General features: G+C 39.1%; 3 protein-coding genes across 4 annotated transcripts; 2 read left to right on the forward strand and 1 right to left on the reverse strand.

Annotated features, from left to right (window-relative positions):
• Nucleotides 1-39,179: 39,179 nt before the first annotated feature.
• On the reverse strand, nt 39,180-44,300 carry LOC130957253 (uncharacterized). The gene has a single exon (XM_057884121.1). The coding sequence runs from the start codon at nt 44,298-44,300 to the stop codon at nt 39,180-39,182; it is 5,121 nt and encodes a 1,706-aa protein (XP_057740104.1).
• A 6,108-nt stretch (nt 44,301-50,408) lies between these two features.
• Nucleotides 50,409-55,491, forward strand: LOC130954070 (uncharacterized). The gene is made up of 3 exons (XM_057880806.1): nt 50,409-51,100; nt 53,730-54,002; nt 55,108-55,491. The coding sequence occupies exons 1-3, from the start codon at nt 50,546-50,548 to the stop codon at nt 55,375-55,377; spliced, it is 1,098 nt and encodes a 365-aa protein (XP_057736789.1). The 5' UTR covers nt 50,409-50,545; the 3' UTR covers nt 55,378-55,491.
• A 4,087-nt stretch (nt 55,492-59,578) lies between these two features.
• Nucleotides 59,579-63,361, forward strand: LOC130954233 (probable inactive receptor kinase At5g58300). Of its 2 annotated transcripts, none has more exons than XM_057880965.1 (3): nt 59,579-59,823; nt 61,005-62,374; nt 62,582-63,361. In XM_057880965.1, the coding sequence occupies exons 2-3, from the start codon at nt 61,075-61,077 to the stop codon at nt 63,196-63,198; spliced, it is 1,917 nt and encodes a 638-aa protein (XP_057736948.1). In that variant the 5' UTR covers nt 59,579-59,823; nt 61,005-61,074; the 3' UTR covers nt 63,199-63,361. The 2 variants fall into 2 exon arrangements, with proteins under 2 accessions (XP_057736948.1, XP_057736949.1); XM_057880966.1 differs by lacking the exon at nt 59,579-59,823 and adding an exon at nt 60,674-60,751.
• The last annotated feature ends 8,728 nt before the right edge of the window (nt 63,362-72,089 follow it).

Consider the following 72,089-nt stretch of genomic DNA (forward strand, 5'->3'; position numbering starts at 1 on the left):
CTTCAGAACAAGAGGAGGAAATTGACACCGGAGAACGACCGGACAGCCCTCTATCACCACGCACTCCAGGAGGAAACAAACAGAATCGCCCAAGTACATCACTCCCAAACAAAGATCCACAAAATCCCGAAAGAGAAAAGAGCTCGGAAATTCTAGAAGCAGTCCGGGCACAACAAAACCGACTGAAACAACTCGAAGAGGACATAAAGAAGCAAAAAGAAACCGAACAAGATCTGAGAAGGGAGGCTCGCAAGCGCAGAGAATTAGAAGAAAAACTGCGGAAAATAGAGGCCAACCTGAAAGATCGGACAGAACACGACACCACCCCCGAAGGCAACCATGATCCCTTCACGCAAGAGATCATGAAGGAGAAGGTGCCGCGAAACTTCAAACCACCCGATATGGATCTCTACGACGGCACCACCGATCCAAGTCACCACCTCAGCAACTTCCGAAGCAGAATGTACCTGGTCGACGCCTCCGACGCGATTCGGTGCAAAGCCTTCCCCACCACTCTCACCAAGTCGGCCATGAAGTGGTTCGACAACCTGCCACCAGGATCAATCTCCAGCTTCGAGGACCTAACCAAAAAATTCCTAACAAGGTTCTCTATTCAAAAGGACAAGGCAAAACATGCCCCCAGTCTACTCGGGATCAAACAGGGTAACCAAGAAACTCTCCGAGAATACATGGAGCGATTCAACAAAGCCTGCCTGGACATACAACACTTGCCCACTGAAGCGGCCATCATGGGACTAGCAAACGGCCTGAAAGAAGGACCATTTAGCCAATCCCTATCCAAACGATACCCGACCTCCTTATACGAGGTGCAAGAGCGGGCAGAAAAATATATCAACATGGAGGAAACCTCCCAGCTAAGAGACTCTTCTAGGAAGGAATCAACCTACCCACTCCGAGACCGAGATCGGGAACAGAAAAAGAAAGAAGAGTCCAACTCGGACAAACCACGGAAGTACCATAGCTACACTCCCCTCCGAGTTTCCCTGGTAGACGTCTACAGAGAAGTATACCACACCGAAAAAATCCCACCGCCCCGACCTTTAAAACACAAGAGAGCGGGGAGAGAACGGTCCGAATACTGTGAATACCACAAACTCTACGGTCATTCTACTAATGACTGCCACGACCTGAAGAATGTTATAGAAAAGCTAGCCAGAGAAGGAAAACTCGACAGATACATAGCGGAAAAAGGAGAAGAGACCAAAAAAGAAGGAGGGGAGATAACGAGGATCGGGCCGAACAGACCCTGCGAACCCCTGAAAGGCACATACACATGATAAACGGAGGTTTTGCAGGCGGAGGAACATCCAGATCCTCGCGAAAAAGACACCTCAAAGAGATCTATCATGTCCGAGAAGACAATCCCCTGCCCGAGCTGCCAACCATCTCATTTACCCAAGAAGATGCTCAGGGGATAATACCCGGCCACGACGATCCTATGGTGATCACCATTATCCTAGCAAACGCCAACTTACATCGAACTCTGATTGACCAAGGAAGCTCAGCAGATATCCTGTTCAAAGCGGCCTTCGACAAGCTCGGACTTGAAGAAAAAGAGCTAAAGGCCTATCCCTCCGACCTATTTGGGCTAGGGGACACCCCGATCCACCCCTTAGGATACATCCCGCTACACACTACCTTCGGAAGAGGCGAGCAATCTAAAACGTTAAGCATCGACTACATTATAGTCGACGTTACCTCAGCATACAATGCCCTCATTGGGCGACCAACCCTAAACAGACTGGCAGCTGTGGTCTCAACCCCACACCTCTGTATGAAGTTCCCTACCGCAAAGGGAATCGCCACCCTAAAAGGCGACCAAAAATTAGCACGGCGATGCTACAACGAAAGTCTAAGCCTAAAAGGGAAAGAGGTCAACACAATAGAACTCGGGCGAGTTCAAACCCAAGAAGACCTTCGGCCACAACCAGAGGGAGAAACCGAAAGGATCCAAATCGGGAACACACTTGAAAAAGTAACAAACATTGGAGCAAACCTCGAAGCAGGCCTAAAGGAGGAACTCATAACCCTCTTAAGGGAGAACTCCGACCTCTTCGCCTGGAAGGCCTCCGACATGCCAGGCATAAGTCCCGACCTGATGTGCCATAAGCTATCAGTATACCCGGGATCCAGACCCGTCCAACAGAGACGCCGGAAGCTCGGACCCGAGCGCATGCAAGCAATAGAAGAACAGGTACAAGCACTGCTAGATGCAGGATTCATTAGGGAAGTAAAATATCCCCTATGGCTCGCAAACGTGGTCCTGGTAAAAAAGCCCAACGGGAAATGGAGGATGTGCGTCGATTACACGGATCTCAACAAAGCCTGCCCCAAAGACCCATATCCACTACTAAACATCGACGCCTTAGTCGACGCAGCCTCAGGCTACAGATATCTCTCCTTCATGGATGCATACTCGGGATACAATCAAATCCCGATGTATGGACCCGACCAAGAAAAGACCTCGTTCATAACCCCAAGGGCAAACTACTGCTACGTAGTAATGCCCTTCGGGCTGAAGAACGCCGGGGCAACCTACCAGAGGCTAATGAACAAAGTATTCTCAGAGCACATCGGGCTACAGCTAGAAGTGTACGTCGACGATATGCTGGTAAAGACACAAGAAGACAGAAACTTGGTTCCCGACCTCACAAGTGTCTTCGGCACCCTCAGGAAACACAACATGAGACTTAACCCGACCAAGTGCACCTTCGCCGCAGAAGCCGGAAAGTTCTTAGGCTTCATGCTGACTCAAAGAGGCATCGAAGCAAACCCGGACAAATGCCAAGCGATACTCAAAATGAAGAGCCCGACGTGTGTCAAAGAAGTACAACAACTGAATGGAAGGCTAGCCGCCCTATCAAGATTCTTGGCAGGATCAGCAATAAAGTCACTGCCTCTCTACTCACTCCTAAAGAAGGGGAAACCCTTCTCATGGACCCCGGAGTGCGAAAAAGCCTTTCAAGAATTCAAGGAATTCCTCGGGCAGCCACCAATCCTAACCCGACCTCTAAAAGGGGAAAAGCTCGTACTATACCTCTCGGTCGGACATCAGGCAGTTGCTTCAGCATTAATACGAGAAAATGACCAAGGACAACACCCCATATACTTCGTAAGCAAGGCACTACAAGGGGCCGAATTAAACTATCAGAAAATAGAGAAATTCGCCTACGCCCTAGTATTCACGGCTCGGAGGCTCCGTCCCTACTTTCAAGCCCACACCATCAAAGTCCGGACGAACCAACCCATGAGACACATCCTACAAAAAACAGACATGGCAGGACGAATCCTACAATGGGCGATGGAACTGTCCGAGTTCGACCTCCACTATGAAGCCCGGACTGCCATAAAATCTCAATATCTAGCCGACTTCATCGCAGAATATACTGAGACCCCGGGAACCCCACTCTCATGGAACCTATATGTCGACGGGTCCTCAAACAAAACGGGAAGCGGAGCCGGGGTCATACTCGAAAGCGACCAAGGAACGCGGATAGAACTATCCCTAAAATTCGAGTTCCAGGCTTCAAACAACCAAGCTGAATACGAGGCCCTACTAGCTGGTCTAAAGTTAGCCAAAGAGGTCGGAGCCCAGAAAATCACGATCTTCAGCGACTCCCAGGTCATCACATCACAAGTAAATGGAAGTTACCAGGCCAAAGACCCAACTATGAAAAAATACCTGGACCAAGCACAGGCACAATTACGCCACTTCCCAGAAATACAAATCCAGCACATACCTCGGGAACAAAATGCCCGGGCAGACGCCCTCTCAAAGCTTGCTAGCACCAAGCCCGGAGGCAACAACAGAAGTCTTCTCCAAGAAACCCTACAATCTCCCTCCGTGCTAAGAGAGGAAGAAACGTTAAATATATCCAACCAACAGCAAGGATGGATGACCCCCATACTCAACTACCTGAAGTCAGGAACTCTCCCCATAGAAAGAAAAGAAGCTAAAAGGCTTACAAAGGACGCCCAGAATTATACGCTAATTCACGACGTATTATACAGAAGAGGATTCTCAAACCCCCTCCTTAGGTGCGTTCCGACCTCAGAAACAAAGGGCGTCCTCGAAGAAGTCCACGAAGGCATGTGTGGGAACCATCTCGGAGCTCGGGCGCTATCCAAGAAAGTAGTTAGGGCCGGGTTCTACTGGCCGACCTTGCAAAGAGACGCAACAGAGTTTGTGAAAATATGCCCCCCTGCCAAAAACACACCAATTTTCACAAGGCACCGCCCGAAGACCTTATCAGCATCACTGCGCCATGGCCCTTCGCAAAATGGGGACTCGACCTACTCGGCCCGTTTCCACAAGGACCGGGGCAAGTCAAATACCTCATAGTAGGGGTCGACTACTTCACAAAGTGGATCGAAGCCGAACCCTTAGCCACTATTACGGCTCAGAAAAGCCGTAAATTCCTATACAAAAACATCGTCACGAGGTTCGGAGTCCCCTACTCCATCACAACAGACAATGGAACACAGTTCACGGACACAAGTTTTCAGAACTTGGTGGCCGAATTAAAAATCAAACAGCAATTCACATCGGTCGAGCACCCACAAGCCAATGGACAAGCAGAGGCTGCAAATAAAGTCATCTTGGCCGGGTTAAAACGAAGACTCCAAGAGGCCAAAGGGGCGTGGGCCGACGAACTCCCCCAGGTACTATGGGCATATCGGACAACCCCGCACTCTACAACGGGAGAATCCCCATTCCGGCTAGCTTACGGGATGGAGGCAATGATTCCTATCGAAATAGATGAAGGGTCACCCAGAGTCATCTTCTACAACGAAGAAGGCAACCCACAGGCACAAAGGGAAGAACTCGACCTCCTCCCCGAGGTCCGAGAAAGAGCCCGAATCCAAGAAGAAGCCTTAAAACGACGAACGGCCCTCAGATACAATCAAAAGGTAATAAAGCGAAGCTTCTCCATTCACGACCTGATTCTAATCCGAAATGACATCGGAACACAAAAGTCAGGAGAAGGAAAGCTAGCCGCAAATTGGAAAGGGCCCTACAAGGTAACAGAAGTCTTAGGGACAGGCTACTACAAAATATCCGACCTAGAAGGCAATGAGCTGCCCAGGACCTGGCACGCCTGTAATCTAAGACGGTACTACAGCTAGAAAAACTTAACCCGAGGTGTACTCTTTTTCCCTACAAGGGTTTTTTAATGAGACACCCGGTTAAGTAGGATACCCGACCTAAAGGGTAAACACTTTGTAAATATTCTTTCTTTTTTCACTAATCAAATTTCTCTATTTTCTCTTCCTCATGATGAAGCAAATCCTAGAAAGTACCCCACCAAGGCGCATTAATTTATGCTCGGCAAAACGCAAAAAATCATTTGCCAAGAGACCATACAAGGTCGGCAAAGATAAAGCGACGAGGTTCAAATTAATGTGAGAAGTTATAAAGTAACTCTGAAATGGCTCGAAAAGCCAAATAAAAAGAGGTTACAAAAATAACTTAAAAAGGCCGACCAAACGACGAAGTCGGACCCAGCAAAGGGAAAAGTTATAAAGTAACTCTAAAATGGCTCAAAAAGCCAAATAAAAAGAGATTACAGAAATAACTCAGAAGAACCGACCAACGACAAAGTCGGACCTAACAAAAAGGAGGTACTCGAGCACCCGATGTCCGAGAAAAAGCTCGGCCCAAGAAAGAAGCCTCAAAGCGGCAAGAACCAGGATTTCGAAAAACGCTTACTAAAAAGTTGCTTTACAAAAAGCAACTAAAAAGTACAAGCGAAAAGAACGAAATCGAAGGAAGTTTCAAAACGCTAGCTAAAAAGTTGTTAATCGAAAACAACTAAAAAGCACGAAAGCGGAAACAAGAAGTCAAAACGCTAGCTAAAAAGTTGTTAATCAAAAACAACTAAAAAGCACAAAAGCGAAAACAAGAAGTCAAAACGCTAGCTAAAAAAGTTGTTAATCAAAAACAACTAAAAAGCACAAAAGCGAAAACGAGAAGTCAAAACGCTAGCTAAAAAGTTGTTAATCAAAAACAACTAAAAAGCACAAAAGCGAAAACGAGAAGTCAAAACGCTAGCTAAAAAGTTGTTAATCGAAAACAACTAAAAAGCACAAAAGCGAAAACAAAAAGTCAAGCGCGAACAAAAAACACCACATAATAAAGTTACTACAAGTAGCTAAATAAAACAAAAGGTGTCCAAAGCGTTCAACAGAAACCATCCAAAAACAAAAGAGCCCACAGATCGGGCAAAACACCAAGAAGTACAAGATTACAGAGGATCGAGGCCCTTTCCGGACTCCACATCGACAGCAGGCTGAAACATAGATATCGGGACTGCATCGACGGCAACGTCATCCCGGTCTGAAACCTCCACACCAGACCTATCCTCAGCCAAAGGTGAAGTCGGGTTCACAACCGGAACCTCGGGGTCGGACACCGGAGCCTTGTGATCGGACACCGGAACCTCATCCTCGGCAGGAGCAGGAACAATCTTTCCCTCCACAACAATGTTTTCCGTACTGAATAAGCTCAGATCCAGGTCGGGAGCAAGAACCCGGACCTGATCCCTCAAATTCACAAACATAGCATCCATACCCTTGGCCACATTATCTTCCAGCTCGTAAAAATCATCCCGAGCAGACTGCAACTTCTCCTTCGTCTCCACAAGCTCGGCATACAGCTTAGTATAGTTCTCCGTCGCCACCCTCGCCATCTCCTCAGATGTTTTCGCCACCGCCACAGCCGCAGTGGCCCTAGTTTTCTCTTCCTCCAAAGAGGCCTCCAGCTCAGTAATCCTGGCAGCCTTCAGTTGACTAATCTTATCAAGCTCAGACCGTGCCTTCTCAAGTCGGGAGCTGGTCGCCCCAAGGGGAGCTTTCTTGAACTCCCAAGCAATAGCGGCATGAAGACTAGCCATCCGAACACAGCTCCGCGCCATATACTGAAAGTGATGCTCCATAGACGCATCATCAGTAGAAATAAAGGTCTGGGGGAGAATGTGCTGCTCAATCCAACCAAGAGCGTCAAAATCCTTATCATTGAAACCGGCAAGCTCTTGAGAGATCTTCTGTTTCTTGGGGGGAGGACCCGAGGTCGAAGACGGGGAAAGGTGACCGGGTCCGGAGGTCGGAGGATCTTGAGTTATAGCTCGGAACTGAGGAGTCGGAATGGTCTTCGACCGAGTCTGAACACCCACGGTAGTCTTCTGCGGAGAAGATCGGGCAGAAGCCTCAGCCTCGATATTCCGAGCAGCCGCAGACTTCTTCGACCGACGAAGCAACTTCATGGAATCCGCCTGAGAAGACATCTCTGCAGAAACAAAAAGAAAGGGATTATCACAAACAGGAATTCCACCAAAAACAGGCAAAATACTAAAAGGATGAAGCTCGGAGAGGTCGGGAACTACCTAACTCGGAACGGAGAAGGCTTGGATCTCCCAACATTTTCTTCGTGTCCAAGTGAGGTGCCCGACCCCATAAACTGCTCAACACACCCGCAAAAGCCTGCTCTACCTCATCTAGACTCTCAAAAGTATACTTAACCGACACTACATTCTCCTGCCAACAAAGAGGAAAAGAAGGCTCCCCACTCTCATCTAGAAAGAAAGGTCGGACATCTCCAGCAGCCCGGACCTTGAAATAGTAGTTCTTGAAATCATGAAACGACTCATCATACAAGGTACAAAACTTCTTTCCCTGGTTAGCCCTAAAAGAGACCCAAGACACCTTCCCAGCACCCGACCCCGGCTTCGTCAACGCGAACAGATAGGAAAAAAGAGAAACAGAAGGGGCGACGCCCAACAACTGACACAAAAGTTGAAACAGCTTTAAAAACGCCCAAGAATTTGGATGGAGTTGCGTAGGGGCAAGGTTACAAGACCAAAGGACCTCGGACTCCAAGTCGGTAAAAGGAAGTCGTACACCCAGCTTAGAGAAAAAACAATCGTAAGCATAAAAGAATAGCTTCTCGGAACTTTCTAAAGGCGGGAAGCACACTCTCTCCTCGGACTCTGGGGCTACTAGCTCATAATCCCGCTCAGACTCCCTGTTCTCACAAATACTACACTCCCTACGGAACCTAACTAGATACTCAGAATCTACAACAGAAGGGACCCTTAGAGGAACAGGATCTACCCAACCAAGACCACTCGGAATCTTGGTCGACATTGCTTGAAACACCTTTCGAGACATAAAAAATCTTGCCTACAAAGAAGAATACAACAGCAAGCCAAAAATCACATAAATAGGCAGACAGCAAAAAGCCCATTCAACAAAAGCAAGAAAACGAAAGTTCTTTTAGAAGAAAAATGCAGTAAACCCGAGAACAAAGTACCAACAGAAAAGAGCCCCCCCCACATACAAACAACCGAAGCAATGGCGGCGCCTCTTTTCGGGGCAACCCCAGCATAGAAGAAAAAGAAACAAAAGCATATGTGCACAGCGAAAGTAAAGACGAGAAACAAACCTGGAAGAAAGAAAGAAGACGACGAGCTCCGACGCAAGAAGAACGAAAACAGCGGCGCAGAAGAAACCCCGAAAAACAATCAAAAGAAAGAATCGGAAAAGAAAAACAGAGAGAAAGAAGGAAGATGCTCGAAAGAGAGGCGGCGAAAAACCCAGAAAAAGGGAAAGGGAACAGAATAAACAAAGAAAATGAGGAAAGGGGCAAATAAATAATGCCTTCACAGAGCCCGAACGGAAATCGAGGAGAAACGGTAAAAAGCAATAAAAGTTGAAACGGCCATTTTCAAATTTTGAAAAGACGACTATGCCCGAGCTCGACCTCTCAAAAGGACGAACTCGGACAGGGGCACTGTTCATACCCTGACCGAGCTCTCCAAACTCGGGAAGTTCGCAGAAGGTCCGACCTCATCCCAAAGGCCCACGCCTGAGGTCGGACCTCGGACAATAAAGCCAAAGGAGCCCAAAGCAGGCCCAAAACGAAGGAACATAGCCCAATCTAAAGGCGGCTAAAGCCCAGAAAGATAAAGGCGGTTCCCTTGAAGATAAGATGACCTCACCTAAAGATAAAGATAAGATAACTAACTTATCTTATCCACAGGAGGCCACATCTCATCATTATAAATACACTGGAGCACCCAGGTATAACTCATACTCTAATTCTACTCAATATCTGCTTGGACCCATGCTAACTTAAGCATCGGAGTGTCATTGCAGGTACAACCCCCCGCCGCTCAGCACACCAAGCTCGGGTCACGGAACCCCTACCTCGGGTCTTGCCAGACGACCGAGCTACACGTTTCAGGTAACCCTCGGAACAGTTATCTTATTATTCTTAGTCAGAATATCAATAGTGGTTCTTAGTTTTGATTGCGAAGAGTAAAAGAGCATGAATTAAATGATACTTGTTATGCAGTAATGGAGAACAGGTTGAGGTTTTGGAGATGCTCTGTCTTCTGAAATTCTGCTTTTCTACTGTCTTCATCTTCACGCACGCAGGTCTTCTTCCATGGAAAGCTGTATGTTGGTGGATCACCGTTGTCAATCGCTACTAGCCGTCCTCTCAGTGAAAATGGTCCATGTACATGGCTAATCATCTGTTGGTTCTCACTAATGTTGGAATAGGATCCATTGATCCTTTTGCACACTGTCACTGCGCCCAGCATTCATGAGTTTGAAGCTTGTCATAGTCATCCCTTCTCGGATCCTACTCGGAATGCCACAGACAAGGTTTAGACTTTTCGGATCTCAAGAATGCTGCCAATTGATTCTAGCTTATACCACGAAGACTCTGATCTCACAGATTTTAATGCTCTGTTGTCAGGAGAGGCAGTCAAACTCGTGAACCAGGAACCCAAGAGACATACATGCAATCTAAGGTAGAATGGAAGTGGTTGTCAGGCACGCGTTCATAGGTTGAGAATGGTGATGAGTGTCATGGATCATCACATTCATCATGTTGAAGTGCGAATAAATATCTTAGAATAGAAACAAGCGTGATTGAATAGAAAACAGAAATAATTGCATTAATTCATCGAGACACAGCAGAGCTCCTCACCCCAACCATGGGGTTTAGAGACTCATGCCGTGGAAGATACAAATTCAGATGTAAAATGTCATCAGGTACGAAATAAATCTCTAAAAGTAGTTTTTATACTCAGCTAGTAACCTATGTTTACAGAAAATGAGTAAATTATGATAGAAAGTGCAAAAATCCACTTCTGGGACCCACTTGGTATGTGTTTGGGCTGAGAATTGAAGCTTCCATGTGTAAAGACTTGTCCTAGAGTTAAACGCCAAGTTGCAGCCTGTTTTTGGCATTTAACTCTAGCTTGTAACCTGTTTCTGGCGTTTAACTCCAGTTTGTAACCTGTTTCTGGCGTTTAATGCTAGAATAGGGCAGGAAGTTGGCGTTAAATACCAGTTTGCGTCGTCAAAACTCAGACAAAGTATAGACTATTATATATTGTTGGAAAGCCCTGGATGTCTAATTTCCAACGCAATTAAGAGCGTGCCAATTGGACTTCTGTAGTCCAAAAAATTTATTTCGAGTGCAGGGAGATCAGAATCCAACAGAATCTGCAGTCCTTTAACAGCCTCTGAATCAGATTTTTGCTCAGGTCCCTCAATTTCAGCCAGAAAATACCTAAAATCACAGAAAAATACACAAACTCATAGTAAAGTCCAGAAATATGAATTTTGCACAAAAACTTATAAAAACATAATAAAAAGTGAATAAAACATACTAAAAACTACCTAAAAACAATGCCAAAAAGCGTACAAATTATCCGCTCATCACAACACCAAACTTAAATTTTTGCTTGTCCCCAAGCAACTGAAAACATATAGGATAAAAAGAAGAGAATATACAATAAATTCCAAAATATCAATGAAACTTAGCTCCAATTAGATGAGCGGGACTAGTAGCTTTTTGCTTCTGAATAGTTTTGGCATCCCACTTTATCCCTTGAAGTTCAGAATGATTGGCATCTATAGGAACTCATAATTCAGATAGTGTTATTGATTCTCCTATTTTAGTATGTTGATTCTTGAACACAGCTACTTTATGAGTCTTGACTGTGGCCCTAAGCACTTTGTTTTCCAGTATTACCACCGGATACATAAATGCCACATACACATGACTGGGTGAACCTTTTCAGATTGTGACTCAGCTTTGCTAAAGTCTCCAGTTAGAGGTGTCCAGAGTTCTTAAGCACACTCTTTTTGCTTTGGATCACGACTTTAACCACTCAGTCTCAAGCTTTCACTTGGACCTGCATGCCACAAGCACATGGTTTAGGGACAGCTTGATTCAACCGCTTAAGCCATGATTTTATTCCTTTAGGCCCTCCTATCCATTAATGCTCAAAGCTTTGGATCCTTTTTACCCTTGCCTTTTGGTTTAAAGAGCTATTAGCTTTTTCTTCTTGCTTTTTCTTTTTCTTTCTTTTTCTTTTTCGCTAATTTTTTTTTGCAAGCCTTGTTATTCACTGCTTTTTCTTGCTTCAAGAATCAATTTTATGATTTTTCAGATTATCAATAACATTTCTCTTTTTCATCATTCTTTCAAGAGCCAACAAATTTAACATTCATAAACAACAAGATAAAAAATATGCACTGTTCAAGCATTCATTCAGAAAACAAAAAGTATTGCCACCACATCAAAATAATTAAACTAATTTCAAGGATGAATTCGAAATTCATGTACTTCTTGTTCTTTTGTATTTAGAAAATTTTTCATTTTAAGAAAGGTGAAGGATTCATAGGACATTCATAGCTTTAAGACATAGACACTAGATACTAATGATCATGTAGTGAAGACACAAACATAGACAAACACAAAGCACGAAAATTTGAAAAGCAGAAAAATAAGAACAAGGAAATTAAAGAACGGGTCCACCTTAGTGATGGCGGCTAGTTCTCCTTCTTGAAGATCCTATGGAGTGCTTGAGATCCTCAATGTCTCTTCCTTATCTTTGTTGCTTTTTCTTCATGGCTCTTTGATATGCAGTCAAATGCTCTATTACTGAGCTATGGACCTTTGAGATGAACCTCTCCATCTCTCATGACTCGGAGGTGGAAGCAACTGTCTTCCCTTTCCTCTTTCTAGAGGTTTTTCCGGCCTTAGGTGCCATAAATGGTTATGGAAAAACAAAAAAACAATGCTTTTACCACACCAAACTTAAAAGGTTTGCTCGTCCTCGAGCAAAAAAAGAAAGAAGGGGAAGAAGAAGAAAATGGAAGAGATGTAAGGAGAGAGATAGAGGTGATTGGTGAAGGGTAGTTGGGGAAGGGTGTTATGGGTAGGTGTGAAGAAGAGAGAGGGTGAGTTGAGGTTGGTGGAGATCCTGTGGGGTCCACAGATCCTGAGGGGTCAAGGACTTAGTATCCCTGCTCCATTTAGGCGTTCAAAAATGCCCTTAGAGTGCAATTCTGGCGTTTAACGCCAGACCGCTGCCTGTTTCTGGCGTTAAACGCCAGCTTTTATACCTTTCCTGGCATTTAACGCCAAGCTGTTGCTTGTTTCTCGCGTTAAACGCCAGCTTGATGCTTCTTTCTGGCGTTAAACGCCAGTCTGGTGCTTCTTTCTGGCGTTAAATGCCCAGAATGGTGCCAGACTGGGCGTTTAACGCCCATTCTGCTACCCTTATTGGCGTTTAAACGCCAGTAAGCTCCTCCTCCAGGGTGTGTTGTTTTTAATGCTGTTTTCGATTTTGCTTTAATTCTGTAGTTATTTTTGTGACTCCACATGATCATCAACCTAAAAAGAACATAAAATAACAATGGAAAATGAAATGAGAAAATGATTAACATAGATAAATAAGATTGGGTTGCCTCCCAATAAGCGCTTCTTTACTGTCTTTAGCTGGACTTTTACTGAGCTTTAATCTAGTCTCAGTTTCGAGCATTCTTGCTCAACATTGCTTTCAAGATAATGCTTAACTCTCTATCCATTAACAATGAACTTTTTGGCAGAGTCAATATCCTGAAGCTCTACATATCCATATGGCGACACACCTGTAATCACATATGGTCCTCTCCACCGGAATTTTAATTTCCCAGGGAATAGCCTGAGCCTAGAGTTAAACAACAGAACCTTTTGTCCTGGCTCAAAGACTCTGGATGACAGTTTCTTGTCATGCCACCTTTTTGCTTTCTCCTTGTAAATTTTTGCATTTTCAAAAGCATTGAGTCTGAATTCCTCTAGCTCATTCAGCTGGAGCAATCTTTTCTCTCCAGCTAATTTGGCATCAAGGTTTAGGAATCTAGTTGCCCAGTAGGCTTGATGCTCCAGTTCCACGGGCAGGTGACAGGCCTTCCCATACACAAGCTGGTATGGAGAAGTTCCTATAGGAGTCTTGAATGCTGTTCTGTATGCCCATAGAGCATCATCCAAGCTCTTTGCCCATTCCTTTCTACGGGCAATTACAATCTGTTCCAGGATTCTCTTTAGTTCTCTATTAGAGACTTCAGCTTGCCCATTGGTCTGTGGATGATATGGAGTTGCCACCTTGTGGCTAATCCCATATCGGACCATGGCAGTATAAAGCTGTTTATTGCAGAAATGAGTGCCTCCATCACTGATTAGTGCTCTAGGGACACCAAATCTGCTAAAGATATATTTCTGGAGAAACTTCAGTACTGTCTTAGTATCATTAGTGGGTGTTGCAATTGCCTCCACCCATTTAGATATATAGTCGACTGCCACCAGAATATAAGTGTTTGAGTATGATAGTGGGAAAGGCCCCATGAAGTCAATACCCCAGACATCAAACAACTCAATCTCTAAGATCCCTTGTTGAGGTGGTGGACGAAATTGTGATCACATCAATGTAGTATTCTTTGTTGTTGTATGGAATCATTATTATGGCACTTATGTGTGGACACAACTCCGTTCAACTAACCAGCAAGTGTACTGGATCGTCCAAGTAATACCTTACGTGAGTAAGGGTCGATCCCACAGAGATTGTTGGTATGAAGCAAGCTATGGTCATCTTGTAAATCCCAGTCAGGAGGATAAAATTATGGAATTTAGAAAATCAAATATGATTAATAAAAATAAACGGAAAATAAAATAGGATAGAGATACTTATGTAAATTAATAGTGGAAATTTCAGATAAGTGTATGGAGATGCTGTGCTCCTCTTGAATCTCTACTTTCCTATTACATTCATCCAATCCTTCTTACTCCTTTCCATGGCAAGCTGTATGTAGGGCATCACCGTTGTCAGTGGCTACATCCCATCCTCTCAGTGAAAACGTTCCTATGCTCTGTCACAGCACGGCTAATCAGCTGTTGGTTCTCGATCATGTTGGAATAGGATCCATTGATCCTTTTGCGCTTGTCATCACGCCCAGCAATCGCGAGTTTGCAGCTCGTCACAGTCATTCAATCCCAGAATCCTACTCGGAATACCACAGACAAGGTTTAGACTTTCCGGATCCTCATGAATGCCGCCATCTATCTAGCTTATACCACGAAGATTCTGTTGGGGAATCTAAGAGATATGCGCCCAGCCTAAGGTAGAACGGAAGTGGTTGTCAATCACGCGCGTTCATAGGTGAGAATGATGATGAGTGTCACGGATCATCACATTCATCAAGTTGAAGTGCAACGTATATCTTGGAATAAGAATAAAAGAGAATTGAATAGAAAGTAATTTGTATTGAAACTTGAGGTACAGCAGAGCTCCACACCCTTAATCTATGGTGTGCAGAAACTCCACCGTTGAAAATACATAAGTGAAAGGTTCAGGCATGGCCGAATGGCCAGCCCCCAAAACGTGATCACAGGATTCAAAATACAATCCAGGATCCAGGATGCGATTATGATAGTAAAAAGTTCTATTTATAATAAACTAGCTCCTAGGGTTTACATGAGTAAGTAATTGATGCATAAATCCACTTCCGGGGCCCACTTGGTGTATGTTTGGGCTGAGCTTGATCTATCCCCGAGCTGAGGCTTTTATTGGAGTTGAACTCCAAGTTATGACATGTTTTGGGCGTTCAACTCCGGATCATGACGTTTTTCTGGCGTTTAACTCCAGACAACAGCATGTACTTGGCGTTCAACGCCAAGTTACGTCATCAATTTCCAAATAAAGTATGGACTATTATATATTGCTGGAAAGCTCTGGATGTCTACTTTCCAAAGCCGTTGAGAGTGCGCCATTTGGAGTTCTGTAGCTCCAGAAAATCCATTTTGAGTGCAGGGAGGTCAGATTCCAACAGCATCAGCAGTCCTTTTGTCAGCCTTTTTCAGAGTTTTGCTCAAGTCCCTCAATTTCAGCCAGAATTTACCTGAAATCACAGAAAAACACACAAACTCATAGTAAAGTCCAGAAATGTGAATTTAACATAAAAACTAATGAAAACATCCCTAAAAGTAGCTTAAACTTACTAAAAACTACCTAAAAACAATGCCAAAAAGCGTATAAATTATCCGCTCATCACAACACCAAACTTAAATTGTTGCTTGTCCCCAAGCAACTGAAAATCAATTAGAATAAAAAGAAGAGAATATACTATAAATTTCAAAATATCAATGAAATATTAATTCTAATTAGATGAGCGGGACTTGTAGCTTTTTGCTTCTGAACAGTTTTGGCATCTCACTTTTTCCTTTGAAGTTTAGAATGATTGGCTTCTCTAGGAACTTAGAATTTTGGATAGTGTTATTGATTTTCCTAGTTAAGCATGTTGATTCTTGAACACAGCTACTTATGAGTCTTGGCCGTGGCCCTAAGCATTTTGTTTTCCAGTATTACCACCGGATACACAAATGCCACAGACACATAACTGGGTGAACCTTTTCAGATTGTGACTTAGCTTTGCTAGAGTCCCCAGTTAGAGGTGTCCAGAGCTCTTAAGCACACTCTTTTTGCTTTGGATCACGACTTTAACCACTCAGTCTCAAGCTTTTCACTTGGACCTTCATGACACAAGCACATGGTTAGGGACAGCTTGATTTAGCTGCTTAGGCCTGGATTTTATTTCCTTGGGCCCTCCTATCCATTGATGCTCAAAGCCTTGGATCCTTTTTGCCCTTGCCTTTTGGTTTTAAGGGCTACTGGCTTTTTCTGCTTGCTTTTTCTTTTTCTTTCTATTTTTTTTTTCACCAATTTTTTTTTTCGCCATTCACTGCTTTTTCTTGCTTCAAGAATCAATTTCATGATTTTTCAGATCATTAATAACATTTCTCTTTGTTCATCATTCTTTCAAGAGCCAACAGTTTTAACATTCATAAACAACAAGATCAAAAGACATATGCACTGTTCAAGCATTCATTCAGAAAACAAAAAGTATTGTCACCACATCAATATAATTAAATTAAATGCAAGGATAAATTCAAAATTCATGTACTTCTTGTTCTTTTAAATTAAAACATTTTTCATTTAAGAGAGGTGAAGGATTAATGGAATCTATTCATAGCTTTAAGACATAGTTACTAACTACTAATGATCATGTAATAAAGACACAAACATTAGATAGACATGAAGCATAAAAACCGAAAAAGCAGAGAAAATAAGAACAAGGAATGAGTCCACCTGAGTGAGGGTGGCGCCTTCTTGAAGGTCCAATGGTGCTTTTTGAGCTCCTTTATGTCTCTTCCTTGCTTCAACAAGAGTGCCTTTTTCTTTATTCCTGCTCATATGAAAGAGAAGAGAAAAAGAAAAGGAAGAGGAATCTTCTATGTTACAGTATAGAGATTCTTTTATGTTATAGAAAAAGAAAGGGGATAAGGAAAGGAGAATGGTTCGGATTTTTAGATGAAGAGAAGTGAGAGAGTGTTAGTAAATAATTAATTAAATAAAATAAGAAAAGAGAGGGAGAATTTTCGAAAATAATTTTGAAAAAGGGGTTAGTAATTTTGAAAATTAAAGATAAGATAAGATTAAAATTAAAATTTAAAACAAAAAGAATTTTGAAAAGAGGTGAGATATTTTGAAATTAGAGAGGAAAAAGTAGTTAGGTGGTTTTGAAAAAGATAAGAAACAAACAACAAGTTAGTTAGTTGATTGAAAAAGATTTGAAATCAAATTTGAAAAGATAAGAATAAGAAGTTTAGATAAGATATTTGAAATCAAAAAAGATAAGATAAAAGATAAAAAAAATTTTTATTATTTTTTTTTTTTGAAAAAGATAAGATAAGAGATAAAAAGATTTAATTTAAAATTGAAATTATTTACTTCACTAACAAGAAACTATAAGATAAGATTCTAGAACTTAAAGATTGAACCTTTCTTAGCAAGAAAGTAACAACTTCAAATTTTTGAATCAAAACATTAATTATTGATTATATTTTCGAAAATATGATGTAAAAGATAAGAAAAAGATTTTGAAAAATATTTTTAAAAAAAATTTCGAAAATTATAAAAAAAATGAAAAAGATGTGATTTTTGAAAAGATTTGAAAAGATAAGATTTTTAAAATTGAAAATTTGACTTGACTTGTAAGAAACAACTAATTTTTAAAATTTTTTTGACCAAGTCAACCCAAATTTCGAAAATTTGGAGAAAATTAAGGAAAAGATATTTTTTTGAATTTTTTTGAATTTTTAATGATGAGAGAGAAAAACATAAAAATGACCCAAAACATGAAAATTTTGGATCAAAACACATGATGCATGCAAGAACACTATGAATGTCAAGATGAACACCAAGAACACTTTGAAGATCATGATGAACATCAAGAACATAATTTTGAAAAATTTTTGATGCAAAGAAAACATGCAAGACACCAAACTTAGAAATCTTTAATGCATGGACTCTAACAAACGAAAAATGCATATGAAAAACAACAAACAACACAAAACAAGAAAACATCAAGATCAAACAAGAAGACTTGTCAAGAACAACTTGAAGATCATGAAGAACACCATGAATGCATGAATTTTAAAAAAAAAATGCAAGAAAAATTTTTAAAGCATGCAATTGACACCAAACTTAAAAATTGACTCAAGACTCAAACAAGAAACACAAAATATTTTTGGTTTTTATGATTTTATGAATTTTTTTGAATTTTTATTAATTTTTTCGAAAATAAAGTTTAGAAAAACAAAAAATAAAAGAAAAATTTTGAAAAAGATTTTTGAAAAGAAAATTACCTAATCTGAGCAACAAGATGAACCGTCAGTTGTCCATACTCGAACAATCCCGGCAACGGCGCCAAAACTGGTGGACGAAATTGTGATCACACCAATGTAGTATTCTTTGTTGTTGTATGGAATCATTATTATGGCACTTATGTGTGGACACAACTCCGTTCAACTAACCAGCAAGTGTACTGGGTCATCCAAGTAATACCTTACGTGAGTAAGGGTCGATCCCACAGAGATTGTTGGTATGAAGCAAGCTATGGTCATCTTGTAAATCCCAGTCAGGAGGATAAAATTATGGAATTTAGAAAATCAAATATGATTAATAAAATAAACAGAAAATAAAATAGGATAGAGATACTTATGTAAATTAATAGTGGAAATTTCAGATAAGTGTATGGAGATGCTGTGCTCCTCTTGAATCTCTACTTTCCTATTACATTCATCCAATCCTTCTTACTCCTTTCCATGGCAAGCTGTATGTAGGGCATCACCGTTGTCAGTGGCTACATCCCATCCTCTCAGTGAAAACGTTCCTATGCTCTGTCACAGCACGGCTAATCAGCTGTTGGTTCTCGATCATGTTGGAATAGGATCCATTGATCCTTTTGCGCTTGTCATCACGCCCAGCAATCGCGAGTTTGCAGCTCGTCACAGTCATTCAATCCCAGAATCCTACTCGGAATACCACAGACAAGGTTTAGACTTTCCGGATCCTCATGAATGCCGCCATCTATCTAGCTTATACCACGAAGATTCTGTTGGGGAATCTAAGAGATATGCGCCCAGCCTAAGGTAGAACGGAAGTGGTTGTCAATCACGCGCGTTCATAGGTGAGAATGATGATGAGTGTCACGGATCATCACATTCATCAAGTTGAAGTGCAACGTATATCTTGGAATAAGAATAAAAGAGAATTGAATAGAAAGTAATTTGTATTGAAACTTGAGGTACAGCAGAGCTCCACACCCTTAATCTATGGTGTGCAGAAACTCCACCGTTGAAAATACATAAGTGAAAGGTTCAGGCATGGCCGAATGGCCAGTCCCCAAAACGTGATCACAGGATTCAAAATACAATCCAGGATCCAGGATGCGATTATGATAGTAAAAAGTTCTATTTATAATAAACTAGCTCCTAGGGTTTACATGAGTAAGTAATTGATGCATAAATCCACTTCCGGGGCCCACTTGGTGTATGTTTGGGCTGAGCTTGATCTATCCACGAGCTGAGGCTTTTATTGGAGTTGAACTCCAAGTTATGACGTGTTTTGGGCGTTCAACTCCGGATCATGACGTTTTTCTGGCGTTTAACTCCAGACAACAGCATGTACTTGGCGTTCAACGCCAAGTTACGTCATCAATTTCCAAATAAAGTATGGACTATTATATATTGCTGGAAAGCTCTGGATGTCTACTTTCCAAAGCCGTTGAGAGCGCGCTATTTGGAGTTTTGTAGCTCCAGAAAATCAATTTTGAGTGCAGGGAGGTCAGATTCCAACAGCATCAGCAGTCCTTTTGTCAGCCTTTTTCAGAGTTTTGCTCAAGTCCCTCAATTTCAGCCAGAATTTACCTGAAATCACAGAAAAATACACAAACTCATAGTAAAGTCCAGAAATGTGAATTTAACATAAAAACTAATGAAAACATCCCTAAAAGTAGCTTAAACTTACTAAAAACTACCTAAAAACAATGCCAAAAAGCGTATAAATTATCCGCTCATCATGAGGCATGGCATAACCATGAGGCAAATTACCAGCTCTCTGACAACTGTCACAGTTACGTACAAACTCTCAGGAGTCTCTATAGAGTGTAGGCCAGTAGAAGCCACATTAGAGGACTTTGGTGACTGTTCGCTCACCTCCGAAATGTCCTTCATATTGTGATCCATGGCAATGCCATAGGATCTTCTGTGCCTCTTCTCTAGGCATGCACCTACGGATTATTCCATTTGCGCATCTCTTAAAGAGATATAGTTCATCCCATAAGTAGTACTTCACATCAGAAAGTAATTTTTTCTTTTGCTGCCTACTATACTCCTTGGGGATGAATCTTGCAGCTTTGTAGTTTGCAATGTCTGCAAACCATGGCACTTCCTGAATGGCAAAGAGTTGCTCATCCAGAAAGGTTTCAGAGATCTCAGTGAGGGGAGAGACATCCCTTCTACTGGTTCTATCTGGGACAGGTGATCTGCTACTTGATTCTCTGTCCCATTTTCTGTCTCTTATTTCTATATCAAACTCTTGCAGAAGCAACACCCATCTTATGAGCCTGGGTTTTGAATCTTGCTTTGTGAGTAGATATTTAAGAGTAGCATGGTCAGTGTACACAATCACTTTTGATCCTACTAGATAGGATCTAAACTTGTCAATGGCATAAACCACTGCAAGCAGCTCTTTTTCTGTGGTTGTGTAATTCTTTTGTGCGTCATTTAGAACACGGCTAGCATAGTGAATGACGTGCAGAAGCTTATCATGTCTCTGTTCTAATACTGCACCAATAGCCTGGTCACTGGCATCACATATTAATTCAAATGGTAATGTCCAGTCTGGTGCAGATATAACAGGTGTTGTGACCAACTTAGCTTTCAGAGTCTCAAAAGCTTGCAGACACTCTGTGTCAAAGATAAATGGTGTGTCAGCAACTAGCATGTTGCTTAGGGGTTTTGCAATTTTTGAAAAATCCTTTATAAACCTCCTATAGAATCCTGCATGTCCCAGAAAGCTTCTGATTGCCTTAACATTGGTAGGCGGTGGTAATTTTTCAATTACCTCTACCTTGGCTTGATCCACCTCTATCCCTTTGTTTGAAATTTTGTGTCTAAGGACAATTCCTTTAGTCACCATAAAGTGACATTTCTTCCAGTTTAAAACCAGGTTGGTCTCTTGGCACCTTTTCATAACAAGTGCTAGATGGTCAAGACAGGAGCTGAATGAATCTCCAAATACTCAGAAGTCATCCATGAAGACTTCCAAAAATTTTTCCACCATATCAGAGAAAATAGAGAGCATGCATCTCTGAAAGGTTGCCGGTGCATTACACAAACCAAATGGCATCCTTCTGTAGGCAAATACTCCAGATGGACATGTGAATGCTGTTTTCTCTTGATCTTGGGGATCTACTAAAATTTGGTTGTAGTCTGAATAGCCATCCAGAAAGCAGTAATAGTCATGACCTGCTAGCCTTTCTAGCATTTGGTCTATGAATGGTAAAGGAAAATGATCCTTTCTGGTGGCAGTATTGAGTCTTCTGTAGTCAATACACATACGCCACCCTGTAACTGTTCTTGTAGGAACCAGTTCATTTTTTTCATTATGAACCACTGTCATGCCTCTCTTTTTGGGTACAACTTGGACAGGGCTCACCCATGGGCTATCAGAAATAGAATATATAATCCCAGCCTCTAGTAATTTAGTGACTTCTTTCTGCACCACCTCCTTCATGGCTGGATTCAGCTGCCTTTGTGGTTGAACCACTGGTTTGGCATTATCCTCCAGTAGGATTTTGTGCATGCATATGGCTGGGCTAATGCCCTTGAGATCACTAATGGACCACCTAAGAGCTGTCTTGTGTGTCCTCAGCACCTGAATTAGTGCTTTCTCTTCCTGTGGCTCTAAGGCAGAGCTTATGATTACAGGAAAAGTTTCACCTTCTCCCAGAAATGCATATTTTAGGGATGGTGGTAGTGGTTTGAGCTCGGGTTTAGGAGGTTTCTCCTCTTCCTGAGGAATTTTCAGAGGTTCTTTTATTTCCTTTGATTCTTCCGGATCAGGCTAAACATCTTTAAATATGTTCTCTAGCTCTGATTTGAGACTCTCAGCCATATTGATCTCATGTACCAGGGAGTCAATAATATCAACACGTATGCAGTCTTTTGATGTGTCTGGGTGCTTCATTGTTTCAATAGTATTCAGCCTAAACTCATCCTCATTGACTCTCAGGGTTACTTCCCCTTTTTGGACGTCAATGAGGGTTCGTCCAGTTGCTAGGAAAGGTCTTTCTAAAATGAGAGTTGCACTCTTGTGCTCCTCCATTTCCAGCACCACAAAGTCAGTGGGAAAGGCGAATGGCCCAACTATGACAATCATGTCTTCAATCACGCTTGATGGGTATTTAATCGAGCCATCAACAAGTTGAAGACATATCCTGGTTGGTTTGACCTCTTCAATCAAGCCAAGCTTTCTGATAGTGGATGTAGGGATTAGGTTGATACTTACCCCCAAGATCACATAAAGCTGTTGATGAGCGGATAATTTGTACGCTTTTTGGCATTGTTTTTAGTATGTTTTTAGTATATTTTGGTTAGTTTTTATTATATTTTTATTAGTTTTTAGTTAAAATTCACTTTTTTGGACTTTACTATGAGTTTGTGTGTTTTTCTATGATTTCAGGTATTTTCTGGCTGAAATTGAGGGTCCTGAGCAAAAAATCTGATTTAGAGGCTGAAAAGGACTGCAGATGCTGTTGGATTCTGACCTCCCTGCACTCGAAGTGGATTTTCTGGAGTTACAGAAGCCCAATTGGCGCGCTCTCAACGGCGTTGGAAAGTAGACATCTTGGGCTTTCCAGCAATGTATAATAGTCTATACTTTGCCCGAGATTTGATGCCCAAACCGGCGTTGCAAATCAGCTTCAGAATTCCCAGCGTTTAACGCTGGAACTGGCATAAAACTTGGAGTTAAACGCCCAAACTGGCATAAAAGCTGGCGTTTAACTCCAGAAAGAGCCTCTACACGAAAATGCTTCAATGCTCAGCCCAAGCACACACCAAGTGGGCCCGGAAGTGGATTTTTCTGTCATTTACTCATTTCTGTAAACCCTAGGTTACTAGTTCACTATTAATAGGATCTTTTGACATTGTATCTGTACCTCATGACACTTTACACGTTTCTTTGTGTACATTCCACGGCATGAGTCTCTAAACCCTATGGTTGGGGGTGAGGAGCTCTGCTGTGTCTTGATGGATTAATGCAATTACTACTGTTTCTTATTCAATCATGCTTGCTTCCATTCTAAGATATTACTTGTTCTTAAACCGGATGAATGTGATGATCCGTGACACTCATCATTCTCAACTATGAACGTGTGCCTGACAACCACCTCCGTTCTACCTTAGATTAAGTAGATATCTCTTGGATTCTTTAACGGAATCTTCGTGGTATAAGCTAGAACTGATGGCGGCATTCAAGAGAATCCGGAAGGTCTAAACCTTGTCTGTGGTATTCTGAGTAGGATTCAATTGAATGACTGTGACGAGCTTCAAACTCCTGAAGGCGGGGCGTTAGTGACAGACGCAAAAGAATCACTGGATTCTATTCCGGCCTGATTGAGAACCGACAGATGGATAGCCGTGCCGTGACAGGGTGCGTTGAACATTTCCACTGAGAGGATGGGAGGTAGCCACTGACAACGGTGAAACCCTACATACAGCTTGCCATGGAAGGAGCCTTGCGTGTTTGAAGAAGAAGACAGTAGGAAAGCAGAGATTCAGAAGGCCGAGCATCTCCAAAGCCTCAACCTATTCTCCATTACTGCAAAACAAGTACCTATTTCATGTTCTTGCTTTTCACAATCAATCCTGATAATTTCTGATATCCTGACTAAGATTTACAAGATAACCATAGCTTGCTTCAAGCCGACAATCTCCGTGGGATCGACCCTTACTCACGTAAGGTATTACTTGGACGACCCAGTGCACTTGCTGTTAGTTGTGCGGGATTGCAAAAAGTGTGATTGCAATTTCGTGCACCAAGTTTTTGGCGCCGTTGCCGGGGATTGTTCGAGTTTGGAGTTAGTTGTGCGGGATTGCAAAAAGTGTGATTGCAATTTCGTGCACCAAGTTTTTGGCGCCGTTGCGGGGATTGTTCGAGTTGGACAACTGACGGCTTATTGTTGCTTAGATTAGGACTGTTTTATTTTGTTGGTTTAGAGTCTTTTATTTGAGTCTAGTTTCATATTTTAAGTTTGGTGTCATTGCATGCCTTTGCTCTTTTAATTTTTCGAATTTGCAGTTTTTAGTCCTTTAATGTTCTTTAAAAATTCTAAGTTTGGTGTCTTCCTGTTTTTTCCTTTAAAATTTCGAAATTTGTGTTTGTTTTTAAAAATTTTAAGTTTGGTGTCATTTTGTTGTTTTTCTCTTTCCTCATTTAAAAAAAAAAATCAAATCTTTTTCAAAATAATTTTCAATCATATCTTTTCAATTGCTGATTTCAAAATTTTTTTAATTAACTAATTGATTCAGTTTTCAATTTGCTTTGATTTTATTTTTTTGTTAATTTTCGAAATTTTATTTTATTTTCTATTTATTCTATTTTATATTTTTTTTTTGTCAGTAAAAAAAAAAAACAACAACAACAACAAAATTTATCTGTTTGCAATCCATATCACTTCCCTTTATCCATTATGGACCTAAGTGGGATTGATCAGTCCAGAAGGACTCTGGGGTCATATGCCAACCCCATTACAACTGCATATGGGAGTAGCATCTGCACACCTCCCATCAAAGCAAGCAGCTTTGAGTTAAATCCTCAACTCATTATCATAGTGCAGCAAAATTGCCAGTATTCCGGTCTTCCACAGGAAGAACCTACTGAGTTTCTGGCACAGTTCTTACAAATTGCTGACACAGTACATGCCCTTTATAATGCCTGGGAGAGTATAGAGGTATGCTAAGAAAATGCCCCTCTGAATGTTTTCAGAGTGGGTACAGTTTAGACATCTTCTACTATAGGCTTACAGAAAAAGCCAGATGTCTTTAGACCACTCAGCTGTGGATCTATACACATGAGGAAGACAATTGAAGAGGCTCAAGAGCTTATAGACACTGTTGCTAGAAATCAATATTTGTACTCTAGCAATGAGTTCTCTCCAAAAGAGAAAATCATGACAGTAGTCACTGATCCTAATCCTCAAGAACAGATGATTGAGCTTAATCAACAATTTCTCCTGATGACAGAACAGTTAGCATAATTTAAAGAGATGCTCCAAGAAACTAAAATTGCTAACAAGAACATAGAATCACAGTTGAATCAGACAAAACAGCAGCTATCTAAAAGATAACAGAAGAATGCCAACAGTTCAACTGAGGAGGGAAGACATTGAATAACATTGCTCAAAGTAGCAAAAAGCCAATAAAGGAACAATTGACAGAGGATCACCAAACCACTGTCCAAAATCCCTCTGAGGACAGTAAGAGCCCAGAGAGGAATACTCTTGGCGTTCAAACGCCAGAAAAGGGGGGAAAGCTGGCGTTAAACGCCCATTCCCTGCCCAGTTCTGGCGTTCAAACACCAGAAAAGGGAGAAAAGTTGGCGTTAAACGCCCAATGGGTAGCCAAGTCTGGCGTTCAAACGCCACAAAGGGTCAGACACTTGCAAGTGCTGATAACAACCCCCTTAAGCAGGCTTCTCCAACCACTTCTGTAGGAAATAACCTGCAGCAACTAAGGTTGAAGAATATAAAGCCAAGATGCCTTATCCTCAGAAACTGCCAAGCGGAACAGATAAGCATTTGCCCGCTTTGCAGACTATCTAAGGACTCTTGAAATAAAGATTCCGTTTGCAGAGGCACTTGAGCAAATACCCTCTTATGCTAAGTTCATGAAAGAGATCTTAAGTCATAAGAAGGATTGGAGAGAAACTGAAAAAGTTTTTCTCACTGAAGAATGCAGTGCAGTCATATTGAAAAGCTTACCAGAAAAGCTTCAAGATCCAGGAAGCTTTATGATACCATGCACATTAGAGGGTAGTTGTACCAAGAAAGCTCTATATGATCTTGGGGCAAGTATCAACCTAATACCTGCATCCACTATCAGAAGCTCGGCTTGACTGAAGAGGTCAAACCAACCCGGATGTCTTCAACTTGCTGATGGCTCCATTAAATCCATCAGGCATAATTGAGGACATTATTGTCAAGGTTGGGCCATTTGCCTTTCCCACTGACTTTGTAGTGCTGGAAATGGAGGAGCACAAGAGTGCAACTCTCATTCTTAGAAGACCTTTCCTAGCAACTGGACGAACTCTCATTGATGTACAAAAAGGGGAAATAACCCTGAGAGTCAATGAGGATGAGTTCAAGTTGAATGTTGTCAAAGCTATGCAGCATCCAGACACATCAAATGACTGCATGAGCACTGATATTATTGACTCTTTGGTGGAGGAGGTCAATATGACTGAAAGTCTTGAATCAGAGCTAGAGGACATCTTTAAAGATGTTCATCCTGATCTGGAGGAACTAAAGGAAATAAAAGAAATTCTGAAAATTCCTCAAGAAGAAGATAAACCTCCTAAACCGGAGCTCAAGCCACTACCACCATCCCTGAAATATGCATTTCTGGGAGAAGGTGACACTTTTCCAGTGATCATAAGCTCTGCTTTAAATCCACAGGAAGAGGAAGCACTAATTCAAGTGCTAAGGACACACAAGACAACTCTTGGGTGGTCCATAAGTGATCTTAAGGGCATTAGCCCAGCAAGATGCATGCACAAGATCCTATTGGAGGATGATGCTAAGCCAGTGGTTCAACCACAAAGGCGGCTAAATCCAGCCATGAAGGAGGTGGTGCAGAAAGAGGTCACTAAGTTACTAGAGGCTGGGATTATTTATCCTATTTCTGATAGCCCCTGGGTGAGCCCTGTCCACGTTGTCTCTAAGAAGGGAGGCATGACAGTGGTTCATAATGAAAAGAATGAACTGGTTCCTACAAGAACAGTTACAGGGTGGCGCATGTGTATTGATTACAGAAGGCTCAATACAGTCACCAAGAAGGATCATTTTCCTTTACCATTCATAGACCAAATGCTAGAGAGACTGGCAGGTCATGAATATTACTGCTTTTTGGATGGCTATTCAGGTTACAACCAAATTGCAGTAGATCCTCAGGACCAAGAAAAAACAGCATTTACATGTCCTTCTGGAGTATTTGCCTACAGAATGATACCTTTTGGTCTGTGCAATGCACCTGCAACCTTTCAAAGGTGCATGCTCTCTATCTTCTCAGATATGGTAGAGAAATTTCTGGAAGTCTTCATGGATGACTTTTCAGTATTTGGAGACTCATTCAGCTCCTGCCTTAACCATCAAGCACTTGTTCTGAAAAGATGCCAAGAGACCAAACTAGTTTTAAACTGGGAAAAATGTCACTTCATGGTGACTGAAGGAATTGTCCTTGGGCATAAAATTTTGAACAAAGGAATAGAGGTGGATTAAGCTAAGGTGGAGGTAATTGAAAAATTACCACCACCTGCCAATGTTAAGGCAATCAGAAGCTTTCTGGGGCATGCAGGATTCTACAGAAGGTTTATAAGGGATTTTTCAAAAATTGCCAAACCTCTGAGTAATCTGCTAGCTGCTGACACTCCATTTATCTTTGATAATGAGTGTCTGCAGGCGTTTGAGACTCTGAAAGCTAAGCTGGTCACAGCACCAGTCATCTCTGCACCAAACTGGACATTACCATTTGAACTAATGTGTGATGCCAGTGACCATGCCATTGGTGCAGTTTTGGGACAAAGGCATGGTAAGCTTCTGCACGTCATTTATTACGGCAGCCGTATTCTAAATGATGCACAGAAGAACTACACAACCACAGAAAAGGAGTTACTTGCAGTGGTTTATGCCATTGACAAGTTCAGATCTTATTTGGTAGGATCAAAAGTGATTGTGTACACTGACCATGCTGCTCTTAAATATCTACTCACAAAGCAGGATTCAAACCAGGCTCATAAGATGGGTGTTGCTTCTGCAGGATTTGATATAGAAATAAGAGACAGAAAGGGACAGAGAATCAAGTAGCTGATCACCTGTCCCGGATAGAACCAGTAGCAGGAGCATCTCTCCCTCCTACTGAGATCTCTGAAGCCTTTCCAGATGAGCAATTATTTGCTATTCAGGAAGCTCCGTGGCTTGCAGACAGTGCAAACTATAAGACTCAAGGTTCTCCTTCTGTAACCATGGAGAGGAAGCATGAAGAGCTTCTCTCAAAACAGAGTCAATAGAGCCCCCACAGTCAAACTCTAAGTTTGGTGTTGGGAGGTCACAACCAAACTCTAAGTTTGGTGTTGGATAGGTTCCAACATTGCTCTGAACATCTGTGAGGCTCCATGAGAGCCCACTGTCAAGCTACTGACATTAAGGAAGCGCTTGTTGGGAGGCACCCAATGTTATATTTATTATTTCCTTTGTTATTTTATGTTTCCTATAGGTTGATGATCATGGGAAGTCACAAATTCATTGAAAAAGCAGAAACAGAATGAAAAACAGAAAGAAAAATAGCACACCCTGGAGGAAACCTTGCTGGCGTTTAAACGCCAGCAAGGGCAGCAAATGGGCGTTTAACGCCCAGTCTGGCACCATTCTGGGCGTTTAACGCCAGAAAGGGGCACCAGACTGGCGTTAAACGCCAGGAATGGGCACCAAGCTAGCGTTAAACGCCAGAAATGGGCACCAGCCCGGCGTTTAACGCCAGGATTGGCAGAAGGAGCATTTTTGCTCGCCACTTGGTGCAGGGATGAATTATCCTTGACACCTCAGGATCTGTGGTCCCCACATGATCCCCACCTACCCCACCACTCTCTCTCTTCTTTCTTCTTTTGCTCGAGAACGAGCAAACCTTCTAAGTTTGGTGTGGTAAAAGCGTTGCTTTTTGTTTCTCCATAACCATTTTTGGCACCTACGGCCGGAGAAACCTCTAGAAAGAGGAAAGGGAAGGCAAAAGCTTCCACCTCAGAGCCATGGGAGATGGAGAGATTCATCTCAAGGGATGCACTTTCCTCCACAAAACTATTGGGAGCAAATCAACACCTCCCTAGGAGAATTGAGTTCCAACATGGGACAACTAAGGGTGGAGCACCAAGAACATTTCATCCTCCTCCATGAAATTAAAGAAGATCATAGAATCATGAGAGAGGAGCAACAAAGGCAAGGAAGAGACATTGAGGAGCTCAAGCACTCCATAAGATCTTCAAGAGGAAGAACAAGCCGCCATCACTAAGGTGGACCCGTTCTTTAATTTCCTTGTTCTTTATTTTCTTGTTTTTCGAATTTCATGCTTATGTTTATCCATGTTTGTGTCTTGTGATCATTAGTGTCTTAGTGTCTATGCCTTAAAGTTATGAATGTCCTATGAATCCATCACCTTTCTTAAATGAAAAATGTTCTTAATTGAAAAAGAGAAGAATTGCATGAATTTTGAATTTTATAACAGATTAATTATTTTGATGTGGTGGCAATACTTTTGTTTTCTGAATGTATGCTTAAACAGTGCATATGTCTTTTGAATTTGTTGTTCATGATTGGTTGGCTCTTGAAAGAATGATGAAAAAGGAGACATGTTACTGAGGATCTGAAAAATCATAAAAATGATTCTTGAAGCAAGAAAAAGCAGTGAATGCAAAAATAAAAAAAAAGGAAGCGAAAAAAAAAAAGAAAGAAATAAAGTTGTGATCCAAGGCAAAAAGAGTGTGCTTAAGAACCCTGGACCCCTCTAATTGGGGACTCTAGCAAAGCTGAGTCACAATCTGAAAAGGTTCACCCAATTATGTGTCTGTGGCATGTATGTATCCGGTGGTAATACTGGAAGACAGAGTACTTTGGGCCACGGCCAAGACTCATAAAGTAGCTGTGTTCAAGAATCATCATACTTAACTAGGAGAATCAATAACACTATCTGGATTCTGAGTTCCTATAGAAGCCAATCATTCTGAATTTCAAAGGATAGAGTGAGATGCCAAAACTATTCAGAGGCAAAAAGCTAAAAGCCCCGCTCATCTAATTAATACTGATCTTCATAGATGTTTTTGGAATTCATTGCATATTCTCTTCTTTTTATCTTATTTGATTTTCAGTTGCTTGGGGACAAGCAACAATTTAAGTTTGGTGTTGTGATGAGCGGATAATTTGTACGCTTTTTGACATTGTTTTTAGTATGTTTTTAGTATATTTTGGTTAGTTTTTATTATATTTTTATTAGTTTTTAGTTAAAATTCACTTTTTTGGACTTTACTATGAGTTTGTGTGTTTTTCTGTGATTTCAGGTATTTTCTGGCTGAAATTGAGGGTCCTGAGCAAAAAATCTGATTTAGAGGCTGAAAAGGACTGCAGATGCTGTTGGATTCTGACCTCCCTGCACTCGAAGTGGATTTTCTGGAGTTACAGAAGCCCAATTGGCGCGCTCTCAACGGCGTTGGAAAGTAGACATCTTGGGCTTTCCAGCAATGTATAATAGTCCATACTTTGCCTGAGATTTGATGGCCCAAACCGGCGTTTTAAATCAGCTTCAGAATTCCCAGCGTTTAACGCTGGAACTGGCATAAAACTTGGAGTTAAACGCCCAAACTGGCATAAAAGCTGGCATTTAACTCCAGAAAGAGCCTCTACACGAAAATGCTTCAATGCTCAGCCCAAGCACACACCAAGTGGGCCCGGAAGTAGATTTTTCTGTCATTTACTCATTTCTGTAAACCCTAGGTTACTAGTTCACTATTAATAGGATCTTTTGACATTGTATCTGTACCTCATGACACTTTACACGTTTCTTTGTGTACATTCCACGGCATGAGTCTCTAAACCCTATGGTTGGGGGTGAGGAGCTCTGCTGTGTCTTGATGGATTAATGCAATTACTACTGTTTCTTATTCAATCATGCTTGCTTCCATTCTAAGATATTACTTGTTCTTAAACCGGATGAATGTGATGATCCGTGACACTCATCATCATTCTCAACTATGAACGTCTGCCTAACAACCACCTCCGTTCTACCTTAGATTAAGTAGATATCTCTTGGATTCTTTAACCGGAATCTTCGTGGTATAAGCTAGAACTGATGGCGGCATTCAAGAGAATCCGGAAGGTCTAAACCTTGTCTGTGGTATTCTGAGTAGGATTCAATGATTGAATGACTGTGACGAGCTTCAAACTCCTGAAGGCGGGGTGTTAGTGACAGACGCAAAAGAATCACTGGATTCTATTCCGGCCTGATTGAGAACCGACAGATGGATAGCCGTGCCGTGACAGGGTGCGTTGAACATTTCCACTGAGAGGATGGGAGGTAGCTGATGGTGTTTTTGCGGAAAAACAAATTTCCAACACACAAATCCAACCGGCAAGTGTACCGGGTCGCATCAAGTAGTAATAACTCACTTAGAGTGAGGTCGATCCCACAGGGATTGATGGATCAAGCAATTTTAGTGGGTGATTAGTTTAGTCAAGCTAACATTGAGTGAATTGTGTGAAGTTGATCAACAGAAAGTAAATTGCAAGGAATTTAAAAGATGCAGAAAATAAAATTGCAGGAAACTTAAAGAGCAAGAAAGTAAAAGAGCTGAAACTTAAATTGCACGAAATGTAAACTGCATTAAATGTAAAGGGGATTGGGAACAAGGAGATTAAAGCAAGCAGTAAGCAGAACCTGGAACAATTGCATAAGAATTAAATTGCATGAAAAGTAAAAGGACTTGGGTGCTGGGAACTAAAATTCAACAAGAGAATGTAGGGAGCAATCAAGCAGAAGTGTAACTTGCAACAAATCTTAAACAGAAAGCAGAATTGTTTGAAGAAGCAAACAGAAATTAAATTCAACTCAATTGGAAAATAAAATTGAAGATCTCAGGGAATCAAAGAGACTAGAAAACAAGTCTAGATCTCACTCCCTTCCTTGATCCAACCAAGAACAATTGCAGATGGAAAGAAGATGAAAGCAGTAAAGAGAGTTTTGGTTCAAAACAAGAGAAATCCTTAATTCACTGAAATTTTGCAGAAGAATAACAAGAGAAATCTTAGACCAAGAGGGAAACAGAATTCCTTCACTCTCAATCCTAGATTTAAGACAGAAAGAAAATAAAGGAAAGAGCTCTCCTTTTGAAATGAGAGTGATGCCTTTATATAGGCTTTACAAAATAAAAAATGAAAATGACATTAAAACAAATTACAAAAATGAAAATCCTAATTTAATTGATCCATGTGCCTTTGAGTGATGATGTGGGCTTTGCTTGCTTTGGATTTGAGGAGAAATGGGTTTGGTTGGCCTTGATTCAATTTGGTGAGGAATTGAATTAAATTGAATTTTGGTTGATTTTGGCCCATATGCTCCCAGGAGGTTGCCCTGCCCTTGTGGAGGGCAGGGCAGGATTTGATGCATGCGGCCATGGTGCAGGCGTGGTGTGTGAGCTTGGTGCGCAGGATGCTGCCCTGCCCTCGCGGAGGGCAGGGCAGAAAAAGTTGGTGCGCCAGATTGGTGCTTGGTGCGTGCGTGGTGCGGCCAGATGATGCTGTGGTGCGCCAGAATTGTGCCTTGGTGCGCCAGATTCATGCCACAACAAAATGCTGCCCTGCCCTCGCGGAGGGCAGGGCAATGTTTCCAAAAGTGAAGCTCTGTGTTCGAAACTCGGTGGATGCACACGCTACTTCTTTTCCTTGGTTTATTTTTGCTTATTTTTGGCCCTTAAAGATGCCTTCCGTTCCTACCTCAATTGTGTGCCAAATATGGATTTCTATATATCTTTGGAAAGCTCTGAATGTCAGCTTTCCAACGCAACTGGAAGCACATCAATCGGACGTCTGTAGCTCAAGTTATAGCCCTTTGAAGGAGGCATGGTCATGCTGTGAGCGGCCAGATTTTAACTTAGCGAAAATTTGCTCCAACCTCACTTTGTTTCATCATGATTCTGCCCTGCCCTTGGCAAGGGCAGGGCAGTGTGCGTGCTGGTTGTTTTCTTCTTTGATTTGGTCATGGGCCACGCTTTTAAAAGCGTGGCCTAAGGTTCCAAAGTGTACCCCAACTTCAAAGTGTATCCCAAAGCTCTTTTTTTCTCCTTTTTTGTGCTTCTTTGCTTCTTTTTCTTCTTATTTCCTACAAGATTTATAAAATTAAAAGATCAAGAAAATATATCATTTAAGCACAAAAGCATTCAATATTTAAGCATAAATCATCAATTTCTTGTATGAAAAAGCATAGAAAATGGGTATATGATGACTTGTCATCAGTAGCCACTGACAACGGTGAAACCCTACATACAGCTTGCCATGGAAGGAGCCTTGCGTGTTTGAAGAAGAAGACAGTAGGAAAGCAGAGATTCAGAAGGCCGAGCATCTCCAAAGCCTCAACCTATTCTCCATTACTGCAAAACAAGTACCTATTTCATGTTCTTTTGCTTTTCACAATCAATCCTGATAATTTCTGATATCCTGACTAAGATTTACAAGATAACCATAGCTTGCTTCAAGCCGACAATCTCCGTGGGATCGACCCTTACTCACGTAAGGTATTACTTGGACGACCCAGTGCACTTGCTGGTTAGTTGTGCGGGATTGCAAAAAGTGTGATTGCAATTTCGTGCACCAGTTGTCTTGGTACATGTACCCTCTAATGTGCATGGTATCATAAAGCTTCCAGGATCCTTAAGCTTCTCTGGTAAGCTCTTTAAAATGATTGTACTGCATTCTTCAGTGAGAAAAACTTTTTCAGTTTCTCTCCAATCCTTCTTATGACTTAAGATCTCTTTCATGAACTTAGCATAAGAGGGTATTTGCTCAAGTGCTTCTGCAAACAGAATTTTGATTTCAAGAGTCCTGAGATAGTCTGCAAAGTTGGCAAATTGTTTATCCTATTTCGCTTGGCGGAGTTTCTGAGGATAAGGTATTTTGGCTTTGTATTCTTCAACCTTGATTGCTACAGGTTTATTTCCTACAGAGGTAGGTTGAGAAGCCTTCTTGAGGGAGTTATTATCAACACTTGCAGGTGTCTGACCCCTCATTGGCGTTTGAACGCCAGGACTGGGGGCTGGGTTGGCATTTAACGCCATATTTCCACCCTTTTCTGGCGTTTGAACGCCAGAACTGAACATGGTTTGGGCATTTAACGCTACTTTCCCCTTTTTCTGGCGTTTGAACGCCAGATCTGGGCATCCACTGGCCGTTTAATGCCAGTTTTTCACCCTTTTCTGGTGTTTGAACGTCAAAATCATTCCTCTTTGGGCTCTTACTGTCCTCAAAGGGATTTTGGGTAGCAGTCTGCTCATCCTCTATTATTTGTTCTTTTTATGGCTTTCTGCTGCTTTGAGTTGAGGTATTCAATATTTTTCCACTCCTTAATTGAACTGCTTGGTATTCTTCTGTTATCTATTTTGATAACTGCTGTCTTGTCTGGTCAAGTTGTGCTTCCATGTTCTTGTTAACGTCCTTAGTGTCTTGTAACATCTCTTTAAATTCTGCCAACTGTTCTGTTAGATAACATAATTACTGATTGATTTCAGCAACTTGTTCTGGAGGACTAAGTTTAGTGATACTGCCTTAGCCTCTTCTTGCATGGAGGACTCACTACTTAAGTACAGATGCTGATTTCTAGCAACTGTATCAATGAGCTCTTGAGCCTCTTCAATTGTCTTTCTCATGTGTATAGATCCACTAGCTGAGTGGTCTAGAGATATCTGAGCTTTTTCTATAAGCCCGTAGTAGAAGATATCTAACTGCACCCACTCTGAAAACATTTCAGAGGGGCATTTTCTTAGCATCTCTCTGTACCTCTCCCAGGCATCGTAAAGAGATTCACTATCCCCTTGTTTGAAGCCTTGGATGTCTAGCCTTAGCTATGTCATCCTCTTAGGAGGGAAATATTGATTTAGGAATTTGTCTGACAACTGTTTCTATGTTTTTATGCAAGCCTTAGGTTGGTTATTTAACCACCTCTTAGCTTGGTCTTTTACAGCAAATGGAAATAGTAATAATCTATAGACATCCTGATCTACTTCTTTATCATGTACTGTGTCAGCAATTTGTAAGAACTGTACCAGAAACTCAGTAGGGTTATTTAGTAAATTCTGTGATTTTGGTTATTTAGGGGTGATCTAGCATTGGATTATTCTTGAATTTTGTCCCATATACCATTTGGTAATGTAAGAATTCACTTAGTCCTTGTGTTTAGTTGATTATTGTGAACCTTAAGTTGATTTTAGTGAAATTGCATGGTATTAGATTGAATTGATGTTGTAAGGAGTTGATTTGAAAAATTAGAGGCTTGGAGAGTGATAAACCACTATTTTATAGTTTATAATGTGTTTAATTATGTGGTTTTATCATGATCTTTACCCACTTATTCATATAATTAGCATGCATTTATATTTCCTTCCTAAAATTATCACATGATTGAAAACTTACTTCCTAGAGACTTTTAATTAGGTATTTTAATTCTCCTTTATCCCATTCGATATCGTGATCTGTGTGTTAAGTGTTTCAGGCTTTATAGGGCATGAATGAATTGGAGATTGGAAAGGAAGTTTGCAAAAATGGAAGGAATACAAGAAATTAAGGAGATGACTAGCGAAAAGTGACGCGGCCGCATGGCTCACGCGACCGCGCGAAAGAGAGGAAATCGCAGTGACGCGGCCGCATGGCTCACGCGACCGCGCGGATTGGAAAAGCATAAGTGACACGGAGGCATGGATGACGCGCCCGCGTGGGAAAGCAAAACGCCGAATGACGCATCCGCACGAATGATGCGACCGCGTGGCGTGCGCGATTTGCAGAATTTCAGAAGTCGCTGGCAGAGTTTCTGGGCCAGATTTCAACCCAGTTTTCGGCCCAGAAACACAGACTAGAGCCAGGAAACATGCAGAAACAGAGAAGAACTATTCATTCCGCATAATTTTTTAGTTTTTAGATCTGGTTTTTACTCCTCCCTTAGGTTTTAGACACTTGAGCATTCACAATTAGGAATTGGAAGATTTTGGCTTTAGCTTTTGAGAAGAGTTTACCTCCGGTACTAGTCATTATATTTTGTTATTTATTTTGTGCTTATTCTTCCATGTTCTTAATCCCCCTAGAGTTGACATTGGCTTATTTTTACAAGTTATTAATATAGACTATTTTTATTTTTAATTAATCCTTTCCATTATTATTTATCATGTCTCTTTTTAATTCCTTTTCCTATGTTATGAGTTCTACATTCGCAATGAGCGAGTAGTTCCCTTACTTGATGGGGAGTTGATTGAAAGGAACCCTTGAGTTGGGATACTTAAAGGAAAAATTGTAATTGGGTTTGATCTTGCCTGGGAATTTGGTCGGCTTCTATTCCTCGGGGTCAGCCGAGTTATACGCTGCAAGGCCGAATGTCCACCTCCGAATATCCGAGCTTCTTATCTTCGTTGTAGATGTGAGTGTGCGAACAATGCAGAGAAGGCGGAGTGTACCTGCGAAGGCACTCCAATGCTTAAGTCAGTATAGTCTTTTTCTCAGAAAGATCCTATCTAAAAAAGATATTTTACCTTTCTTTTATAGATGTATATATTAGTCCGTTATGATATAAAATCGGTTCTGTAACCGACTTTATCTTACCGTTCGGGATGTCGGTTATGATGATATTAACATCGCCGAGTTATAGCTCATAAAAGTCAAGCAATAACGGCAGGTGGCGAGTTATGGTGATGGCTAGCAACGGTTATGAGGCCGAGTTATAGCTCGTATTAATGGTGACCATATCACAGCCCCCAAGCTTAGCCTGAGGAAAGTTTTTTAATGAAGCAGGTTGAGCTTTTGAAATGAGTTATAACTCGGTAAAAGTGGGTTATTGAGTAGGCCCCCAGTTCAACCTACTTCATTAAATTAACTTCCCATTTTTGCCACGTGGGAAGTTGTGCACCCTTTCGTGCAGGAGAGAGAAAGAGTGGGAGCTTCATTAATGTTTTGATGGTTTCCAATGCTATTTTTACGTTTGATGTGATTGAGGCAAAAGGGATATTTGGAGCGTTTTTGTCTTGTGATTAATTGTTTCTGTCCTTTGGTATTTTGGGATTTTTGTTTTCTGCTCCTTGTTTGAAGAATGAGTAAGAGAGGTATGGACATATCTGTGTTCTTCTAATTCTTTTCTTCCTTTTTTCCTTTGTATCTCTTTGTTGCATGTTTGTTTGCTGTTTGTAATGGGGTTTGAGAAGGAGAAGAAAGGTGAGATAGACTGGTCTTATGACTGGGTAGGGGATGATGTCAAGTCGCGGGTGTCATTGTTCTGTGATGAGGCCGCTGTGAAGGAGGTTGATGTGAGTAGGTTGGTGAGGAAGAATTCTGGGGTTGGTGTTGAGTTGCTGTGCTGTAGTGTTGATGATAGGGTTTATCATCGAGGTAGTGGGTTTGAATTCTTTTATATGTATAGCTGTGTACTTGAGGAGTTGAGAGTTAGATTCCTTTTACCGATTTCGAATGTCAGGTCTTGAGGCAGTTAAACTGCGCTCCGTCGCAGCTTCATCCAAACGGGTGGGCTTTCCTTCGTGCATTTGAAATTTTGATGGAGTTTCTGGAAGTTGTTCCGTCTGTGGATCTGTTCTTTTCATTATTTCAAGCCAAAGGGGTGTGGAAAGGTGGCTGGATAAACTTCAATAGCACCCCTGGTTTTGGCATTTTCAAATTGTACAAATCATCTTTCAAAGATTTTAAAGAGATGTATTTGAAGGTTAGGGCTTTGGAAGAAGACTTTCCGTTTTTTGTTGATGAAAATCTAGGTGAGAAGTTTCCGTTGTATTGGTGCTCTGAACCCCAAAATATACTCGGTCCGGAGGTTATTTCTCCGAGGAATGTTTGTGTGATTGAGTTTCTTGTTGAAAATATTGGTCGTGGGGATTTGATTTCAATGTATGAGCTTCTGGAGTGGGAGGACGATAAAGATGCTGTGGTAGCTTATTTAGGTGAGTTGTAGGGTTGTTTGCTAAGGTGTTAGTTCTTCTTGCCATGTTTTTGATGTTTATGTTGCTTTCGCAGGTGGTAGATACCCTGGCGTTTCAGCTGCGTCTTTGAGGACACGTTTCAAAAATAAGAATTTGGAGAAAGAGGTCTCATCATCAAATGCGGAGGAAGGTGCTGTTGCTGCCGAGGTTACGCAGCCTCGTCAAGGTCGGCGGAAAGTGATTGCGAAGAAGAGAAAGAAGGCCGACCTTGTTGATTTATCCGATCAGTCTGATGAGAAGGAGGTAGGGGTCCCTTTAGAAGAGATCCAGGCTTTTATGGGTAATCAAAAAAGGCTGCATGAAGTTTCTGAACAAAGTGAGGCATTTTCGGTTTGGGGGAAGGAGTATCCTTATATGGCTGTGGTGGACGAGTATTGTCAATCGTCGGCTGATGTTACTCTTGCAGAGGAGGTTGGAGATATGGCTATTGGGCAGTATATGCAGGTAATGAGCTATTACTTTTTGTTTTTCTTTACTTTTGTTTTTCGGAATCTTATTACCTTGTGGTTCATTTTGTTGGTAGGTTGTTGGTCTGCGCCTTGCAAGTCTTGGGCGTAGCCAGGAGTTGAAGAATAAGAAGGTTGCTGGAGAAAAAGGAGAGGTTTCTGTTCTGAAGGAGGAGTTGGTTAAGAGTAAAAGTATTGCTGCTCAGCTGCAGGTGCGTTTGACTGAGACCGAGAAGTTGTTGAAGGAGACCAAAGATAATTATGCTAAGGATGTTGAAGATTTGAAGAAAAAGGAAAGTGATCTGGTGAACCTTCAAACTCGTTTGATTGAGGTTACTGCGCAATTTAAGGATATGGAGAAGAAAAAGGCGGACGAGATATTGGATTCGTTTATTGAAGGTTTTGAAAAGGCAAGGTTGCAGGTTAAGTTTTTGCTTCCTGATGCCGATCTTTCTGGGATGGATCCTGGAAAGATTGTTCGAGATGGTCAGCTGATCGAAGATGATGGGGATGCTGAAGAAGAAGCCGATAATGTTTAGTGTGTTGGAAACTTATTTGAATTTCTTTTGCATATGTAATATTTATATTTTGTAGGTTTTGAACCTTGTTGAATTGACTTGTTTGAATTTTGGAAATGATGCTTATTGTTAAAGCTGTTTGTGATTCGTCGGAAAGTTTTTCGAACTTTATTGGCATTGCTGTTGATGGTGTAGCCTGACAATGGCAGGTTTGTAGCTTAGACGTGTGTTCGGATTTGTCTGAGCTGTATTGATAGAGTTAGATTTTGATTGATAATATTTGTCGGATAATTGTTTGATGAGGAAAATAATATACGTCTCCTGTATATTCGTAGTTATTTTGAATCTTTTTGAATACAACGTTACAGGTAGGCTAGCCTCGTTAAAACCTCTCCAAGCAAAACCCTTTGGGATAAAATCTTGGTAGTAGGAAAAAGAGTACCTGCCTGGCCCTGTATTTAACTGAAAAATTTCTTTAAGGAAGATATGTTCCATGTACTAGGTATGAGTTTACCATCTAGTGATTCTAGCTTGTAAGCTCCTTGGCCGAGGACTTCTGTTACTCGGTATGGGCCGTCCCAATTGGCTGCAAGCTTTCCGTGTGTTGGTGGTCGCCGAGCAATTTCGGTTTTGCGAAGGACTAGATCTCCTTTCACGAATGATCTGCTTCTGACGGACTTGTTGTAATGGCGAGCGATTGTGTGCTGTGTCGTGCGTTGCTTTAATGCGGCTATATCTCGAATTTCTTGGATTGTATCTAGCTCGGATCTCTGAGCTTCGTCTTGACTGTTGAGTTGGGTTCTGATTGACTTCTGGGAGATCTCCACGGGAATCATGGCTTCCGATCCATATACCAGCCTGAATGGTGTTTCTTTTGTTGATGTTTGTGGAGTGGTGTTGTATCCCCAAAGGACCTCAGGTATGAGTTCGGCCCATAGTCCTTTGGTGGCATCAAGCTTTTTCTTTAGTGCGTGAAGAATGACCTTGTTCGCGGCCTCGGCTAGTCCGTTTGTTTGAGGATGCTCAACAGAGGCGAAGTGCTGCTTTATCTTGAAATTCTGCAAAAAAGTTTGAAATTTCTGATCGGCGAACTGGCGGCCGTTGTCAGTAGTAATGTGCTGAGGTATGCCGAAACAGCAAATAATATTTTTCCAAACGAATGAAATCATTTGCTGTGACGTGATTTTTGCTAAAGGTTGGGCTTCCACCCATTTGGAGAAATAATCAATGGCGACAATAAGAAATTTTACCTGGCCCGGTGCCATAGGGAAAGGCCCGAGTATATCTAGACCCCATTGGTTGAATGGCCAACTGATGTCCGAATGATGTAATTCCTCGGCGGGTATGTGTATTAGTGGTGCGTGCCTTTGGCAATTATTGCATGATCTGATTTTTTGTTGGCTGTCCTGTTTCAAAGTCGGCCAGAAGAAGCCGGCTCGGAGGATTTTTGATGCTAAGCTCCGGGCTCCTGTATGTGTGCCACAGATTCCTTCGTGCACCTCTGCCAAAGCGATGTCGGCCTCGGGTTTGCTGAGACATTTGAGTAGAGGCCGAGTATAACCTCGTCGGTATAGTGTTCCGTTGATGATTGTGAAGGAAGATGCTTGGCGTCGGAACTTTTTATCATTCTCCACCCCTTCTGGTGTGTTACCTGTTTGTAGATAGTATATAAAGTCGTTTCGCCAGTCGTTTATCTGTGAAGCACTTAAGACGTTTGTCAGAGTAACAGTGGGTGATGTTATTGTGAACTGGTGTAGTGTAGATAGTTCGGATTGCGTACTGCCGAGCTTAGATAAGATATCTGCTCTTTGATTTTGTTCTCGTGGTATATGTTCTATTTCAAAGTTGACGAATTTTTTTGTTAACTGTTTTACTAATAGTGAGTACTTATAGAGTAGGGGATCTTTTACCTGAAAAAGATCGTTTACCTGCTGTACAACTAACAGGGAATCACAATATACCTTGATTGTTGAGATTTCAAGATCTAAACATAGTCGGAGTCCGGCGATTAGTGCCTCATATTCTGATTGGTTGTTGCTTGCTTTGAAAGCGAGGTGTATTGAGTGTTCCAATATGAATCCGTCGTCGGCCTCTAGGCGAATTCCGGCACCACAGCCTCCGTTATTTGAAGAGCCGTCCACATATAATATCCAGTGTTTTACGTTGTCCTCTTCAGATGGTAGTGTGAGTTCGGCAATGAAATCTGCTAGAAATTGAGATTTGATCGGTCCTCGGGGTTGGTATGTGATGTCGAATTCGGATAGTTCGACTGCCCATTTTATTAGTCGACCTGCGATCTCCGGTTTGTGCAATACTTGTCTCAGTGGGTGATCGGTTCTGACGTGGATTACATGGCTCTGGAAATAAGGTCGCAGACGTCGGGCTGAGAATATTAGTGCAAGGGCTAGCTTTTCAATCCGCGGATAATTGAGTTCGGCATGTTGGAGTGTTTTGCTGACAAAGTATACTGGATGCTGAACTTTGTTTCTTTCTGTGACAAGGGCCGAGCTTATTGCCCAATCAGTAACTGACAGATATAAAAATAAATGTTCCCCTTGTAAGGGTTTTTGTAAGATCGGCGGTTGTGAGAGTGTTGTTTTTAATTTTGAAAATGCCTTCTCACAATCGTCGTTCCATTCAAATTTATTTTTCTTTTTAATTGTTTGGAAAAAAGGAATGGAAGTTGAGGCAAGGCAAGGAACAAATCTGGAAAGTGCGGCGAGTCTTCCTGTGAGGCGCTGAACTTCTTTTACGGTTGTAGGGCTGGCCATGTCCAGTACTGCTCGGCATTTGTCTGGATTCGCCTCTATCCCCCTGCATGTTAACAAAAACCCCAAAAACTTACCCCCCTGAACTGCGAATGCACATTTCTCGGGATTGAGGCGCATGTTGTACTGGCGGATCTGGCCGAATATTTCTGTAAGGTCGTTGATGTGGTTGTTTCCGATCTTTGTTTTGGCGACCATATCGTCGACATAAACTTCGATGTTCCGGCCGATTTGTTTGGCGAACACCTTATCCATGAGGCGTTGATAAGTTGCCCCTGCATTCTTTAATCCAAATGGCATAACCTTATAGCAATAGTTACCAAAATCTGTGATAAAAGCTGTTTTATTTTGATCAGAGGGGTGCATCATTATCTGATTATACCCGGAATATGCATCCATAAAACTTAGGGTGGCATAGCCTGAGGCATTGTCCACTAAAGAGTCTATGGATGGCAGAGGATATGAATCCTTGGGGCATGCTTTGTTTAAATCAGTGAAATCGACGCACATGCGCCACTTACCGTTTTGTTTTCTTACCATTACCACATTTGCTAACCAGGTGGTGAATCTGATTTCCTTGATAAACTCGGCTTTGATGAGTTTTTGTGTTTCTTCTAGTGATGCTTTCCTTTTCTCGTCGCCGAGTCTGCGTTTCTTCTGTTGTACTGGTCGGATTGCCGGGTTTATTGCTAGTCTATGGCTGATGATTTGTGGGTCGATACCTGGCATGTCTGATGGTGTCCATGCGAAAAGATCGGCGTGTTTTTGTAGGAAGATTGTTATGGCTTGCAGTTTGGATGCATTGAGTGAGGTGCCTACATATGTGAATTTATTGGAATCATTGTTGAAGTACACTTTTTGTAGGTCGTCGGAAGGTTTTGGACGATCGAGGAAGTCGGCTCTTGGGTCTAGTTCTGCTAGCGTGTCCTCTTTTTGGTTTAGGCCGACGTTGTTGACTTGTTGTGTTGAACGGTTTTGGAATTTCATGCTGATGTTGTAACATTGTCTTGCCTCTTTGTGGTCGCCATGAATTGTAACAACCTGGTGGTCCTGCAGAGGAAACTTTACGCAGAGATGAACTGTGGATACAATAGCGCCGAACTTATTTAGAAAAGGTCGGCCGAGAATAATGTTATATGGACTGAAACAGTCGACTACTAAATATTGAATGTCATTAGTTTTTGAAAGAGATTGCTCACCCAGTGTGGTTTGTAACCATACTGAACCGAGGACTGGAACGCGTTCTCCCGAGAAACCGACTAAATCTCCTCCTGTGGGCTGTAGCATGTTGTCGCTGAGCTTCATCTTTTGAAACGTGGAGTAAAATAGGACGTCGGCACTGCTTCCTGGATCTAGGAGTACTTTTTTGACTAATAGATCTCCTAGTTGAAGGGTGATTACCACAGGGTCGTCCAAATTTTGTATGTTGGAGTTGAAGTCAGCGTGTGTGAAAGTGACTTCCGGTTGTGGATTAGAGATCGTTGCATCTTGCTTTGTTCCGTCTACCGAGCATATTGCTCGGAATGATCTTTTTCTTGCCGAGTTTGAGTATCCTCCACTCGCGTATCCTCCTGAAATACAATTGATTATACCTCGTGGCCTCTCATATTGGCTTGAAGATGCCCTTTCTTTTCCTCGGTGTTGTTCTGAGAGGTCGTGTGTTGTGGAACTTGAGCCGCGCTTTTGGATGTGACCACCGATGTATTTGTCAAGGTGCCCTTGTCTGGCTAATCGTTCTGAAAGATCTTTGGCGACCACGCAATCATCGGTGTTGTGGCCGTGTTTCTGGTGGAAAGTGCAATATTTTGATTTGTCCACATTCTTTGAATCCTGATATGTGCCGGCTTTCCTCGGCGGTTTGATTAGTTTGGAGTTCAAGATTTCCTTGATGATGTCTTCCCTCTTGGTGTTAAACTGCGTATAAGAATCAAATCGGGGTGTTAGTTTAAAACCTTTTTTAAGGGAGGAGCTCTTATCTTCTTCGCGGAAGTGCGATTTGTCAGATTTCCGAGCTTGTCTGAGCTCCTCGATGTCAATTTGTCCTTTTGCTTTTTCGCGAAATTCTGCAAGAGTCTTCGGCTTTGCAACCGCGATCGTCTCCTGGAACTTTCCGGGTCGGAGGCCGCTTTTAATTGCGTGCAGATGGACCTCGGGATGGAGGTCTGGTATGCTGATTGCGACCTTGGTAAAGCGAGTCATATAATCCTTTAAGCTTTCGTTTGGCCCTTGCTTGATAGTGTTCAGATAATCGGAGTCGTGCAAATATATTGCGGATCCGGCGAAATGTTCTTCAAATAACTTCGCCAACTGATGGAAGCGTGAAATGGAACCTGCAGGCAAAGCACACAACCAATCAAGTGCAGGACCGTCTAAATAATTCGGAAAACAACGACATAAGACTGTATCTGATGCACCGTTGACGATCATTATTGATCGGAATTTCTTTATGAACTTCCTCGGGTCACCGAGTCCATCATAAGGCGTGAGGGTCAACGGCAAGGTGAACCTCTTTGGTAATTCGAAGTTCATCACCTCCTCCGTAAAAGGGCCTACGGAGTCCTCGGATTCTTCTTTTTTGTCTTCGGATTGTTGCTCTTCGTGCTGAGCGGTTTCTGAAACGTGAGTTGGTTGGGAATGATGCTCCTCGTCTTCTTCCCGATGAGCATCGTCATGTTCAATCCGAACATGATTTAGTTCGGCAATTTGAGCAGCCATTATTTGGTTTTCGTCAGCCATTCGTTGATTGGCTTGTTGTAGCTCAGCTACCATTCGCATGAGTTCGGACAGTGAAGGAGGCGGTACGTCAGCCATGGATGCAGGTGGAAATGGTGAGACCAAAAGAATACGATTTCCTCGGCCCCACGGTGGGCGCCAATTGATCTTGCCTGGGAATTTGGTCGGCTTCTATTCCTCGGGGTCAGCCGAGTTATACGCTGCAAGGCCGAATGTCCACCTCCGAATATCCGAGCTTCTTATCTTCGTTGTAGATGTGAGTGTGCGAACAATGCAGAGAAGGCGGAGTGTACCTGCGAAGGCACTCCAATGCTTAAGTCAGTATAGTCTTTTTCTCAGAAAGATCCTATCTAAAAAAGATATTTTACCTTTCTTTTATAGATGTATATATTAGTCCGTTATGATATAAAATCGGTTCTGTAACCGACTTTATCTTACCGTTCGGGATGTCGGTTATGATGATATTAACATCGCCGAGTTATAGCTCATAAAAGTCGAGCAATAACGGCAGGTGGCGAGTTATGGTGATGGCCAGCAACGGTTATGAGGCCGAGTTATAGCTCGTATTAATGGTGACCATATCAGGGTTCATTGTTGGAATGTCCTCTAGTCACTGACACCAATCCTTTTCAATGAGCGGATTGGGACTTGTGAATAGAAACAGCATTCCAACTTGTTTGACTCTCTCTTACCTAGTGAGGGATAACCAAACAGAGCAACCTTCAATTATCAATTAATCTTGAGAGTACTTCAACAAGAATAGGGTTTCCAACTAATCTACTCCCAGTAAAGGCTTTTATTTAAAATTAATTAAATTTTCTAATTTAAATTTCTGTCTATCAACTCAACCATTTTTGAAAACACCCGATTGATGAAATAGCACATCTCTCTACAACTCGTCGGGAGACGACCTGGGACTCATACTCCCAGTATTTTAATTTAAATTTTGTGACAACCCTTCTAAATTGATAAGCGGATTTTCGGTTGGTTAAGGACTGTACTTGCAATGCATTTCTATTAATAATTTATTAACCCGTCAATTTCCGCCACGTCAGAGAGCTTGTGAAAGATGTCATATTTGGCAATTTTGTGTTGCATGAAAATCAGCCAAAGTATGATTTCAGTTTCCTCTAGTTAATATGTAATGTTTTGTGAAACTTTGGCTAGTCAACTTTAGGATATGATTGAATTGATTGTTGAGGATTTTGTTGTTGATTATTGCGGTTGGTAAATATTGATGATGATAAGATGATGAAAAATGATTGATGATGAAAATTGATGGTTGATATTGATGAGAGTGTATGATTGTTATTGTTGTTGATGAATATTGAGGATGATATAGAGTCTTGGATATGTGTGGTATATGAGTTGTGATGGAGATTGAATGAGTTGCATGTGTTGGTTATGATTGATGATGATTCATGAGGGTGATGTTGATGTGGATTAATGGAAATTAAGGAGTTTGATGTGATTTAGGTTGAATTTAGAGTTGTTTAATGGGTTGATTGAGGTGATAATTAAATGGTTTAGGTGGTTGAATAGTTAAGGAATTATGGTATGGATTCTTAAGTTGTTTTGGTATTGTTTGGATTATGAGTAAATTGGTTTGATTTGAGAGATTTGGTATTATTGAGGTTTTGGTAAAATTGGTAAATTCTTGTTTTTAACCAACTTCACTGGGCTTTAACTTGGCCCTCAAAGTTTGGATTCAAGTGAACTTTAGCTTAAATTAAAGATATTTAAGAGAGCTTTAAAATGGTATGAAGATAAGTGAAATTGAAATTTTGTAGAGAAAGTTATGGATGCTGGAAGTTAGGGTAAAAAATCTGAATTCTGTAATATTGCAAAAAATTTAAAGATTTGGTTTGTGTGCCCACGCACACAACGCGTGCGCACGCAGAGACCAGAGCGAGTGTTTCAACTCATGATGCACAACCTGAAAATTTTGCTAGTTGTGCGTATGCATAGGCTGGGAAAGTTGTTTGGTGCGTGCGTATGCACAGCACCATGTGTACGCTCAAACCCTGTTTTTCACCAAAATATCTGTTTTTAACTATTTTACTTTCTTGGCAAGTTTGTAAACTTTTGTAACACTTGTTTAAGACCCTTTATCTAGTATTTGGGCTTTGGGTTAAGGGAGAGTGCATTGAGTGCACTTAAATGGATAATTTTATTATGAGTTTAGAGTCAATGACTTAGGCTTGGGATGTAATATGGATGAATTAGTATGCAAATTGATGGAGCGCTAGATTGATGATGAATTTGAGAAATTGAGGATTGATGATGGTTTTGATGAGTTTGGAATTTGGAAAGGAATGATGAAATTGTTGGGTACTAAAAAGGATCTTTGATTTTGCAGCACCAGCGTAAGGTTGGTGGTTAATCACGGTTACGTTCAAATGTAAAGACTGAGATAGTATCCCGCTCGCATAACCTTTTCTACTGCAAGAGTTTATTAGACACTATATCCTTAGAATGATCATGCAAGTGTGCTAAGAACTATATCCCTGACATGACAAAAAGGCTACATCCGAAAGGATGTGTCGGGTTGGCAACTTTGAACCGACAATGTGATATACAGCCAATAGGACATGTATTCATCATATGCATCTTCTATGTGCTTGTTTGCTTTGCTTAACTTCATTATGCCTAAATGAATCACATGCCTACTTGCTATTTGTTTCACTTGCTGTATATGTATATTACTTGCTTTACTTGATTGCATTAATTATGTATTCTACTGGGATTGAAGAGGCTCGATAGGCGGTGGCGATGAAATCGTATGGAGGATAGGTTGGTAAAGGTTGTGGGACAGCGGTGACTAGCATTAGTTAGAAATTCCTTAAGTTAGATTACCCTGTTTATGATTTTATTATATATTTCGTCGAGCTTGAATATCTGGTATCGATGTTAAGTTCTAGGATTGCCTTTACCTTCTCAGAATCTTATATCTTATCTATTGGGCACTGTTACCATACTGAGAATCTCCAGTTCTCATACCATATGTTGTTGTTATTTTTCAGATGAAAGTCGCAACCCACTTCAGTGAGTTTGTAGATTGGTGACAGAGTGATTAAAAAATAAGAAAGCATCTCTAAAAAAATAAGTTAAAAAACTAATCGTGACATAAGTGGAAATGAAAAAATGAAGTAATGGAGAATTGTGCCTCTTTTTCTCCTTAGAAAATCTTTAATAAATGGGAGGGGTGCTTAAACAAAAAAAGTACGAATGAAGGAATGCTTCTAGGAACAAATTTGCCATGTGAATAGAAAATTGATAAAGAAAGAAGAAATGTTCACAAAGAACAAGAGATAAATAAATAAAATGTGAAATAATCACTTTAACTTCCCAAATGTTTCAAAAACTAGGGAGCAAGAAAACAGAAATGACATCTTAGGAGAACTATTGCATTTAAAGTCATGCGTTCTCCCTCAAATGCCCATATTCTGAAGAAAGTATAATAATGATGTTCTCATCACCCAGAAAGCACCACATATCTCTTAAATGCTCATGTATAAGCCACAAGCCTCGAAAAGACACCCTACTATAGAGGTTGGAACTTGGAATCCACGTTAGCATCGGCTCCTAAGTAGAAATAATATTAGAGACTAAATTCCCAATTCGATTTAGCACATTAGTTGGCTCATGAACAACCCTTCTGGCATTCTAGGGGCATGTTGGCCCATAGAACACATCCTAAACTATATCCATAGTAGATTGATACTAACTTTGGGGTGATTCCATCTAAATTCTTCGAAGATTTCTCATGCAAAAGTTATAAATAAAAGGCCAAATACAATAATATGCTACCTAACAGTAGTCCTTATACCTCTTAAAATGATACTAAGTTAAGCATCAAAACCTCTTATATGTACTCCCATTACAAGTTCATTGGACCACTGTCGATTGAAAATCTATTGTCTTGCTGATGTATTCATATCTTTAGTATTTTTCTTCATGATTTCATTTAATTAGCTAAGAATTCCTGTTGAATATGGTAAAAATGAGCATTACTTTGATTTAGTGGAATTCATTGATTACAGAAAAATTGGAAGAAAAATAGCAAGGAACAAAGAAGAAAAGAGGGTAGGAATCATCAAGCAGAATGCTCTCTGTACTAAGCAGAAAGCTCACTAGAATCAACCCACATAGCCATGCAACGTAGAAGACAAGGCGTGCCACGTTGGGAGATAAAAAGGGATTCATGCGTACGCATCTAGCATGCGTATGCACAAACATGGATAATTTGCCTATCATGTGTACGTATCTGTCATTTGTACGCATGATTTCATCTTCACGTGGGATGTAGGATCACAGCCATGGCACACTAGAACCAAACAAAGAGCAAAATATTGATATACCAAAGGTAACGTGGGACGTGAAAGGCTTCATGTGGGACGTGGACTTGTCATGCGTACGCATGTTATATGCGTATGCACAACCAAGGTGAAAAGGAAGCATCGTACATACACATGTAGCATGCGTACGCACAACAAGAGGTTTTGAGGTGTCATTCATACGCATCTAGCATGCATACACACAACACCTGGTCAACGTGGGACGTGATTTTTTCTATGTGTTACTCCATGGAACAAACAAAGGCTAAAATTGAAAGAAAAACAAAATCACGTATTAGGTGAGACACTCTACGTGCATCGTGAGCCAGCTAGAGAGTGAATTAGATTAAGGACAAGCTCTACGTGCAATGTGAAGTACCCATGTACCACGTGAGACTCTAGCTACCTTCTAAGGGCCTCAAACCAATCCATTAAAACTTCAATTCTTTATCACTTGTGTGGTTGATTAAACACTCAACTTAGACCCACTAATCACAAGCATTAACTGAGGATTGCAAGAAGAAAAGATGGAGATCTTTGTTGAGAGAAAAATAATTATGAAGAAGATTTTATTTTATTTGAATTATGATCTATTTTAGTTTTGAATTTAAAGTTTGTTTAGGGTTAGTATTTAAGGAGAGAAGTCATTGACGATCTTTCTTCTTCGGCACTTTTTATTTTTGATAATACTAGGTTTTCTCTGAAGACATGAACAACTAATCTCATTCGTTAAGGTTAGGAGTTCTATTGATTCCTATAGACTAATATTCTAGCTTTTCTACATTTGATTAATACATTAATATCTTCTTAAGAAAAAAATTCCGTTCTTTATCCAAGAAATTTGAATGTGTGGAAAATAATTCTCTTCTAACTTGAATTCTTTTAACTTCTTGGAAAAGTTGATTAATTGAATTAAGTTTGAAAACTTATTCTCACAGCTTTTAAGTTTTGAAACTAGACTTGATAAGTTGTATCGAATCAACTAGGGGAGATCCTTATGAAATACGTGGCGTATAAATCAGAGAACGTGCTTCAATTCTTTTCTTAAATAATTGACTAAGGAATTAGTGATTAATTATATTAAAGAGAAATTGAATTACCAAGGAATTGGGGTTTGATTATTAATGATTTGCCATGAATGTATCTTTACATGATCAAGGTGGAAGGTGAAAAGTATTTGTCCGGAAGTCTCAATATCTCCAAAATCTTAACTCGTTTAATCATATTATTTTTCAATACTTACCTAATTTTGATCGTCTGACTAGAATAATCAATTGACTATTACTTGCTTAATCTGTTAATTCTCGTGGGATTAACACTCATTCACTGTGAGTTTATTACTTGATAAAATCTGATACACTTAACAGTAGTTTGTAGTTGTAAAATTTACATCACTTGCTCCCATGAATTAACCCAATTTAAGATCCAAAATTAACCTGACCTCAACAATATCTATTGAAAGTAAAATTTGGTAGGTTAAAAATTAGTAATTTGTTCATAAAACAATTCATTACCTGAACTAAAATAATTTTTCTACGTAAATTAGGCTCGAGAAAAATTTTATTTAACTAAATAATTCACGTATGCAAGTTTTAAAATAAAGAAAGTAGGTAAAATACATTTCAAAAATTATTTTTCATAGACAAAAATATCATACAAATAAAAAGAGTTTGATATTTAGTAATATTTACTATGTACTTTTATTCATTAAAAATATTTTTTTAATTATATTTATAAATCTTATTGTGTATTTTTTTTCATTCAAAATTTTTTTTTGTGTACTTTTGTCTACTTCTCACAAAAATATTAAGAAGCTTGGTGCTAGAGTGCTGAGCTAAGTAAACTGGGTTTGGGTTGACCCGATGCACTTGTCTTCTTGACCCGGAAGTGCGGAAACGTTGGTTCTGCTCAACTGCGAATCACTTCGCTCACTATTCCTTCGGGAAATTTTACTTTTATTTTTAATTAAAAAGACAGAAAATTGAAATGTCAAGGCTTTGTTCTCAACGGGTCTTGCAAGGTCTCCTTCGGAGGCACATCGGCATTAACCACCACCGCTTAACCACCACCACCACAACGCATCATTTCTCAAATTCAATTGCCGCGAATGGCAATGGAATATTCTCCAACAGTTGCATCTTTTCCCTCCTCCGATCGCCATCGAAATTATATTCATCCTCCTCAACCACGACGCGCCTTCCATACACAATCCCTAAAGGCTTGGGTGGCCACGGCATTGGTGCTGTCCGATTCAGGTCCACGAAGCTGCCGAAACCTGGCGGCGGTTTCGGGAAGAAGTTGTTCGATAAACCGGCAGCCGCCGTGAGCTCTGCGTTTTCGCGGTACAGCGAGGCAGTGGGTCTGCAAATTGAAGCGTTTTTTAAGCGGAACTCTCTGTTTCTGTATGGCGCTGCGGGAGTTCTGGTTTGCGCTTTGCTGTGGAAGATGATGTATGGGATTGCCAGCGCCTTCATTGGATTCTCAGAAGGGATGGCAAAGTACGGCTTTCTTGCTCTTTCATCTGCCATTGTTGCTTTCGCTGTAAGTTCTTCCAATTTGTCTCTTCCGTGTATGCCATGCTTGAAGCTGAATTATTATTATAATCGATTGATGGTGTCGTGTTAAGTAATTGAGATGTCTTTCGGGTTTGACTGTGAAAGGTTCTCAGAAACCAGCAAGATTAGATTAGCACAGCAAGAAAGTAAAGAAAGAGAGAACTCGGATTGTTTGAGAGAAGTAAATCTAGATTGAATTATGATTATTCATCATCATGTCAATGTACATAGCTACAGATTATATATATAGGATGGAGTTATTTTCGTTTAGAATCAGAAAGGGAAAGCTTAGTTACATAACTGATCAATTTCCTTAGCATTGCTATCTGTAGCAATAACATCATCGACATAGACCAAAAGATATACAACAGAACTTGAATTAATTCTAAAGAAAAGAGAAACATCAGACTTAGTGTTTTTGAATCCAAAACGATTTAATGTGGCTGCCAAGGTAAGGAACCAAGCTCTAGGAGCTTGTTTCAGCCCTTAAATTGCCATGTTAGGGCTACAAACCAGATTACTATTAGAGTGAGAAACAGCCTTGTGTTGTGGTTGAACCATGTACATCTTCTCAGTTAGCTTCCCATTCAAGAAGGCGTTGCCAAAGTCAAACTGCCTCAATGGCAAACCAAATGAGACAGTTATAGTAAAGACAATTCAAACTATTGTAAGTCTCACCACTGTACTATAAATCTGCTCATATTGCATGCTTCAGCAAACACCAATAAGCGGGCTTTGTGCCTTAGTAACTTACCATTTTGATTCCTTTTTATTTGGCAAACACCCATTTACTACCAATAATAGTGACATTAAGAGTGGGTTCTATGAGAGTCCAAGTATTGCACTTCATTATGGCACTGAATTCTTTTTCCAGGGCCTCTTTCCAATGTGGACACTGCAAGGTCTGAGTTACAGTGTGAGGAACATGATTAATTAGATCAGGGGGAGTAGCGAGAGCTGCTGATGCTTTTTGTTTGGTGATACTAGATTTCGATCTTGTAGTCATAGGATGCGAACTGGTTAGAGGTCAGGGAGGTAAAAGAACTTCAAAGTCACTAAGGAGTATAGTTGGAGTAGGCTGGGCAGAGGAAGGTACAGTAGGTGGTGAAATGACCAGGGGGGAAAGAGTATTGAATCTGAAAAAGAGAGGAATCAGTATTGGATGATGGAGAATGATGTGAAGGTAATGAATAGGAAACATAGCATTATAAGGAGACACTTTTTCATCAAACTGAACATGTGTAGCTAAATAAACCTTACCACTCCTTGTCATACATTTATATCTTTTATGGTTTGAACCATGACTAAGAAACAAACATGATTCAGATTTGTAATTGAATTTAGACTTGCTATATGGCCTAAAAAAAGGATAATAGCCACACCCAAATATTTTGAAAAAAGAATTATCAAGAGTCTGATTAAATAGCATTTCATAATGGCTTTTGTTATAAAGCACCTGAGTTGGTAAACCACTAATAATATAAACTGCACTAATGAAATCATCCAGAAAAACCATTGGTAGAGAGGCTGTAGCAAGCAATGATAAGCCCATTTCCGTAATATGACAGTGTTTCCTCTCCACACTGCCTTGTTGGTGTTGTGTATATGCACATGACCGCTGTAGTCTTCTTTTCTTTATCAGTAATGTAGGGGAGGGGATCTTGGTGCTGTGCAAATGATCTTCCATTCCAAGACTTTGAATTATGAGGAATGCAAGATGCCTCCATGTTGAATAATTGTCTTCATTGACTTTGTCAGCAAGAGGTGGGAACTTCTTCTTTGAGTTTGAATCAGAAAGAACAATTTCCATGGTAACAAAGATTGAGCAAGAAAAGTGACTCTAGATACCATGAAAGGTTCTTAGAAACCAGCAAGATCAGAGTAGCACAAGAAGAAAGTAAAGAAAGAGAGAGCTCGGAGATTGTTTGAGAGAAGTAAATCTAGATTGAATTATGATTATTCATCATAATATCAGTGTACATAGCTACAGATTATATATATAAAGGAGTAGAGTTATATCAGCTCAGAATCAGAAAGAGAAAGCTTAGCTAGATAACTGAATTAACCAACTTATCTAACTAGTCATAACTAACTAACTAACTAACTAACTCAACTGACTAGCTCCCTAACAGACTGAATATATTGCAACTGAACTTTGTGTTATTTGTGCATAGTCTGGAGCTACAGTTGAAGCTTTGGATGATGATTTATTCTATTCCTAAGAGTGACATAGACTAATGTTGACTGTTGAAAGCTCTCACTAATGATTATGGTCAGTTTAGATTGGCTTTTGAAAAAGTACTTAGTTTTTTCATCTTTTTAAAAAAGATCTTTTTTAACAGATAAAAATTATTTTACATTTGGATAGGCTTTTTGAAAAGAATTTTCAAGGGTTAAAAACGTCTTCTGTTTCTGCTTTTTTTAAAAGCAAGGTATTATTAGCTTTTAGAAAAAACAAATAATTGGCTTTTTTTTAATAAAAAGTACTTTTTTAAAAGACGTATCCAAATAGGTTTTAAACTAGCACTAAACCTCTCAATCTCATTAGTGATCATGATACATGCATTAACATACGGATCATCAGCTAGTGATTTTGTGCATAATGTATCTCTTAGGGGTTGTATATCCGTTCAAGATTCACAATCAACCCTGATAAAGTTTATAGAATGGCCATGACAAGGCTCAACACGTCTGCTGCGACTCTTGAAGTTATGGGTGCCCCACTTTCAGGATCTGATATAAGAGCCTATGTGATATCAGGGGGTGGGATTACATTGAAGAAGTTCAAGCCAAGTATGAGGAGCAAGCGCTGTTTTCTCTTTTTCCCCATAAGAGGTTCTGAGAGAAAGGGTCTGGTCAGTGTTGAAGTCAAGAAAAAGAAGGGCCAGGTAAATAAAAGCTTCTGTCATTGTCATTAGACCATTTCATAGAATTGATTAATCTTACATGTGTTTTATCACTTATTCAGTCTTTAATCTCAACATCATACTTCAGCAGCAAATACTACTCATGTCAGATAGGACCAAAATGGTCTTGTATGAAAAATTAATATCTGGTGATTGATAGTTCTTCCTTCACTATTGTGATATATCAATATAATATTTGACCTCTTAAAATAGCCAAGTCAACTGTATCCAGTCTATGGATTGTGGTGATTAACTATTTAACTTCTGACAGTTCTGTATGTAAGGGGATATAAGAGAGCCTAGTTAATTGAAGTATCAGTTGGGCTGTTAAGCACTCGTGTGAAAGTTTGTTGTGAGATTAGAGAGTTAGTTATTCTGTTAGCATTATCAGCAGCCTATATATAAACTCTTGTAATGTAGCAGATCAATTTAATCAATTCACCCTCTTTCTCTCAACCAAAATATTTTCTTCTCTCTCTTTTTCTTAAACATTCTCTTCTTGTTACTCTGGTGCAGCTTAATAAATACTTACGGACTATCTTCCTGAGCATGAAAAGATCTCTGTGTGCTGATTCTTTACACTTGAAATTAGGATGAAGTCATGAATTAAGGAATGGATTTTTGAATTTGTCACTGGGAGAAAAGAAACCTTGCTTTAAGCCTGAATCTTGCATTACTTATAAAAACATGGAAAGATAAAACGATCTGGATTTCATCAATCACCGGGAGCTGAAGAATGATCCATCTTGACCTTATGGCTCATTAGGAGTGACAATTTCTTTTAAGTGATTGGTAGTGGTTATGCAAAAATAGAAAAAAATCTATCTACTAATTTACCAAATGGTTAAACTAATTATGTGAACTTATCTAGATACTAGCATCTATCAGCAGATTCATATTTCAATTGTTTTTTGTTTGACGAAACTATCCCATTATCATCATCGTCGTCGTCATCATCATTCCAAAATTATCATGTTGTGATTGAATGCTAGAATTCCGAAAGTGAAAAAGAAATGTAAGATGCAGAGGGATAATTGATGCTTCAGGATTTACTTTACTTAGCCATTGATATTGTCTTTATACGCAGTATGATATGAAGCTGTTGGCAGTTGATGTTCCGATGGCTTCTGGCCCAGACCAGCGGTTGTATCTGATTGGGGATGAAGAAGAATACAGGGTTGGTGGAGGGCTGGTAGCTGAGCTACGAGATCCTGTAGTGAAAGCAATGGCCGCAACGAAGGAGTTTGATTACCTTGATGAAGTTGAGGAAAAAGAGGACGCTGAAAGATCACGCCTGGAGGCCGAAAGAAAGGAGCGCGAAGAAATCGAGAAGCTTGAAAATAGTGGCAACCGGTAGTTGTGATTCATGCAAATCTTCCAATTTTTTCTCTTGTTGATTATATTTATGGTTTAGAACTCATTTATTTTGTTTCAATTTGAGTTGTTACAATGTTTAGAACACATTGTGCCATGAGGGGTCAATTTTACCTGCATAGAAGTTGAGAAAATAAAGCTGACAAGGATCAACATGCTTCTAAATGGATTTGGTGTTTTGTTGATCTTCAATATTTCCTTGTTTCAAGTTTATTATTATCCTGTCTGTAAAATACGGTTACTATATGCCGTCTTTGAAACTAACATTGTTTTTTCACCTCCTGCCCCTCCTTTCCGTGGAAACGAAGTTGAAATTAACATTGTTTTCTTCTTATTCGAAAGTATTCTTACGGTCCTGTAAACAGTCTTTGAAATTATAGAGTTGAATCAAAAGCATCTTTGATTCGGGTTAAAATTGGATGAGACTTTTCATGGATAATTTTTATGTGCAATTTTAGTCATGGAATTGATTGATCCATGAAGATCTTCACCTCATTTGCTGGCCATTGACAAATGCCAGGTACTTCACACTCTAGCAAGGTAGGTGAAGGTTCTTTTTATCCATTTTTGTGAAGCGTTTTTCACATTACATTTTGGGACAGGCGACTTAGAAGCAGCAGTTGAAAGCGTTGTAAGCACATGGGACTGGCACACTGAAATTGAATGCTTTGTTAGGAAAATAAGAATTTATTAGAAGAGCTGTGTGACTCTCGAGCACCGCTGCTTCAACTGAAGTAGAAGTGAGAAAATGGAGTCACAACATAGGCACTTGCTTCACAGCCTAATCTTTAGTTAATAGTCCCCTTGAAATAGTTTGATTGTTCAATTTTATTTTATGTTTTAGGCATGCATCAATATTCCATATGGAGAAATTGTGTGTGATATATTAATGTTGACATGATGATTTGCGTGTGACAGGCCACCTATTCTAATAGCTATCACATTAGTGCGGAAAAGAGGAAGGATTTTCCCTTTGGTTCTCTGTAACAGCCAACCACCATCTTGGTGCTTTTATGTATTAACTCATTTGCACTACTGGACATTTGGACCCCATATCAATGCTCAAGTCTAGTCCTCTCAAAAATAAACACACATTAACCAAATTTTTATATATTATAATTTTCAATTTCTGTCCATCATCCTTGTCTTTCTATCTTGTAATTGTGAAGGTCCTAACTCTTTGGTCAAACCAAAATACCAAACAGTTTGCAAGATGACAATAACTAAGTAATAAACATCATCAAAATTATTATTAGCATTGATATAATGAACTGAATATTAGATTCATTAATAAGTTAACCACCTTAATTTGAGATCAAATCATGGTCCACTAAGATTATAAGCTACTTTGTTAATGCAATGCCAAAGTGCCGAGCATAGTGACCTCTCAAATATTAATCCCTCTATATGGGGACCAGTATATTATGGATTTTGAGGTTGGATATGAATTCAAAGCATGCAATTATATCCATCATTTTCCTCTCTTTTGAATATGTAATTACTCCTTTCACAAAAAAGGTTGCACCTATAACATAATCATTTGGCTGATTGAATTCGTGTATAGAAAAAATCTTGTCCGACAAATTTGATATAGGTGGGAATAGATTTTCTCAATGTTTTTAAATTGTTTGGTAAAGTATAATCTCTTACTTTACATTTTTTAAGTAGGACAAAATATATATATATAAGATATTAAATGATAAAAGATTACACTTTATTAAATAATTTTAAAAAAAATTGAGAAGATTCACTTCTTGATATAAATTATTTTACTGGAATTACCATATATTTTTAGACTTTGAGAATTTATAATAAAAGTATCTATAGATCACTTGTTATAATGGTTCTCATTGGTAGTAAAGAATTGAATCTACAACAAAAATATTAAGTCTATGTATTTATAATACATATATAAATACATATATATTTAATTTATTTTTAATATATATTTTGTATTTTAATATATATCTATTAGTGTACACTTAAACATGGTTGAATCTACAATTTAAAAAATACAAGCTAAAAAAATTATATATGAAAAAATGTAATTTACAGGAAAACAATGGTTTTTGTTTATTTTCCAAAATATAGAGGTGAATTGGAATTCAAAAAAGTTGACATGATTTGCAATATATATTTAATTTAAAACATATAAATTTACATACAATTTTCTTTTGAAAAAAATTTCAAAATGGAATTTTTTGGAACAAATTGCTATCTTTATTAAAATATAATAAAAAGAAAATTCGTTAGAGGTTATGAAGCATAGATACTTAATTAAAATATTGTGTCTGCATGTCCGATACATTTCGGATACGACATTTATTGATAGTCATCTGATGTTTATTTTGTCCAACTGCATCTTAATAAAAAATAAAAAATTCTTTTATAAACATGTTTATACACACATAAATACCATTACATGTCAACATATTCAACTTATAATATGTATTTTTAAAATGAGTTTAGAAATAGTATATATTATTATTTATTAAAATAAAATAATATTTTAATATTTTATATAATTAAAAAATATTAAAAATTAAAATATTAATTTATATTTTAATATCAAAATATTATTATAATTTATCTAAAAATACTTTATATTTTATATATATGTTATGTTTTTATATCTTATAAAAATTTAAAATTTGTGCATTTGCGTGTGACTTGTCTTACGATGTCTCTTGTTCGTATTAATGTTCATGTATAATAGTTTGAAAGCAAATTTTGAATACACTGGTCCATACAATACCTTCCACCGAATTGCCTGTACCCCATACCAAAATAAATTCCCAATTTGCTCCATTAACCTCTATATCACCATTCTTTGTATCATAAATTTATTTGCGTTCTTTGTTAACTGTGTCAAAACTAAAAAATGTGACACTATTTGTGTAGTCATTCTTGAAAATTTCGACATTTTGTACTGTGGTTCATACCCTTGTTGGGCTGAAGAAACTACTGCCAGTCAATTACCATCTTTGCTGTAGATAGGAAGGAGTAGTAACACTCATGAGGGTAAATACTCCACGTGATGTCTACTATAGTGAAAAAGAAAAATAATAAAGAGACCAAAATTTACTTTTATAGATAATAACTGAATTTTTTTAAAAGAATATATCATTTAATTTTTATTAATTTTTAACATAAATTATACACATTATTTATCAATTTCTTTCCACAAACCCCTCTTCATAGTAGAATTCTCTTTATTAAGGTCTTCTTGAATAGTCACGTCCAAAGACATATCACCAAAATCATCATTTACTCTTGTACTCTTGGTACTTCCTTTTGATAAGGTTTTGTCACCTACTCAACCCATCCAATGTTCCTCTGGTGTCTGCCTATTTTCACCGGTAACAATTTGACATCTCAAGAATATTTTGAGAAAAATGGGGTCTGTAATCTTTTTATTTACATTGGTAAATATTTTTATAATATAAGATACAATTTTTTTTATTATTATCAAATATTTTTAAAATTAAAAAGTAAAAATACAAAAATAATATGTATAAAAATGTTCTATAATGTGATTCATTAAGTTAATACATTTTTAATATTAAAATAATATAAAATAAATTTACATCAAATCTAATAATACAATATTAAATGAGAAAGTTTAGGAACTATTACTTTTATTAAAAATCTGATGAGCACTTAACTAGCAGAAGAAAAGTGAGTAATCCTATGTTATTGGATGAAACCTTACACCGTTAAAAATATCAATAATAACTACTTGATAGCTATAAATAACAAAACTTGGTAGTTCCCTAACATTCTTCATATTAAATTTAGTACAAATAAGTATAACAAAAAAATATTACACATACAAAGTCTTTTATAAACTAAGCCCAACTAAATTAAATAATAACAAAAATAATGCTAATTATAACTTTTTTATTATATTAAACCAACTTAATTGAATTTAATTAACAAAAAGACTTGGATGTGTAGTATTATTCTAATCAACAAATCATATCACATCAATCCACTAGTACTAGTTTGAAAAAAACTGAGACGGTGAATTCCTCATTATTGCTGTCGTTTTAGCAAACTAGTTTTCGGAACTTGGTTTATATTGGATGACCCGCTCTCGTTGTGTGTGATAAATCCCTTGACAAAAGAAGAAACTAAGTTGTTATTAGTTAATCCTTTATGCCACCAACTCCAACGGTGTTGAAGAAGCAATAAAAATAAAAGTGAATTTTAGAGAAACTAACCTCCCTCTTAATTACAAAAAAGGTTTCTTGTCATTCAAGTGTTTAATGCACAACAGTATATAAAGTTCTTCTGTGCTCCACTTCATAGAAAATGGAAAATCTTCATGGCTTATGCTTATAAATTTGGCTTTCTTCTTGAATTCCATGATACCTACGCAAAATTTTCTACAGTTCTGCTTTACTATATGATTTGTTTTGTGACGAAGGTGAGTAAAATACCTCACTTTATTTAATTTTTATTTTTTCTATTTGAATATTTGCATTTCCTAACTTGTAACAATATGAAATTATAAATTATTGCAGCTGTTCTAGTTCTGAACCATACTAATTGTTCTTGGATCCTGATCCTCAGAGAATTGTTAATCATACATTTCCATATATATATATATATACATGGAGAAAGAGAAAGAGGATTGCAATAGTAGAATTTTTTAGTTAGTTGGTATAATCCTCAATTCCTTTTTTGTCTTGCTTAAATTCAGTGAAGGAATCAGCATGTTGTTTTCAGTGAAATTCTGATGGTTATGCTTGCTTTGAATTGTTTAATCTAAATGCTAGCTTGACCCTTTAGTTATCCTTTGTTTTTGTACGTGTCTTAATCTTGTTCCTCAAATATTTCAGTGCTTGAAAACAAGACACTTTTCTGCAACATTCACTGACCACAGATAGGTGGCAAAAATGGAAAATCAACACCAATGATTTATGTATTGTTCTTTTTAAAACTAAGAGAATGCAGTTCCACCTTTAACAAAGAATGCTTTTTCTTTATAAAGCACAAGGGGAGAACCAAGCTTTAAGCTTTTTCTTTTTCAGTTCTATTTTATCTAGGATTCTCCATTATCACAATGCTCTTTATTTATTTTTTTTTAACCCCTTCTCCCTTCTTGGCTGTTTGTCAGACGTTTAAGCACCGTTTCTATAAGAGAGATTTCTTTATTCTAAATGGAAAGTGCACTTTAATACAGCATTATTTAAAGTTCACAAACTAGCTTTAGGCTTTTTTTTTTTTTACTTTTTTTTTTCTTTATTAAATGTTAGAGTCAGCATAACATCTAACTATTGAATGAACTAACATTCCTGAATGCCACATCTGAAAGAAGTAAATCCCTTTCCCTATTCAGAATCTGTTTATCGGTAAGTTGCAATATGTGATGCATTCTGCATCAACAAAATCATTTTCTGTACTAAAATAAAATTTTCAGAAAAATTTGTTGGCCAAACTTGTTTTAAATGATTTCTATAAAAGTTCCATATTTTCAGAACTGAAGGTATCACTGACTTTGACTAGGTTCATGATTAGCATAGTTAATTTTAGCCTTGAACATGTTTTACTTTTCTAGCCGTATGATATGCTAATAATTTGCTGCAATTTCCAAATGCAAACCAGGAAAGCATGATTAACAGTTGAGATCAGAAATTGTGACTATCTTTGTCTGACTCAAACCAAAGCAAGCTCGATGAAGTTGCGGTTATCCATCGTTGTGCTTGTCCTTCTAAGCTTCATAGTTTCACTCTTTGAATTGATTGTAGCTGATTTAAACTCTGACAAACAAGCTCTCTTAGAGTTTGCTTCAGCCGTTCCACATGCACCAAGGCTAAACTGGAATGAGTCTACTTCAGTTTGCAACTCATGGATTGGTGTGACTTGTAACTCGAACAGAACCCGAGTCACCGGCATCCGTCTCCCGGGAATTGGACTAACCGGTTCAATTCCAGAGAACACTTTAGGAAAACTAGACACTCTTAGAGTCCTTAGCCTTCATTCAAATGGCCTTAAAGGAAATCTTCCTTCTGACATAGTTTCCATTCCTTCACTCCAATTTGCACTGCTTCACCACAATAATTTCTCAGGTCCAATTCCTTCCTCTGTCTCCCCTAAACTCGTGGCATTCGATGTTTCCTTTAACTCCTTCTCTGGAAGAATTCCACCAGCATTTCAGAATCTGAGAAGACTCACCTGGTTGTATTTACAAAACAACAACATTTCTGGAACTATCCCTGAATTCAACCTTCCAAGGCTTAAACAATTGAATTTGAGCTATAATAACTTGAACGGAACAATTCCAAATTCTGTTAAGACATTTCCTTACACTTCTTTCGTAGGTAACTCGCGCTTATGCGGACCGCCTCTCAACAATTGCTCATCGATATCCCCTTCTCCATCTCCTTCCCCTGAGTATCAACCATCCTCTCCATCAACTACACAAGATCAAAAGGATCATAAGAATAACTTTGGCCTAGCTACTATACTTGCTCTTGTCATTGGAGGCATTGCATTTCTCTCCCTGCTAGTTTTAGTGTTCTTTATATGCTGTTTGAAGCGAAAACCGAAAGACAGTACTAAAAAAAGCGGTGGCATACTCAAACGGAAGGGATCTTGTGCTGGAAAGACTGAGATTTCCAAGAGTTTTGGGAGTGGAGTTCAAGAGGCCGAAAAGAACAAGTTATTCTTCTTTGAAGGTTCATCTTATAGCTTTGATCTTGAGGACTTACTGAAGGCTTCGGCCGAAGTTCTTGGTAAAGGGAGTTATGGAACAGCATACAAGGCTGTTTTGGAGGAAGGAACAACTGTGGTAGTTAAGCGGTTGAAGGAAGTTGTTGTTGGAAAGAAGGAGTTTGAGCAGCAGATGGAAATTGTTGGGAGGATTGGACGCCACCCGAATGTCATGCCGCTTCGTGCTTATTACTATTCCAAAGATGAGAAGCTTCTAGTTTATAACTTCATGCTTGGTGGAAGCTTGTTTCACTTGTTGCATGGTAAGTTCTAAGTTCACCATTGCTCCATGTATTTGTTGTCAATTATCATGGCATTTTTTGCACTCATTGCTTAGCTTTGTTCAGTAATTGGTAATCCATCGTAAAATTGAAGTAAGAATTTGTATGTAAGAGCGTAATTCCTGCCATAACCAGTACTAATTGATAATCCTATGTATTTGACTTATCTTCTGTCCCAAACAACAATAGGAAACAGGGGTGCAACAAGAACTCCATTAGACTGGGATTCAAGGGTGAAGATTTCACTTGGAGCAGCCAAGGGAGTTGCATTCATTCACTCTGAATGCGGTCCAAAGTTCACACATGGCAACATCAAATCCACCAATGTTCTCATATCCCAAGAACTTGATGCCTGCATATCCGATGTTGGCTTGCCTCCACTGATGAACACTCCGGCAACCATGTCAAGAGCCAATGGCTACCGTGCTCCAGAAGTAACTGATGCGAAGAAGATCACACAAAAATCTGATGTGTACAGCTTTGGTGTGCTGCTTCTTGAAATGTTGACAGGGAAGACACCAATGAGGCATCCGGGGCATGAAGACATCGTCGATCTTCCAAGGTGGGTGAAGTCTGTTGTTAGAGAAGAATGGACAGCTGAAGTTTTCGATGAGGAGCTTCTAAGAGGCCAATACGTTGAAGAGGAGATGGTGCAGATGCTTCAGATTGCATTGGCTTGTGTTGCTAAGGCACCTGATATGAGGCCTAGAATGGATGAAGCTGTTAGGATGATAGAGGAAATAAAGCACCCCGAGTCAAAGAACCGGCCGTCCTCTGAGTCGGAGTCTAATGCGCAAACACCATGATTGAGGAGTGTTCCTGGGGACAACATAGGATTTCATTTGAAGAAAACAAGTCTTGTGTTTTCCTGATTGATATTGTGTCCTCAAGCAATAATAAAGTTAAGTTTCATTGTAAAATACTAATGTTTTTTGTTCTTGTTGGTTATACAAGTTTTTCAGTTGGTTCTGCTTTGTTGGCTTTTGAAACTTCATTGCTGATTGTTGTTCAGTGAATGGAAATAATTCGAGTTTCATCGTGCAGACCAGTGGATCATATTAACAAACATGTTGTGTGCTCTCTTCAATAATATAGCTCGATCCTTTGGCCATAATCTCATGTATTAATATTACTATTTTATACCTACAGAAATGCATATGGTGAAAGATATATACAAACACTAAGAAAACTGTAGAGCCTTACTAAAATTTGTGAAGTCCAGTAGTGTTGAAAACTTAAAATGTTAATGGATATGATGAAAGACATACACAAAATTTAGAAAAAAAAGTTTACATAGTTTATTAATAGTTGGAGACTATAGTGTTTAAAGGCTATAGTGACTAAGCTAAGGATTAGATGATCTCAATAAGTTTAGATTATTACCAAAACATATTTTTTAATGTTTTTAATAATTGCTAAACAATTTTTTTAAATTTTTATCTATTAATTAATTTTTTATATATTATTTAATTTTAAAATTTTAGATTTAATTTTTAGTTTATTATTTTATTATTCATTATCCATTATCTCAATTCTCAAACCTCACGATATAACAATGTTAGTTTTCATGGAAGAAGAAAAAAGTATTGTCAATTGAGACTCCATTGTTCCATGATCATATGTTCTATGAATACGATCCATGGCTTCAAAATAACATGCAGATTGAATTTTGAGTTGAAAAAGGCTAAGAACCGGTATGAAGAAGGTACTATGCCCTCGAAACCATTCTTTGTGTCTCGACCGGGTGCAACAGAAGAAGACGATGGTAAGAATAGCATCTTGGCACCTTGGCGCTCTATTTCTTTTCTTTTCATCTATATATTAATGTCACATTTTGTTGGAACTTTTATAAACTATCTTAATTTCTCTCATGTCAGGCGTGGTAATCTCCATAATTAGTGAGAAAAATGGAATAACATATGCGCTGGTGTTAGATGGTTCCACTTTCAAAGAGATTGCTAGGTCCAAGTTTAGTAAAAAATTAGAAACAAATCAACTATAAATATTTTTCAATTAATTGTTTGTTGTTTCTATCCCAAAAAATAGAGAAATCCAATTAATTGGATGAATATGCCAATCAATTGGGTCAGTTATTTAACTAATTGGATAAATAACATAATCAATTGACTAAAAAGAAAAATAAACTTTTAACATCTTTCGTAAAAGTAATCGATTAATTGTAGGAAAAAAGATCATTGTGAATCAATCAACCAATGGATTATTGGATTCAACAAATCAATTGTTTTTTAGCGCAGTGCGATTTCATGCGATTTCAACGAATCACCAAAGGATGTATAATACCTGACTCCAAGAGCGACCACTATAATATGAAAAGCCCAGACCGATGATGATCTTAGAGAGTGAGGGAGATTCATACAACAATTACATTATAGGAATTGAGAAGATTGATGATAGATTATGAAATTGTTAATACTAGGATTATAAATAAAGACTATGGTTCTTATTCTGAGGTCGGACCTACAAGGTATTCCGATATTTAAGTTAACAAAAGTTTAATTAAGTTTCTAATAAATTAGGTTTGAAATATACCTGAGGATGTCAATATACTTGTAGTAGAGTCAATAACTATATTTTAGAGTAGTTCCACTTTTAGTGGTAGATAAACGTTTTCTTTTGTTATGAAAGTTGTTGAGATCTCCTTTATAGATGAATATGAGAGATTATAGGAGTTAATTACTGTTTCGGACAAGTAGGGTAGGATAACGTCGTCGCGTCCAACCTCTGTGAGGTCGGGCAGGTGTTAATTTGGCCACTATATGTTGATTGGGCTTTACTTATTTTAGGTCTGGCTAAGTTGTGGACCAAGATATGAACAGTGCCGCTACTTGAGACCGAGTTTTATTAGGTCGGTCTTAAGCATTGTAAGTCTTGTTGATTTTTTTGTAGTTGACTTATCACATCAGGTAATTCGCTTTTTAAGGGGTCAGGTCAGGTACTCGACGTGATTTAAAGAATCTGAAACATTGCGTCTTTTCATAATTATTTGTATATTTTTTTCCGTTACTTTGTTAACCATACACTCATAAATGAGGGGGTAAATTTACCATTTTGTTCTTTAGGACTTATAAATACTCAACCCATTTTTCCTTTCTTCTTTTTGCTTCTTCTGAAACGTTTTGCTTCATTCTCTCTTAAAGCTTTTCATTTTCTTCATTTTGAAATTCTGCTTTGAATCTTCGCTCGCTCTTTCTTAAAAATTTTTGGAACGTTCGTGTGTTCACTGTTACGTGCTCTTCTTTATTTTGCTTTCAATCAAAGTTAGTCTTCCCTCTTTTGTTTTATTTTTTGCATCCTTGTATTTTGCTTGCTAATGTGCTTCTGGTACTATCATTTTTTGATGTTTATGTGAAGAGATGGTAATGATTTGTTGTTGATGTTCCTTCATGTTGATATTCCTTCATAGTTGTTTGGTAATTCTGCATTCTTTTTCTTTCTTTGAGAAATTTATTCCTTCGCTGTAAATTAGTATGTTGAATGTGGGATTTTGCTCTGTGTTGCCTCCCAAATGGTGCCGTTTTGTTTCTTGAAAACAGCGCCATTTCAATCTTTTGTAATATGGTTTGCTTGCTGGATAATAGGTTTTAAGAACCATGAAGTTTCTTTGTTGAAAAAGACCCGACCTTTTGTGGGTTTTTCTGAATGTTTACATTCTTGTACCCGATTTTTCGACTTATTGTGATGATTTACTTTTGTTGTGTTGTAGGTATAGTTTTATGTCTCGTTCAGTAATACTCAACATGTCTTCTAAAGTTCTGTCCGACTTAGACTAGGTAGATATTACCATACTTTCTGCTGTCCCTATAATCAATAATAAATATGCTGAGACTTTTTGTAGACAACATAGGTTATGTAGAGTTCCGAGAGATAGAGATAAATATGAGATTGAAGTTGCTGATCCCAAGGAGAGAATCTATTTTCTCCGACTTAATAAGTCAGAAGGTCATTTTATTTACATGTATGTGTGCTTTTTCACTAGGTTGGGGGCGAGACTCCATTTTTATGACTTTGAATCTGAAATTCTCTGTCTTTGCAAAATTTTTCCTTCTCAACTTCATCCTAACTCTTGGGGTTTTCTAAAATTTATCTGCTAATATGTCAAAAGCTCGAGCTTTCCTTATCCTCCAAAGTTTTTTTTTATCTCTTTCAACTCACCAAACCATTCAGTTTTAAGAAATAGGGCTGGATTTTCTTCTGAGTTGTTCAAGAAAGGAGAGTCTTTTCCATTTTGACGATTCTTTTCATGATTTCAAAAATTATTTTTTCAAAATTTGATTTGTTGAGATTGTTCGACCTTTCTTCTTGAGTGAGAGGGATGAAGCCCTTTTAGCTTGTATTGGGAGGAGTTCCCCACAATCGTAAAATATAATCTTGCGAATTTAGATAGGCTAGAGGAGTATTTAGTTATCTTGTTCCACGAGTGTGGGGCCGAGCTCCTAACTTTGATACCAAAATATTTTTGGTAGGGAAGCTGAGCTATGTGTGTACCAAGCTAGGTAGTGCTTTCTTTGCATTTTATAGATATCTTTTGTTGGTACGTGTTATGCTTGTGTAACCCGATTTTTTATGTTTGATTTTGTAACAAGGATGACCAGCGGATCAAATGTTTGAAAAGTCTCTGCCAAGCTAAGAAGAATGCTGCTGTCCGAGCTATTGAATTAAAAGAGGCTGGTAAGTCGGGTGACCTCTCCTCCCCCTCCAAGTCGGACTCGGGCCCTTCCTCATCAGTTAAGGTTCTTCCTTATCCTACTCCTCCTCCTTTTACTCCTCCTGCTAGATCCAGTGTTAAAACTGTTTCCCCTATTCCTCCTTTCTCCGAGCCGAATTCAAGAAAGTGCAAGTGGACGATGTTTTTGTGAGAAACACATCCTTCCCAACAGCTTCATTAGTATGGATGATGTTTCTATAAAAAACTATCTTCAAATATTGGTGTGGGATAAGGACGGCAGGTGTTTGTTCAGCTTTATTGAGATAGCTGGAGGAGACTTTCTTAGGTGCCACTTGGCGAACTTTGTCCGACCTTCAAGCTGAAGTGGCATCTATGCGAGAGTCCAAACAGGAGTTGGAAAAAGAGAAGAAAACTTTCATTACCGACCTTTCAAAGCTTTGGGAGAGGGTGAAGCATGCTAAAGCTGCCTGTGTCATGGCGAAATGTCTAAAGAAGAAGGTTGAGGAGAGTTATACTCAAGTCTTTGGGGAGAATTAAACTGGATTTAGTGGATGAGGTCTTCATATTGAAGGAGGGTTATGCAAATCTAGAGGATTCAATTTCCCAAGGGATGGATGAGATGACCGAGAACTTAAAGGATCAATTCTGGGTTGTTTCTCCCAAGGCAGATCTCTTTCTCATTGATCCCGAAATCATTGTAGTTGATGGAAAAATCGTTCCTCCCCCTGATGATGACACTACTTCTAAGAGTCTCAAGACATCGGGTGCCACCACAAGAAAAATACTGAGTATCATCAGATTCAGCATCGCAGAGTAGCGGTAGATTTACCGTCAGATTTACCGGTGGTAACGGTGTCGAATTCGTAAGGTTAAGTAATTATCGGCGGATTTTGGTTTCTGATGGTAAATCCAGCGGTAATATTTGGAGGAAAAAAAAAATAAAATAGCGCGTTATTTATCGTCGGATTTTTCCGATGGTAAAGCCAATTTGTGAAATGATGCGTTTTGGTGACCCGCAATGGTTTGCCATAGGATTTTTCCAACGGTAAATCCGACGATAACTGGGATGTAAATTCAAATCATGAACCTTCTTCCCTTTCATTTGAGATTCACTCCCTCTCTCACTAAACCATTTGCTTCCCTCTCCCCAAAACTACCATCTGCTGCCGTCGATACCGCCACCATCACAGCCCCCTCTTCGTTGCCGTCGGCCCACCCACCACCAAGACCCCCTCATTCTTCTTCTTTTTCTCCCTCTTCTCTCCTTGCCACTTTACCATAACCTTCTCCGAACTACCGCGCCCCACCACAGAGTCACCACCGTCACTGCCCAGCTTCGCCTCTCTCCTTCCTCACGTCTTTGCTCGACTTTGCTTCCTGCTCGCATCTCGCTACGCCTCCCTCCACTGCTCCGCCGTCTTTGTGGGTGGTTGTTGTTGCTCATGGAAGGTCGTCTGTGCCTCCATGGTTGTGCTCCCTCCCAAAGCTTTCCAACTCGGATGGACGAAGAACCCTCCTTGTCTCCAACCTGACCTGAAGAGACTCTCCCTACTTCCTTGGCCCAGCCTGAAGATGCTTCCAACATGACCTTTGGTGAACAGGATCCCTCCCTAGTTTTTTATTTTCAGATATTTGACGACCCGACTTGTGAATCTTGTGAACACTTATTTTGTAATAGTTTAGTCTAGACATTTTTAAATACTTTTCATAAATAATTTCTGGCCTTTTGAGGGCTTTTTGAAACATTACACCTTTGGCTATATTTTTTATTACTTGTAAGTGTTTTCATAATTCTGACTTGCATATTGACAAAGTATTTTGCTAAAAAACATTCACCTTTGAGTTTGTGAGTGCTTTTTTAAGTCATTGACCTTTGCCTTAACTCATACCAAATGAGTTTTTGTAAGATCGAATAACTCTTGGAATTCCTCCTTTAGGAGGTTATGATTATTCTTTATTCCCTTTTGGAAGACTTAGTGCCGACCTTTTGAAGTCGATCTCATTTATTAAGTTATTTTTACGATTCATTTTGGGAAACTTCTTTTACCGACTTGTTTTGTACGAGTGATTTTTCAAGTTTTGGCCACGATCTGCATGTATAACTTCTTACACTAATTTAGACCTCGTTGCTTTATTTTGTCGACCACCTTACGTCGGACAATTATTTTTGCACTTTTTCGAGCTTAAATGAGTGCATGTTAGTAGGATAATCAATGGAATAAATAACAAATAATCATTACTGAAAGAATAATTTACAAATGCTATTTGGCTACTAAGAGTTTTTATATTGTAACTCCTAATCATTATTGTGATGCCTCGTTAAAATCCTCTCCAGAAAAATTCTTGTTGGGAAAAAATCATGAGGTCGGAAAAAAAAAGTACATCAGGGAACAAGGTTCGCTTCTTAGCTGTAGTATCTCTTTATATTACATGTGTGGCACGACCTTGGGATAGCAGTGTACTTATAGTAGAGTCGTTAACCATCTTTTAGAATGATTTCACCTTTAGTAGTGGATAACCGTTCCCCTTTACTGAAAAAGTTGTTGAGATCTCATTTTTAAATGAATAGGAGAGATTATAGGAGTTAGTTACTGCTTCGGACAAGTAGAGTTAGGATAACGTTGTTGCGTTTGATCTCTGTGAGGTCAGGTAGGTGTCAAACCGGCTACTATTTATTGATTGGGCTTTACTTATTTTGGGTCTGACTAAGTTGTGGGTCAGGATATGAACAGTTCTAAAGTTTAAATACAAAATAGAAATTAAAATGAATTTTAAAGATAGATACTAATAAAATTAAATTGATACGATAGATTTTTAAAAATAAAATAAATAAATAATGAATAACAAAATATTAAATTAAAAATTAAATAAAAAATTTTGAAATTAAATAATATGTAAAAAATTAATTAATTAATAAAATTATAAAAAAACTATTTAATAATTAATAAAAATTAAAAAATATTTTATTATTAAGACCACTTAATAGTCCAAATATTTTTAGATTATGTAAATGTCGAATTTGTCTACTATATTATAATGAAACTCTAAACCCATGTTATTTCTATAGCTCAGCAACAACCTAGTTTAAAAAATAATTTAGCACTAATATTACTTAATAGATAATTCAATAAATATATGTACTTTTTATCGACATTGGAATAAATAAAAATAAACTGAAAAATAATTTAATTATTACGACTTCTAGCTAATTCTAATTAACAAAATTTTATATACACTAATAATATTTAACAAACTTTTATTTCACTCTAACTTATACACCGCGTTAGATGAAACAATGTTTGTAGCAGCTAAAATTTTAAGTAGATAAGACATTCTATCATAAAAGACACTAGTAGTTAAAGATAATTATTAGTTCCTTTCCTACTACTAATCCCTTTGAAAGCCGCTAAAGCAACAACACACAATACCCCTGACGAGGGATGTGTACAAAGTACAAACTTGTAAAATATTATTACTATTACATTGATTTCTCTTAACATCGAATCTATTATCAATTCTAAAAATATAAAAGTTTAAAAACACGTGTATAATAAACTAATTTGTTATAGTTCAATTTAAAAGTTTAGAGCGATTAACTAAAATGTTGAGTTCGGAAAATATTTAATAATTTCAATAATGATAAATATTTAATTTAAGATGTAATTAGTTTAATATATTAATTATATATTCTAAGTGTTGTAGAAAAAAATTAATAAAATTTAAATTTCAGTAAGAAACATATAAAAAAAATCAGTATTCATTGTGATATTTATGAGATAAAATTTAGAAGATTCATTTTTAGGTAGTGTTTGTTTGCAGAGACTAGAATTGATACTGGGGGACAGAAACTCAGTATTGTGTTTGTTGAGGTAGAGACTAGCACTGAAAATTGTGTCTCTGTCTCAATAATTTGAGTATTTCAGTGCTTCAAAAATTTGGGGACACTAGAGACTGGAACAGAGACAGAACTTCAACCAATTCTTTTATCACTAAAATACCCCTAATGTAATTATGTAATGCCAACATTACCCTTTGCAAATCTCAAATTAGGGCTCGAGTATATTGCCAGCCACTCGAAGACATCTTCTCTTTCTTGCTTGAAGGAGGTGCTGATCGGCGTCCAGAGTGAAAGGAGAAGCCACCGCGCCGGACGAAGAACTTGAAGGTAAGCCGTTGGCACTTCCCACGTCCTCTTCTGAGCCTTCCATTTTGGGCACAGCTACGGCTCACAAACGGTACCTCACAAACAGCGACGACCTTGGGCACAGCTACGGCTCCGTCGCGACGCACACCCTCAACTTTCTATTCGGCGCGGCGGCTCAAAACAGTTGGCGCTTCCGGGTCCACCCAGCCGAACCCCGCAACACTCCCCACGGGCCGTCGTCGATCGGACGCAACACCGGTGAAAACCTGGGGTCCAAGCGGCGGGGGCTCCGGATCCAGCCTCAGTTGCCCGCAGAGGAGAGCAGGAACGGTGGCTACCAGGAGAAAGGGGGTGAGGGTTGGCCACTATCGAAAACGAAATCGTTTTTGGGGGGAGGTGGAGGATTAGGGTTCTTTGCTGATATTAAAGGGCATTTTAGTAAGTTTCCAAATTTAGTCTTCAACTTTTACTTCAAACCAAATACGATACTGGGACATAACTCAGTCTTGTACACCATCACACCAAACACAATACTATACTTATTTCTGTCTCTGTCTCTTGGTCTCTGTCTCTCTGTCTCTGTCTCTCTGTCTCAGTCTTGCAAACAAACACTACCTTAAAGATTGACATTTATTATATAGTTGGCAATCCTCCTAGGATGAATTTAATAAAAAGGAAACAATCAATTAACAATTTATAATATTTGCAAAACAACAATTGATTGAGGAATTTTCTTCAAGAATTAGATCATGCTATGATAAGAAAGATGCTGCATTTGTTATCAATATAAAGAAGGAAGAATTTCTTCTTCAATAATGCTAACGGCTACTGCATCGACTAGCTTGATTAAAAGAAAAAAAAATATA

This window comes from Arachis stenosperma, chromosome 10 (assembly GCF_014773155.1).
Source record: "Arachis stenosperma cultivar V10309 chromosome 10, arast.V10309.gnm1.PFL2, whole genome shotgun sequence".
NCBI lineage: Eukaryota > Viridiplantae > Streptophyta > Magnoliopsida > Fabales > Fabaceae > Arachis > Arachis stenosperma.

What these genes read in the sequence shown, in the direction of transcription:
- LOC130957253 (XM_057884121.1), bottom strand. Translation starts at nt 44,300, where the DNA reads ATGGCTGACGTACCGCCTCCTTCACTGTCCGAACTCATGCGAATGGTA.
- LOC130954070 (XM_057880806.1), top strand. Translation starts at nt 50,546, where the DNA reads ATGTCAAGGCTTTGTTCTCAACGGGTCTTGCAAGGTCTCCTTCGGAGG. An exon ending in CTGCCATTGTTGCTTTCGCT is followed by an intron (nt 51,101 to 53,729) that starts GTAAGTTCTTCC and finishes TGTATCTCTTAG; the next exon opens with GGGTTGTATATCCGTTCAAG. An exon ending in TCAAGAAAAAGAAGGGCCAG is followed by an intron (nt 54,003 to 55,107) that starts GTAAATAAAAGC and finishes CTTTATACGCAG; the next exon opens with TATGATATGAAGCTGTTGGC.
- LOC130954233 (XM_057880965.1), top strand. Translation starts at nt 61,075, where the DNA reads ATGAAGTTGCGGTTATCCATCGTTGTGCTTGTCCTTCTAAGCTTCATA. An exon ending in CTTGTTTCACTTGTTGCATG is followed by an intron (nt 62,375 to 62,581) that starts GTAAGTTCTAAG and finishes AAACAACAATAG; the next exon opens with GAAACAGGGGTGCAACAAGA.